The following is a 62,619-nucleotide window of genomic DNA, read 5'->3' on the forward strand; positions in this document are numbered from 1 at the left end:
GGCCAAAGATTACCAGGGATAACTACGCCTAGTTCAATCAGGCAAAACTTGTGGTCAAAATGGAAATCCGTAATCAGGAAAGGAGAAATCACTTTAACCTGTAAATTCTGAGTTTGAGGTCTGGAGAGGCAAGAACAGTGTAAAGTAAACGATATCTTGGCAGTCAGGATATGGCAACTAAATAACACTTCCAAGAGCTCAGGTAGCAATATTGTATCTCTCAGCTAAACACAATAACTGAGCGATACTATGTTGCCCAGAGCATCTTTTAACAGAAGGACAGGAAGTCACGTAATGCGGAGGCATGGCCACTACAAATGCGTAAGTCATCCTGTACAACGGACTGGTCGAGGAAATGAGGAAGCTGTGAGACTTGACAGATATTGGCAAAAAAAAAATTCAAATAACTTTTTTATATCACTTCATAGTAATGCAGGTTTTTTTATGTTTATTTGTTCCATAATTTCACAAATATGTGTTTGTGAGGTCTGAAAAATAAAATAAAATTGAATTTCATATCTATCCTTGCGCCTCCATCTTGGCTCTCTGTTCTCCGATCAGTCTTATAACCTCTGCTCTCGCACCTGCCAGTCATTATTGAAAGAATATAGAGAGGAGGGCAAACAGAAACAATTACTGTTAGTCACTAAACGTTCAATTTGAAAAATGCACAAGCCCATTTTGCCCTAAGTTTGCAATTCAGATTTTATTAAAACTGAATTGTAAAATCTAGGCAAAATTAGTATAAAAAATGTTCAAACAGAGCTCTAGTCATAGCTTGGATGGTTTAACCTGAGTTTTACAATTCTGATTTCAATGGTTACTCCAACCTAAAAAACAAGTTGTAACTCATTCCTCCTCAGCTGATGTCAATCCATTTTGCCTCAGGGGGACCAATCTCAGGTAGGGCTAGCTGAGGGAATAATATGGTTGCCATGGGGGGTAATGCCATTAGCTGTCTGTTGCCAAATTTGCACAGAATTGATATTAGCCTTGTTTTGGTATGGCTAATGACACAACAATGATGAGAGAAGGCTTAAGATCAGTCAGGGCCCAAGGCAGGTTAGCAGTTTAAGGCTTAAGATCAGTCAGGGCCCAAGGCAGGTTAGCAGTTTGGGGCCCCCTCCAGTCTTCACATAGGGATGGTTAATGGGGTCAAGCATATTAATGGTTCCAGAACCCCTGCCTAACCCCTGTGCCATAGGCAGTCACCTAGGATTACCTTATAGTTAATTCTGCTCTTCCAGTAATTCTGCCAGAGGTGGGGTTACACCTCCAACAGCAAAGGGATTATGTCCACCATTTTATAATGAAATGCTGGACAACGACCACTTTGTCCACCGTTGTGTTATAAAACTAGTAACTTTGAAGTAAAAACACTATGTAGCCACTTTGACACCCCATTGCCTTCCTAAATACAGGAAAATCTTACGTTTATTCTGGTCTGCTAGTGCTGGGTCTGCCCCTGATCTGTCTTCTTGGCTGAGATCATCAGAAGTGATGATTATTTTTTTTTGTCAATCTTTATTTTATTATGGCATATGCGTCACAAAATATAGAATAAAGAGAGGTATTACAGGATCAAACAAAATAAAGGAATCAGCAAAAGAGTGCCACAATTTTATAATATATAAACAGATTAATAATACAGGCTGGGCTTAGCTAGGGCTTGAAATTAATTAACGAATACGTATACTGTGCTTTTCACCCGAAAAATGTAATAAAGAAAACATGCTATATACGATGTAGGCTAAGTTCAAGCTAAACTAGTATGTCTAATGTGGTGAAACATGTTGGGTTCAATAAGCTTGTGTTGTGAAACATATATGCCTGCTCAAATGTGTTCAAGTAGGCTTTCTGAAATATTGAGAGCAAGGATGAATAGACATATTTCCACTGCGTTAGCTTGAATGGACAGGCTAGTTGCCACCTTAGGACACACATGCTTCCCTATGTTTGGGGTGTCTGCAGTTATGGGGACCCCCAAGGAGAGCAAAGCTAACTAATTTGCTTCGCTGATGTGGATAAGTGTTGCTCAGTAGTGGCGGTGTGATTTCCTCCGGGTGTCAGTCCGGGTGTTGTGCTCGGTCACTTGCTTGGGCGCAGGTCACGGACCGCATCATCAGTCGATTCCCTCAAGTGGCATTGTAGAGGCTGGTGTTTGGAGGGTTTGTAGCTTGCATGTAAGTTGTGAGGATGGCGAGTTCTCCCCCAGGCCCCAGGCCCCAGGCCTTGTGTGGGGTCTGCATCCATGTGCCACAAACTCGGGTGCTTGTGGAGGCCGAGTTTCTCCCTGCATGGGCGTCACGGTAAGCCATGGTGTTCTGTCATCACCAGCGGTGGTCGGGCTTCCGGTGGTGTGGTCGATGCTGCGGAGGTAACCTCCTTGTGACCCTCGGCCCGGGTGGGCAATCAGTGCTCATTGTTGGGGTAGGAAGGCATGCATTACTCGGGTCAGGCCTGCGCCTTCTCTGCCCCTCTGTCCCCTGTGATGTACTTCTGTGTGTCGAGGAGGGCCTTGCGAGTAGTCATTCCAACTTGTCCCAGAACTGCTGGAATATCAGGTCCAGGTTTGTGGGTCGAAGTTGTGTGAGTGCAGGCCTTATGAGGTGTGTTGCATCTGCCATGTTTCTGGATCCGGGGCCAGCTTGAGTGGGCAGCTGCGGTCCGTGCGGTCGTGTGTGTCGGATTGGTGGGGACCGGGATAACCCCCGCCGGTCCATAGGGGGGGAAACGGTGGCTCATGCTTCGACTTGCAGTAGTTTGTGGCGGCGGGAGAGCGGCCATCTCTCCCACGACCGCCATGTTTGTAGGCCGCAACATCAGAGAGGTCGATACCGGTGCAAAAGTCCACTTGATGGGGTGTCATTTCGCAGGTCTCGGTATCCCCTATCGCTTGGTAGCCACAATAAGTCGGGTCACAGCTTCTGCTCAACAGGATTCGGCAGTATGTAGAGTTAGATGCGGGAGCAGCAGTGACATGCATCTGCTCCGCTCTGCAGTCAGGCTCACCCCCTCCCCCCCCCCCAGAAGTGATGATTTTAGGCGATCACAATGCTTTCCCATAGGACAGCATTGGATTGCCCGAGATTGTCAATTCTGATTGAATCAATGCATCTCTACGAGGAAAGCTCAGCGTTTCCACCACTGCCCCAGGAAGCACCTGTAGTAGCCATCTAAGGAGTGGCCAGTGGAGTTATCCCTAGGCTGTAATGTAAGCAATGCATTTTCTCTGAAAAGACAGTGTTTACTGCAAAAAGCCTGCAGGGACTGACTATACTCACCAGAACAAATACAATCAGCTGTGGTTGTTATGGTTACTATAGTGTCCCTTTAAGTGAAGAAAAGTCAGAGTTTAGTGAATTGGTTAATTACTCGAATGTTTCGCTTTCTGATGTAATGTGATATAACCTAATTAATCTTTAGTAGACAGTTAAATGAAAATGGAGCATCACAAGGATAGGGTTTACACAGATTATAGGTGATTTTCAGTTTTATTCAACTGTGATGATTGCCCTTTAACAACCTGCGCTCTGTATATAACATATCTGTGTGTATTTTACTTTCAGATCCCAGTGATAAAAACCAGTGAAATGGGCGCACCATCCACCTCCCACGTCACATTGATATAAAATCAGCCGAGCAGTCATCAAACCTACAGCGATATATTTACACATCGGAACATTAGTGTGTAGCAGGATTAGCCAACAGATAGGCATTATTAATTACCATCGTCACAACATATGCATATCTGTTTAACTAATGGCTTATCCTAGCATAATTTACTTTTTTTTGGAAGGGTGGGGAGGGTGGAAATGTAGAACATGTGCAATGTACATAACTGATTTGTGAACTTCTGTAACATTAATGTTTAAACCTTCCAAACCCCTTTATTACTAGTGGGAATTTTTCCTTACAAAAAATGACTCACTTAGTTAAAATCCAGGTGGAACAGTTGGGACCCTATCTGAGGACAAGATAAAATGTTGAGGTATAGATTACTCATATTATATAAATGTACACAACTAGGCAATCATCATCACCTTTTAGAGAAATATTAAATAGATTATACAGCATTATGTCGGCTTTTATTTGATTTACTAAAATGTGAATGGTTGGAAATTCAATTTGAATTTAAAGTGAATTAAGAATTCTAGATCAAAATTGTAGAATCTGGAAAAACCAAACTCCAAGGCAGTTATGTTGTCTGTATATATGTCTATTGGTAGGCATAATAAATATATTAATATACCTAAAGTATAGTCGCTTGCCTAAATGATGGGTCTGTATTTTACAGAGTAGTGCAGACTGCTATAAGAATGTTCAGAAACTGCAATATTTTCACTGTAGGGTTAAAATGTTGTACCTAAACTGACTCTCCTAGAGACTCTTATTGGCACTTCCTCCCATTGTAACCCTGTAGGGGAAACACTAGTTTGGCTGAGATCATTAGTTGTGATAATCTCAGCCAGGAAGGCGGAGAAGGCACACGGAGACTAGTGAACTTCGGGTTGTAAGGTAAGTAAATATGACGTTTCGAACCTCTGGAATGGACACATACATAGGTAGATAAACACATACACATATTCCTTACACTACAGTTTTCCTTTAAAGGACCACTATAGGCAGGGACGTTTTTGCCGCAAGGTTTCCTGGGCGGGCGTGACCCGCAATGATTCCGGGAGCCGGAATTTGATGTCACATTCCGGCTTCTGGCATCACTCTGCAGCGTGCGAGGTACTCCCTCGCTGAAAACCTAGAGCGCCCGCCAGCCTGCCTGCCTACCTGCACATCCGTCCACCTCCCTGCCCAGCAGACCCACTGGCCCCCAGGCAGGGCCGTCTTTAGCGCGGGGCAAACGGGGCAGCTGCCCCGGGCCCAGTTGCTCCTGGGGGGCCCAGAGCAGCTGCTCCGTGGGCCCCGCGATTTGGGCAGCCCCCCTTGGACCCGGTGGTGCGGCTGCACAGAGCCGCACCATCCCGCATGCTAAAGAGGGCCCCCGGGTGGCCCATGCACTAAGGGCCACCCGGTGGACATGTGCCAGCAGGGGCCCAGTCGGGCGCTGTTACGCTTAAACAGCGCGACCGGGCCCCTTCCTGTTCGTCAGCCGGCTGGGAGGAAGTGAGTGCCGCGCGTCACTTCCTCCCACCGGAGATCAGAGCCGCACAGGAGGAGAAAGGCAGGGAGGAGGGGAGTTTAAGAGGAGAACTCCCAACTGCCTCAGCCTGCCACTGTTCCCCAGGGAAACCACCCTCCAGAAAAGGTAAGGGTGGTTGGAGGGTGGCTAAATGTATGTCAGTATGTTTGTGTGTGTATGTCTGTCTGTGTTTCAGTGTATCTGTGTGTGTATGTCAGTATGTCTGTGTGTGTGTCAATACTTCTGTCAGTGTGTGTGTGTGTGTCAGTATGTCTGTGTGTCTGTGTGTGTGTGTGAATACTTCTGTCAGTGTGTGTGTCAGTATGTGTGTGTGTGTGTGTCAGTATTTCTGTCTGTGTGTGTGTCAGTATGTCTGTCTGTGTGTGTGTGTCAGTATGCCTGTCTGTGTGTGTCAGTATGCCTGTGTGTCAGCATGTGTGTGTGTCAATACTTCTGTCAGTGTGTGTCAGCATGTCTGTGTGTGTGTGTCAGCATTTCTGTCTGTGTGTGTGTCAGTATGTCTGTGTGTGTGTCAGTATGACTGTGTGTGTGTCAGTATGACTGTGTGTGTGTGTCAGTATTTCTGTCTGTGTGTGTGTGTCAGTATGTCTATGTGTGTGTGTGTCAGTATTTCTGTCAGTGTATGTGTGTGTGTTAGTATGTCTGTCTGTGTGTGTCAGTATGTCTGTGTGTATGTCAGTATGCCTGTGTGTGTCACTGTGTCTGTGTGTATGTCAGTATGCGTGTATGTATCAGCATGTCTGTGTGTGTGTCAATACGTCTGTCAGTGTATGTGTCTGTATGTGTGTCAGTGTATGTGTCTGTGTGTGTATGTATGTGCCAGTATGTCTGAATGTGTGTCAGTATGTATCTGTGAATGTTTTAATATGTCTGTCTGTGTGTGTATGTATGTGCCAGTATGTCTGAATGTGTGTCAGTATGTATCTGTGAATGTTTTAATATGTCTGTCTGTGTGTGTGTATGTGTCAATATGTCAGTGTGATTGGGGGTTGGGCGTAATTGGGGGGTTGGTGGATTGAGAGGGTCGCAGGGCCGTGGGGGCCCAACAAAATTCTTTGCCCAGGGTCCTATTCATATTAAAGACGGCCCTGCCCCCAGGTGAGAAACCCACTCAGCTATCCCAAAAGTAGGGAGGCTCGGTGGATTTCAATTTTAAAAAAATATATTAATAATAGTGAGTGGGGGAAATGTGTGTGAGTGTGTATCTGTCAGTGAATGTGAGTGTGTATCTGTCAGTGAATGTGAGTGTGTATCTGTCAGTGAATGTGAGTGTGTATCTGTCAGTGAGTGTGTGTGTCAGTGAATGTGAGTGAGTGAGTGTATGTGTCGGTCAGTCTGTGTGTGTGTGTGTGCGTGCGTCTGTCAGTGAGTGCGTGCGTCTGTCAGTGAGTGCGTGCGTCTGTCAGTGAGTGCGTGCGTCTGTCAGTGAGTGCGTGCGTCTGTCAGTGAGTGCGTGCGTCTGTCAGTGAGTGCGTGCGTCTGTCAGTGAGTGCGTGCGTCTGTCAGTGAGTGCGTGCGTCTGTCAGTGAGTGCGTGCGTCTGTCAGTGAGTGCGTGCGTCTGTCAGTGAGTGCGTGCGTCTGTCAGTGAGTGCGTGCGTCTGTCAGTGAGTGCGTGCGTCTGTCAGTGAGTGCGTGCGTCTGTCAGTGAGTGCGTGCGTCTGTCAGTGAGTGCGTGCGTCTGTCAGTGAGTGCGTGCGTCTGTCAGTGAGTGCGTGCGTCTGTCAGTGAGTGCGTGCGTCTGTCAGTGAGTGCGTGCGTCTGTCAGTGAGTGCGTGCGTCTGTCAGTGAGTGCGTGCGTCTGTCAGTGAGTGCGTGCGTCTGTCAGTGAGTGCGTGCGTCTGTCAGTGAGTGCGTGCGTCTGTCAGTGAGTGCGTGCGTCTGTCAGTGAGTGCGTGCGTCTGTCAGTGAGTGCGTGCGTCTGTCAGTGAGTGCGTGCGTCTGTCAGTGAGTGCGTGCGTCTGTCAGTGAGTGCGTGCGTCTGTCAGTGAGTGTGTGTCCGAGTATGTGTATGTCATTGTTTGTCAGTGTATATGATAGTGTGTGTCTGTCAATTACTGTATGCATCTATCAGTGAGTGTGTGCGTCTGTCAGTGAGTGTGTGTCCGAGTAAGTATACGTTTGTCTATCAGTGTGTCAAATCAGTGAGTGTATGTATGTCATTGTTTGTCAGTGTATATGAGAGTGTGTGTCTGTCAATAAGTGTATGCATCTATCAGTGAGTATGCGTCTGTCAGTGAGTGAGTGAGTGCGTCTGTCATTCAAAGTGCGGCCTTGACAGGAAGGGGTGGGGAAAATTTAAATGGGGGGGTGCCCGAGCACCGTCCTGCCTAGGGCAGCACAAATACTAAAAACACCACTGACTATAGGCACCCAGACCACTTCAGTTCAATGAAGTGGTCTGGGTGCCAGGTCCATCTAGGGTTAACCCTGCCTGCTGTAAACATAGCAGTTTCAGGGAAACTGCTATGTTTAAATTAGGATTAATCCAGCCTCTAGTGGCTGTCTCATTGACAGCCGCTAGAGGCACTTCCGCGCTTCTCACTGTGATTTTCACAGTGAGAAGACACTGACATCCATAGGAAAGCATTGCGCATTTGGCGGATGACGGGGGAAGAGGAAGGAGTGTCCCCAGCGCCGAGGGAGCCCGGCGCTGGAGAAAGGTAAGTGTTTAACCCCTTAACCCCTCTTGAGCCCAGCGGGAGGGGGACCCTGAGGGTGGGGGGGACCTATTAACACTATAGTGCCAGAAAAACTAGTTTGTTTTCCTGGCACTATAGTGGTCCTTTAAAGAAAGAAGCAAAAAAAAACTCCCTAATTGGAGACATGATGCAAAGTATTTGAAGGAATACTAAAAGGACAATAACCACTACAGCATGCTGTAGTGCTTATGGTGTCACGCAAGCCCTGGAACGACTATTAGCCAAACTATTTTAGAACTTTCACCATAGTGCTGGAAGCTCCTAGTTAGTTGTTTCAGTTAGCTTTCATGACCTAAGCTCTGTGCAGGGCTAGCTCATTGTCTGAGCATGTCAGCTGATCTTTGTCAGCCAATAAGATAAACCCTACACTGCCAGGCTTAGATCAGACAGAGAACTTCTGGTTCTCTAGTGGAGGAGGGACGAAGCGCTTGACAGAACCCCAGGTGAGAAATCAAACTGTTCTTAAATGGTTTGACTTCTTACAATGGGGGCTTGTTAGGATACTCCTGGTACCATAACCACTACAGTCCATGCTTGGAGTGTCCCTTTAAGATATTGTCTCTGTTCAAAAATTTCTCCACTTGTTAAAGTTTAAAAACTTAAAGGGACACTATAGTCACCAGAACCACTGAAGCTTAATGTAGATTGATTATCTCAGACACGGAGGCGGTGCCAGCCATGGTGAGACCAGGGCGACGATGGAGAAAAAGTAAGTTTAACATTTTTAACTCCACTCTGAGTGGAGGGGGGAGGGTCAAGGACCTCAATAGCTAGTCCAACACTATAGTGTTAGGAGAACATGTTTGTATTTCTAACATTATAGTGTTCTTTTAACCTTTATTAAAGCCATTAACAGTAATAACTCTCCCTTTTCCCTAAGCACTCCAAAATATGTATCACCCATACAAACCATACAAGTGAAAACAAGAAGACAAAAGCGTAAACCAAAAACAAATTATCATCAATTCTTTATAATGCTAATAATGCAATTCCAGTGAAGGTGACCAGTGGTACTTTGAAATGTTCTCACCTATTTAGTAACTACCAAACCAAATAACTCCAAAGATTTTTTTGCAGATTTTCTTACTAAACTTCCCAAACAGGCTCTCTATCAGCTTGGATTGTGTATATAAAATATTTTTTATGGATTAAAAAAATCCACAAATCTTCCTGCCATGTACCTAAACCTGGACATGATTGCTCTCCTTGTGTTTCTTTAGTAAGTAATGGTACGGCCAACTAGGGAGTATTAAAAAATAAAAAAGACTCAGATTGCACTGGATTTCAAACTGCTTTGCACTCTATATTTCAAACTGTTGATCACAGCGGATAATTTGTTGTCTATGATGTCTTGAAGGTATTGCAATACATTATACCCCAAAGTTAATGCTGCATTATTGTACTTAAACTTTGAGAGGTTTATGGAAAAGGAGGGCCAGGTACAATCTAATCTTGTTTCTGCAGCTTGCTATCAGATATAGATCTTTCTCCCTCCCTGCATTCAACAATCATTTCACTAGAATTAAAATTGTAACCAATTCAAACTGAATTTCAAATTTAGGGCTCAAATAGCATAAGTTGCGCTGGGAGACCGGCTGAGCCCTCAGGAGCGTATCGAGGTACAGCAACTGCTAAGAGAGAAGCAAGATACCTTCTCTAACGTACCTGGATACACTCCTCTGGCCACTCACCGAGTGGAAACCCCAGGACAACTACCCATGCGCCAGACCTCCTACCGCATCCCTGAAGCGGTGCGGGAGAATATGCGCAAGGAGATCGACGAGATGATCTAATTAGGGGTGATTGAGCCATCGGAGTCCCAGTAGTCCTCGTACCTAAGCAGGACGATACAACCCGCTTCTGCGTGGACTACCGGAGGTTGAACGAGAAAACAGTGTCCGACGCCTATCCTATTCCCAGGATAGACGAACTGCCAGAGGCCAATACCTCACTACTATTGACTTGTGTAAGGGGTATTGGCAGATTCCCTTGGCCCCGGACACCATCCCTAAGTCGGCCTTTGTCACCCCATTCGGCTTGTACCAATTTAAGGTCATGCTGTTTGGGGTGAAAAAACGCCCCGGCTACCTTCCAGCAGATGGTGGACCGACTCCTAGATGGGTTCCAGGACTACACCTGTGCATACCTAGATGATATTGCCATTTTTAGCAATACCTGACAGGGGCACTTGGCCCATATAGGAGCGGTTCTAGACAGGATTAGGGAGGCCGGTCTGACGTTGAAACTGGCCAAATGTAGTATAGGGATGGCCGAGGTACAATACCTGGGCCATCGAGTGGGCTGGGAGAAACAGAAACCAGAACCAGCCAAAGTAGAGGCCGTAGCCCAATGGCCCACCCCTAGGACTAAGACTATGGTATTAGCGTTTCTTGGGATGGCAGGGTATTATAGGAAGTTTGTCCCCAATTATAGTGCCCTGGCCAAACCCCTTACCGACCTTACCCGTAAGAACCTTCCCCGCCAAGTGACCTGGACCCCGGAGTGTGAGCAGGCATTCCAACATCTGAAAAATGCACTTATCAATGCTCCTGTCTTGGCAGCTCCCAATCCAACTAAATGTTTTCTTGTCCACACAGACGCTTCTATGTTTGGATTGGGGGCAGTACTGAGCCAAGTCGGGGCCGATGGCGGAGAACATCCCGTGGCTTACATCAGTCGCAAGTTGTTACCCAGAGAAGTAAGCTACGCCGCCATCGAGAAGGAATGCCTGGCTGTGGTGTGGGCCCTAAAGAAGTTGCAGCCGTATTTATATGGACAGCCCTTTTCCTTGCTCATGGAATACAACCCGCTGGTATGGCTGAACCGGGTGGCTGGGGACAATGCCAGGCTGCTGCGCTGGAGTTTGGCGCTGCAGCCCTTTGACTTTAACATTCAGTACCGCCCGGGTAAACAAAATGGAAACACTGACGGGTTGTCGAGACAGACAGACTTGGAGAAATGATCCGTGAGCATCCCCGGACATCCCCAAGCCGATCCATGTTGGATCAGACTGTGTATGCCGGCTTGTGGGCAAGGGGGAGCAGTGTAGCGGATTGTATTGAGACTGTCCTTAGGAATTCGTATAGAAATGTATTCGTGTAATTGTTTCCCTGTATATCTGTAAAGTGTATGTAGTTTTCGTATGATTGTTCGGTAGTTTCATACGAATGAAGCTACCGAACCATCAGACCACACCAGTGAGAAGTGTGCGCCTCGTTAAGCGTTCACACTCTGCAAACCGCAGCTTAATTGATCCATTGTATGTGCCTGGGTGGTCGCTGTTTGGCATACGAACCATGTGCGGCGGCCATCTTACGCATGAAAATCTCAGCGGTGTTTGGTCGTCGAGTGTCTGGAACTCAAATCTGACACTCAAACAACCGAGCACCGCTGATTCCTCCTGAGCTCCATAACTCACGAACGGAAGGACTAGTCAGCCCCTCGTTCGGTAAAATCAATGTCCCAAACAAGGGAATTAATATGAATGGAAGATTAGCTGTGGATGGCAGGTATTTCTATGTGTTTTAACTCCCGAACGGAGACCGACCGCAAGGCCAAAACACATGGAGCCTGTGGCGGAACCAACCTCCCCACTGTGCACTGGAGAAGCCTGGTTGCTCGCCTGCTCCTTTTAGACTATGGCCCCTGTTCTTTTTCCCTGCAGAAAGGCTGGTTCGTGCCTTTCTACGGACTGTTAAAGCCATGCTACCCCAGATAGCTATGCCATGGAGCCCAGCCGTATACTGAAAGACTGTATGAAAGACTTTGGCTCCATGGCGATTGAACTGTATGTATGTGATCTGAGTGCCATCCGGTAATAACATGCGCTCAGATCTAAGCTATCTGGGGATAGTTAGAATGTCTGTATTTTATGTAATAAATGTAACTTTGTGTATTTTACTGTCTTTTTACTGCCATGTGCTTAATGGAGTTTTGCCTCTGTCCTTGGAGATAATTGGATTACTTCTCAATTATCTCCAGGATAGAAGACAATGTGGAACTGGTTTTGGGCAGAAAGCCATGCTTCATTTGGTCACAAAGGACTTCGGTCTTTTGAACCAATGGACCAATTTGAAAGATTTTGACATATGTTTGTATTTGGAGTATGCTGGAGTATCCCCCCATAGCCAGTAACCTGTGCTTATTATACATTATCTCCCCCGTAGCCAGTAACCTGTGTTTATTATACATTATCCCCCCACAACCAGTAACCTGTGTTTATTATACATTATCCCCCCACAACCAGTAACCTGTGTTTATTATACATTATCCCCCCATAGCCAGTAACCTGTGTTTATTATACATTATCCTCCCATAGCCAGTAACCTGTGCTTATTATACATTATCGCTCCCATAGTCAGTAACTTGTGTTTATTATACATTATCCCCCCCATAGTCAGTAACCTGTGTTTATTATCCATTATCCTCCCATAACCAGTAACCTGTGTTTATTATACATTATCCCCCTCATAGCCAGTAACCTGTGTTCATTATACATTATCCTCCCATAGCCAGTAACCTGTGTTAATTATACATTATCCCTCCCATAGCCAGTAACCTGTGTTTATTATACATTATCCTCCCATAGCCAGTAGCCTGTGTTTATTATACATTATCCTCCCATAGCCAGTAGCCTGTGTTTATTATACATTATCCTCCCATAGCCAGTAGCCTGTGTTTATTATACATTATCCTCCCATAGCCAGTAACCTGTGTTTATTATACATTATCCCTCCCATAGCCAGTAACCTGTGTTTATTATAAATTATCCTCCCATAGCCAGTAACCTGTGTTTATTATACATTATCCCTCCCATAGCCAGTAACCTGTGTTTATTATACATTATCCCCCCATAGCCAGTAACCTGTGTTTATTATGCATTATCCTCCTCAAAGCCAGTAGCCTGTGTTTATTATACATTATCCTACCATAGCCAGTAACCTGTGTTTATTATACATTATCCTCCCATAGCCAGTAACCTGTGTTTATTATACATTATCCTCCCATAGCCAATAACCTGTGTTTATTATACATTATCCCTCCCATAGCCAGTAACCTGTGTTTATTATACATTATACCCCCATAGCCAGTAACCTGTGTTTATTATACATTATCCTCCCATAGCCAGTAACCTGTGTTTATTATACATTATCCCCCATAGCCAGTAACCTGTGCTTATTATACATTATCCTCCCATAGCCAGTAACCTGTGTTTATTATACATTATCCTTCCCATAGCCAGTAGCCTGTGTTTATTATACATTATCCCCCCATAGCCAGTAACCTGTGTTTATTATACATTATCCCCCCATAGTCAGTAACCTGTGTTTATTATACATTATCCCCATAGCCAGTAACCTGTGTTTATTATACATTATCCTCCCATAGCCAGTAACCTGTGTTTATTATACATTATCCTCCCATAGCCAGTAACCTGTGTTTATTATACATTATCCCCCCCATAGCAGTAACCTGTGCTTATTATACATTATCTCCCCCACATAGCCAGTAACCTGTTTATTATACATTATCCCCCCACAACCAGTAACCTGTGTTTATTATACATTATCCCTCCCATAGCCAGTAACCTGTGTTTATTATATACAAATGCAGAAAGAAAAGTCCTGCGCTCAACTCCCATCACTACTGGGCGGCTGCAATGACTACAGTACACATCAGCCCCAATACATAGTAAAAACCAAAGAAAAACATGTTACTTGCGCTCTATCCTTTATCCCTATGTATTTTTAAAACAAATGGAGGTCTTTTAGTTACCTCCAATGGCCATGAGAGGATTGAGCCCACCTGCCACATCAAGGCAGACCCCCCTAGGTGGGTCCTAACTCTAACCATTCACCTTGCTTCCTTGAGCCTCTGGCAAAAATCTCTAATGAGACAGAAAGGGGTATTTTTTATATACACCCCTATACATTATTAACCCTTAATAGGGAACACATGGGATGGGCGGCTGCATTGTAACAAGGCTGATTATCCCCCATAGCCAGTAACCTGTGTTTATTATACATTATCTCCCCCACATAGCCAGTAACCTGTGTTTATTATACATTATCCCCCCATAGCCAGTAACCTGTGTTTATTATACATTATCCCTCCCATAGCCAGTAACCTGTGTTTATTATACATTATCCCCCATAGCCAGTAACCTGTCTTTATTATACATTATCTCCCCCACATAGCCAGTAACCTGTGTTTATTATACATTATCCCCCCATAGCCAGTAACCTGTGTTTATTATACATTATCCCCCCATAGCCAGTAACCTGTGTTTATTATACATTATCCCCCATAGCCAGTAACCTGTGTTTATTATACATTATCCTCCCATAGCTAGTAACCTGTGTTTATTATATATTATCCTCCCATAGCCAGTAACCTGTGTTTATTATACATTATCCCCCCATAGCAGTAACCTGTGCTTATTATACATTATCTCCCCCACATAGCCAGTAACCTGTGTTTATTATACATTATCCCCCCACAACCAGTAACCTGTGTTTATTATACATTATCCCCCCACAACCAGTAACCTGTGTTTATTATACATTATCCCCCCATAGCCAGTAACCTGTGTTTATTATACATTATCCTCCCATAGCCAGTAACCTGTGTTTATTATACATTATCCTCCCATAGCCAGTAACCTGTGTTTATTATACATTATCCCCCCATAGCAGTAACCTGTGCTTATTATACATTATCTCCCCCACATAGCCAGTAACCTGTGTTTATTATACATTATCCCCCCACAACCAGTAACCTGTGTTTATTATACATTATCCCCCCACAACCAGTAACCTGTGCTTATTATACATTATCCCCCCAAAGCCAGTAACCTGTGTTTATTATACATTACCCTCCCATAGCCAGTAACCTGTGTTTATTATACATTACCCTCCCATAGCCAGTAACCTGTGTTTATTATACATTATCCCCCCATAGCCAGTAACCTGTGTTTATTATACATTATCCTCCCATAGCCAGTAACCTGTGTTTATTATACATTATCCCCCCATAGCCAGTAACCTGTGCTTATTATACATTACCCTCCCATAGCCAGTAACCTATGCTTATTATACATTAGCCCCCCCCCCATAGCCAGCAACCTGTGTTTATTATACATTATCCCCCATAGTCATTTATCGTTGGACCTAGGCAGCATGATGTGTTAGGCCGGCCCAGAGAGTGAGTGAGTGAGTGAATAATATAATATATATGTTCAGAAACATATTAGTAATATATGTAAATCGGGTTCATGCAAAGAGGGTGAAAAGGTATTAAAGAAAAACACACTTATTGCATCAAATTTACAAAGCCAAACTTTTAAAAGCTTTCCTCATTTCTTTCTCGGGATGAGGAATATATCGGTTGTAGACTGAGGATTTCCATCTGCCCAATCTTTTAATAATATGCACTGGAGTATCAGTGTTGAAGGAGACCGAAGCTGCCCCTATTCTAAATGAAAGACCCGAGACATGGATACAACCCAATCTTAGGAGTAGTGTTCTGATGTAGAAGATGAATTTAGCCGTAGTCAGAGGGATTCAGTGAGAGTAGTGGTGAAATGTGTGTGGCATGACTGAGTGTGGGTAAGTAAGAGTCAAGTATTTTAACTGGGCACTAGTTCTAGGTGGGATAAAGTTGTATATCGGATGGATGAGTAGTTTGGTTCGTTTTAGAGGTTGAAGTAGGGGGTCTATCTGTTTTATTAAATACGCGGTAATATGCTTTTTAATGGGATAGGACGTTAGGAAAGGTGTGTGATTGGGATAAGTGGTTGTGGCTGTATTTATACATTAAAAAATGGGGAGTTTGCGGTTGTGCAAATGGACTGTTTGCAGTTGTTTGCGGTGCGTTAAACGGGGAGTTTGGTCTGTCACTGTGAAGCGGGCGTAACCCTTACACTACCTGACCAATACAACATCATACCTGATGTTTTAAAGCACGTTATTCCAAACAATTTAGGAATGTTAGGTGATCTCTTGCCCTTTATGGATTAAAACCAGACTCTGCATCAACTATGTAATTTTCCATGGGAGTTTTGCCATGGATCCCCCTCCGGCATGCCACAGTCCAGGTGTTAGTCCCCTTGAAACAACTTTTCCATCACTATTGTGGCCAGAAAGAGTCCCTGTGGGTTTTAAAATTCGCCTGCCTATTGAAGTCTATGGCGGTTCGCCCGGTTTGCCCGTTCGCGAACATTTGCGGAAGTTCGCGTTCGCCGTTCGCGAACGGAAAATTTTATGTTGGCGACATCACTATTCCTCTATGGTATTTTTATTACTTGTTCCTGAGCCTCACTGGGATCTTTAGTGGAGTTAACCTGTGAAAGACCAGCTCTCCGCTACAACACAGATATTCACTAAAGGGGAATTGTTGGAAATGATTTATTTATAAAATATTTTATTTATTTATTTATAAAATATTTTACCAGGAAAGATACATTGAGATTTCTCTCGTTTTCAAATATGTCCTTGGTCCACAAAACATTGCATTGATACATTATGGTACAATAAAATACAAAAACAATATTAATATACAATATATACAACATTTAACATGGATCAGGTAGGAAATATATAATCAACCATGACAGTTGCATTCTGTTTTGAGATATGTAGAGAGGCATCTCTTAAAGGACTTTAGGCCTGGGGAAGATTTTAAAGTGTGCGGGAGGTTGTTCCACAATTGCGGCGCTCTGTAGGAGAAGGAGGATCGGGCCGCTTTCTTTTTGTATTGAGGTAGACTAAATAAAGTTCTGGTACTGGATCGGAGGTTGTAGGAGGTGGGAACAGCCGAGGAAAGCATTCGGCTCAGGTAGGGCGGGAGTTTCCCAGAAAAGCTCTTAAACACAAGGCTGGAAAGATGAAGGGTGCGTCTGGATTCCAGCGACAGCCAGTTTAGTTCTTTTAGCATGTCACAATGGTGGGTCCTGTAATTACATTGTAGCACAAAGTGGCAGAACGAGTTATACAATGTATTGAGTTTATTAAGGTGGGTTTGCGATGCAGATGCATATACTACATCCCCATAATCAATGATTGGCATCAGAATTTGCTGTACAATCTTTTCCTTTACTGTAGGGCTTAGGCAGGATTTGTTTCTGTACAGGGCACCTGGTTTTGGATAAAGTTTAGATGCAAGTTTTTCTATGTGGAGGACAAAAAATAGATTGGGGTCTAACAACATACCCAAGTATTTGAAAGAGTGGACTGCGGTCAGTGTGCTATTTGAACTAGTTTTGATGGATAGGTGGGAATTGCGTAATTTGTGTAATTTAGGTACTGTTCCAAAGATCATTGAGACAGTTTTGTCAGTGTTTAGAAAGAGTTTGTTTTTTGCGATCCACTTTTCTACCTCAGTGAACTGGTCTTGGAGCACAGCCTCCAGCTGCGGTAAATCGGGTTTGCTCACATAGATTACTGTGTCGTCTGCGTACATGTGTACATTTGAGGATTTGCAGACATTAGGCAGAGTGAATCAAAGTAAATTTAAAAAATAATTTCCTATTTAAGGCTGAGGAAGATGCCCATTTGAAATTCAGGTTAAATTCCTGACAGTTCTCACTATAGTGAATAATCTTGTTATTGAATAAGGCTGGCAGTGTTTTATAGGCCCATCACACAGAGCCCAGTTTGACAAAGTAAAGCTTTGATGCATTTGTCCACTAGAGGTCGCCGTACCTCGGCTTCTCGTTCAGATTCAAACAGCCTGTTACAGTGCAGTACTCCTCCCGCCGTTAGGGGTCGCCGTACCCCAGCTTCTCGATCAGAGTCAGACAGCCTGTTACAGTGCAGTACTCCTCCCGCCGTTAGGGGTCGTCATACCTCGGCTTCTCGTTGAGAGTCAGACAGCCTGTTACAGTGCAGTACTCCTCCAGCCAGAAGGGGTCGCTGTACCTCGGCTTCTCGTTCTGATTCAGACAGCCTGTTACAGTGCAGTACTCCTCCCGCCGCCAGGGGTCGCCTTCCCCCGGCTTCTCGTTGAGATTCAGCCTGTTACAGTGCAGTACTCTTCCTGCCGGTAGGGATGGCCGTACCTCGGCTTCTCGCTGAGATTCAGACAGCCTGTTACAGCGCAGTACTCCTCCCGCCGGCAGGGGTCGCCGTACCTAAGTTTCTCATTTAGAGTCAGACAGCCTGTTACAGTGCAGTACTCCTCCTGCCGGTAGGGGTCGCTGTACCTCGCCTTCTCGTTGAGAGTCAGACAGCCTGTTACAGTGCAGTACTCCTCCCGCCGGCAGGGGTCGCTGTGAGACACGCTCTCTGTTAGCTGCTGTCGCAGTAAGAGCCTCCGCCTGCCAGGTGTCGCTGTGAGCCACGCTCTCTGTTAGCTGCTGTCGCAGTAAGAGCCTCCGCCTGCCAGGTGTCGCTGTGAGCCACGCTCTCTGTTAGCTGCTGTCGCAGTAAGAGCCTCCGCCCGCCAGGTGTCGCTGTGAGCCACGCTCTCTGTTAGCTGCTGTCACAGTAAGAGCCTCCACCCGGCAGGTGTCGCTGTGAGCCACGCTCTCTGTTAGCTGCTGTCGCAATAAGAGCCTCCGCCCGGCAGGTGTCGCTGTGAGCCACGCTCTCTGTTAGCTGCTGTCGCAATAAGAGCCTCCGCCCGCCAGGTGTCGCTGTGAGCCACGCTCTCTGTTAGTGGCTGTCGCAGTAAGAGCCTCCGCCCGCCAGGTGTCGCTGTGAGCCACGCTCTCTGTTAGCTGCTGTCGCAGTTAGAGCCTCCGCCCGCCAGGTGTCGCTGTGAGCCACGCTCTCTGTTAGCTGCTGTCGCAATAAGAGCCTCCGCCCGCCAGGTGTCGCTGTGAGCCACGCTCTCTGTTAGCGGCTGTCGCAGTAAGAGCCTCCGCCCGCCAGGTGTCGCTGTGAGCCACGCTCTCTGTTAGCTGCTGTCGCAGTTAGAGCCTCCGCCCGCCAGGTGTCGCTGTGAGCCACGCTCTTTGTTAGCTGCTGTCGCAGTAAGAGCCTCCGCCCACCAGGTGTCGCTGCTGCCGCTTTGCTCCTCTCGCTGGTGCCGCGGCCGTGTCGGTGCTGCTCCCGGGCTCGCTGTGTGTCCGCACTCGACATGTTCCGTAAGATCCGGCGGGTGAACCTGAGGAAGCGCAATGACTCTGAGGAGGAGGACAAGGAGCTGGAGCGGCCCGTGTCCGGCCCGGTGGGACCACCCGAGCCCGCCCTCCAGCCCCCCGAGCCGCACTTCATCCTCCCCCAGCCCGTCCTCCCCGAGCCCCCTCAGCAGCATGACAACGGGCTCCTGGGGGCCCCAGCCCGGCCTCGCAGGGACTGCCGGGACACGTGGGGAGCCAAGGCCAGCCTGCTCAGCTTCCAGGACGAGGAGGAAGGTAAACACCGGCTGGCTGAGCGTCATGGGATTGCTGAGCCTCGTGGGCATGCTGAGCTGTGCCAATATCCCACGTTGGCTTCTCAGCTCTGACTGCAATAGCGTGGTGGGAGTTGGAGTTCTGCTACAGCTGGTGGTTTTGCGATTTGCCATCCTGTTCTAGGGCCCCAATATTGGGCGATGGCTTAGCTGGTATGGCACAGCATGCTGTCATTATCTGTTGTGGAGATACAGCGCCGTGCGTTGCAGGCTCACCCGATGGCGGGTACAGCGCCGTGCGTTGCAGGCTCACCCGATGGTGGGTACAGCGCCGTGCGTTGCAGGCTCACCCGATGGCGGGTACAGCGCCGTGCGTTGCAGGCTCACCCGATGGCGGGTACAGCGCCGTGCGTTGCAGGCTCGCCGGATGCCGGGTACAGGGCCATGCGTTGCAGGCTCGCCGGATGCCGGGTACAGGGGCGTGCGTTGCAGGCTCGCCTGATGCCGTTTACAGCGCCATGCGTTGCAGGCTCGCCTGATGCCGGGTACAGCGCCGTGCGTTGCAGGCTTGCCTGATGCCGGGTACAGCGCCGTGCGTTGCAGGCTTGCCTGATGCCGGGTACAGCGCCGTGCGTTGCAGGCTTGCCTGATGCCGGGTACAGCGCCGTGCGTTGCAGGCTCGCCTGATGCCGGGTACAGCGACGTGCGTTGCAGGCTCGCCTGATGCCGGGTACAGCGACGTGCGTTGGAGGCTCGCCGGGTACAGCGCCGTGCGTTGCAGGCTCGACCGGTGCCGGGTACAGCGCCGTGCGTTGCAGGCTCGCCCGGTGCCGGGTACAGCGGCATAGTGGAGTGGATTGGAAATGTAACCTTGTGGTCACTTTCTATTCAAGTGACACCTTTGGTTCTCTACTATTTATCACCTACTTTTCCAGTCTAGGTGACCTTTTTTTGTTTGTGGGTTAGGTACAGGACGAGGGTGTTACATTAACCCCTTAAGGACCAAACTTCTGGAATAAAAGGGAATCATGACATGTCACACATGTCATGTGTCCTTAAGGGGTTAAACCCCTATCCTTGACTGCTCCCCTTATTTTCTCTGGGATGCACAAAGAACTGTGTGTTTTGTTAAACAATTTCTAATCAAGCATACGTAAAACCTGTGGACATGATTAGTATATGCTTTATTTTAGTTTCGATTAAAGGACCACTCTAGGCACCCAGACCACTTCAGCTTAATGAAGTGGTCTGGGTGCCAGGTCCAGCTAGGGTTAACTATTTTTTTTATAAACATAGCAGTTTCAGAGAAACTGCTATGTTTATCAATTAGTTAAGCCTTCCCCTATTTCCTCTAGTGGCTGTCTCACTGACAGCCGCTAGAGGCGCTTGCGTGATTCTCACTGTGAAAATCAGTGAGAGCACGCAAGCGTCCATAGGAAAGCATTGTAAATGCTTTCCTATGTGACCGGCTGAATGCGCGCGCAGCTCTTGCCGCGCGTACGCATTCAGCCGACGGGGAGGAACGGAGGCGGAGAGGAGGAGGAGAGCTCCCCGCCCAGCACTGGAAAAAGGTCAGTTTTAACCCTTTTCCCCTTTCCAGAGCCGGGCGGGAGGGGGTCCCTGAGGGTGGGGGCACCCTCAGGGCACTCTAGTGCCAGGAAAACGAGTATGCTTTCCTGGCACTAGAGTGGTCCTTTAACATTATGTTGAAGTGAGCCACGCTCTCTGTTAGCAGCTGTCGCAGTAAGAGCCTCCACTCGATTGTTTTCCTGGCACTGGAGTTTTCCTTTAACGTGTTAAAACCACCATTTAGGTGGCTTGCCGCCCCATCTTATCCCCCTTAGGAAGGTTTAGAATATACCTTATTTCCATCGCCTTTTTGGTGACATCATCAGATTGGCTGAAATCGGCAAGGGGGCAGGGCCAAATGCAATTTTGGCCAATCGGCACCTTCTGTTAGAGATGCATTGAATCAATGCACCTCTATGAGGAAAATTCGACAGTGCTGGACCTCTAGTAGCCATCCGAGGAGTGACCAGTGGAGGCATCCCTAGGCAGTAATGTAAACTGCAAAAAGCCTGAAGGGAATGATTATACTCATGGGAACAAATACACTAAACTGTATAAACTGTATATAACTGTATAAAACTGTTGTTCTGGTGACTATAGTGTCCCTTTAAAGCATTGTGTTTTGCAGATATTGGTAAACTAAATGCAAACTTTGTTGTGTATCCTGATGAGTCTAAATAACACACTTTTGTTCCCAACAGAGGAAGAAGTTTTTAAAGTGAAGAAATCGAACTATAGCAAGAAAATAGTCAAGATTCTTAAAAAGGAATATAAGGATGACAAAGAGAAAACAAAGCCTACATCTGAAACCTTTAACTTGGCAGATGGTAAGCATTTCATCAGTAGGATCAGTTTTGCTCATAAGGTGGAGAAATTACATTGTGGGCCACAATTAAATTGTTCCTGAAACATCTGCAAATATTTGCCTCTCTATTAACCTAAATATTAAAACTGTGACTTAATTAAAAAGGCACTCTAAACACAACTACAGCATGCTGTTATGGGCCAGGAGTTCACTGATGCAATACCACTGTTCAGAGTCAAATTGTTACTTTTCAAATGGTTTGACACTTACCTGGGCACCCACAGACCGACATTTCTTCACATATATTGCTAAAGCAGATGTTCCTACTTCCGCATTAGTGATATCAATTTTGATGGAATTCATTGACTCTGCGTTTCAGTTCACACGCTTCAGTCAATGAATTCCATACAAAGTTTGATAAAATTGGTATTTCTGAAGCTGAAGATAATTGTCTGCTTTAGAGATCTATGTGAACAGGGAAAGGACTGCAGGTGACCCAGTGACAGTACCAGGACTCCTGTGGAGCTATAACCCAACAGCAGCTGCAGTGGTTATGGTTCTTAAAGAGCAGCTTCAACTTTGGTTTTATAAATCAACAGATGCACAAGCAAATTAATATGCAGTCACGAGTGCTTCATGCTTCTATACATTTATATATATTTATTTCATGCACGCATGCATTCATTTGTCTTATCTACCCCATAATGTATTTTTTTGCATTATTCAATCCATCTTTCTTTTAAGTTAATAAGAGCGGTCTGAATGGTTAAATTTGGTGGGGGATTAAACAGTTAGGCTGTTACAGAAATACTTTGATGCCCTTGTTACATGTTGTGTGTCTGCGTTGCAGTTTGCTTTATTTTTGTCTTATTTGATAAAGATTTGTATTACAAAGTGGTTGGGTTAAAGTGAGCATTAGGAAACTGTGCAGCTTTTGCTGTGTACATTTTCCATTTCAATTTATATATCAGATATCATTCTTTAGGCTATTTTGAGGAATCTGTACTTTATATAATACTAACTTGTTGTTTCTTTCCTTCCTAAGTCATGATACTTGGAGACCATATAATGCTATGTATGCATAGTGTTTTTTAGTTAGAATTCAATGCCATGTCTTCTTGTGTCAGGATCTTCAATAAGCAGGGGCCAGTGCAACTTTTTAGAAATGTCGAAATGTTAGTCTTGCAGGAACAGTGCTGGTAAGTTCATCTTTATTTAATTTATGTTTGTATAATGTCTTTGTAGGCAACAACGCCATCCATAAAGCATTGGCCATGAAGGATATCAGTCAGGAGGATGTGGCACATGGCAGTGACCTTGGGGAAGAGGAAATGGAAGTCGAAAGTGAAAAAGAGGAAGAGAAGCCTAAGGTGGCTGGCTCTTTTACAAACCCAGTATCCACTTTAAATGTTCTCCGTCCAGGTATTGACAGCATGCTAATAAGAAAATACTTCATGGATTTTAAGTCAGTTTGTTATGTATAGAGGTGGCTTACAGGCTAATTTTATCTGATGTGACTGTGTATATTAATGTATGCATTGTACTTTAAAATAAGACATAGTAATGGTCTTTGTTTTACATTTGTGTTATGACCCCACTGAGCCACAGTGCTGCTACCTTGTAGATATGTGTAAATTCTTACTTTAGATACATTTTGAAATTGGGTTGCCATCTCTGATATGTAACTTATTCCCTTGCTTGGATTGTTCTGTTTTTAGAACTCTACTATTTATTGTTGGTATTTTTTTACTAGTTGTGGGTCAAGCCCAGGATAGTTCTAGTGTCTGGCATTAAGCACAGAACTATATTTAGACCATAGTGAGTTGGATATGCTTTAGTTTCGATATATTCTCTAAAAATATATATATTTTTAAATGCCTTGTCAATATAGAGATGTAAATTGATAGGTTGGTGGGAACTTTGCTTAGGTGCCTCTCTGCACCCAAAACATTGTTGAAGAGAGTACTTTTATATGCAATAACCACTAAACAAGCATATTGTTCCTGGTAAGAATCTCTCCTAATCTACATGCGTAGATCATTTTACGTAGACAGTGTTCTTATCTGCCATCCCATCGTGTCTCACTGCCTAGATCTTATAGATTACCAATCTTTCTTATTGTAGGAGAAATCCCAGACGCTGCATTTATCCATGCAGCCCGTAAAAAGAGGCAGATGGCTCGTGAGCTTGGAGATTTGCCATCGGCTGAGAATGAGGGTGGTAAAGGTCGCTTGGTACGTGAAGATGAAAATGATGCCAGTGATGACGACGATGATGATGAAAAAAGACGAATCATATTCTCCGTTCGAGAGAAATCTCAGAGGCAGAAGATAGCAGAGGAAATTGGTATGTTTCACTGTTTTATTGTCTGAATAAAAAACTTTCAGGTTCAATTGAACCTAAATTTAACATACACCATTTTACATGGATAAATGATATTGTCAGTGCATTGTTTCTAGTACTACTGAGGGACGTGAAAAATATCTACTTGTCCTTACACAAAATAATTTCAATTAGAAAGATTAGGCACCCTGCCTAGAGCCCTAGACGTGGATAGGAGTATTTTCTAAACTATTTTTACAAATAGTATCCTTATGGAAAAAATGAAGCATTAAAGCACATCAAATGTAACAGTTATGTGCTTTTTTTAATATTACCAGATGGCTAAAAAAGGTGCCCAACTGAATTGTACATGTAAACACATACTGGCAGCCTGGCTTTGTTTCATTCTGGGCTGCCATACGGTCTAAAAGGCAACATAGACCTAGCAAATGTGTAAAAACTGAAGTTGGCGAGCCCTGTATTTGACCATGTTACTTTTCACAAAACCTTAAAACGTGGTGGGGGCATCATTCTACTTGTGGGAAAACACAGCTTACAAATATGAGTGTTTTATTGCAGTAACAGCTAACAGTATTATGACAATCACAGTTGAAATGTCCAGAGCTTAGAAAATAAGAAGTGCTTACACTTTTTTTTTTTTTTTTTTTTTGGATTTTCTTATTAAATTGTTTCATTGATAAATATTTTAGGTGAAATGATAGCCCTATTTCTCCTGAACAAAATGATATATAATACGTGTGGGTGCACTTAATATGACAAAGGTAAATTATGAACAGACATATAACTAAACTTCAAGGTTTGGTTTTGGTCAGACCTGGTATAACTGCCTCTGTCCTTAAGGAGTTAAATCTGTATTATTACCACCTTACTTTTGAAGTACAGTAACTGATCTGATGTTGTATTTATCACTCTGTGATTGTAAAATCACTCCTCCTTAGTTTAGCATACTTCTATATACACTACATACTGTATACACAGGATGTTTACATAAATGTGATTTAAAACATATCTGTCATGCCAAAAGCATGAGTTCTTGTTTGATGTGTGTTTATATATGTTAAGAGTTGTTTTTTTTTTTTGTAAACCTTGGGATGGCATTTATTGTGGTCTTTGATCTTGCACCAGGCCTAGACCATAAAACATCTAGATAGCCATCACCAGAGCTGGACACAAGGAATTTCATAGAGTGGGCAATAGACTGCCAGACCAACCCCCTCTGATTCCCCCAGGGGTCTGCCCACTGAGAAATAACTAGTTTTAGATATATAATGAGGGTGCTGGACTATCCAGAGGTCAGTATTCATTTTTCTTTTTGTCAGTAACTTCTAGGAGATCAATACCATCTAAGACTCCCACAAGAATTCTATATAGGGTAAATATATGTAAGGAATTTCTTGTGTTTTCTCCTATTTTATTTTATGTACTGTTTTGCAATTTGTTATCTGTATGTCATTTATTTCTGTATTTTGTACTCAGCACTGTGAATCTTTTTTGTCAGATTAAATGTTTAATTAATCAGCTTGGGTCTCTGTTTTCTACGAGCTTTACTCTCCAGAGAGCTCAGGTAAAAACGTTACCAAAAAGGGTTAATTATAAGTGTTTGATTAGTAAAAGTAGAACTGTGATTCTAGAATTCTCCTGTGTGTGGGGTAACCTAAGACGCCCGGGTTTAAAAGTCTTGGTGGTGGCAGTAAAGTGTGTACTAAGGGGGTTAGTGTAGAAGGGATTGCAGGGGTTAATTGAGTGGTTGCTGGGACTGGCAACAGGTAACCAGGGGTCTGGTGTCATTAACCCTGTCACTTCCACACTCTCCCCATTGTCTCGGCTGGGCCTATAGCCCACGTTCGTGACAAACTGGCGGCAGCTGGTGGGATATATTTAGAGATTTTTAGTGCTTGCTAGATTTTACCTGTAAAGGGGGTCTTAGCACTAAAAGAAATTGCATACTTGTTTTTGTGTAATTTCCAAAGACCAAGCTCAGTGCTGATTTAAAATACATACAAAGTGCAAAACAGTTCCCCCCTCCCATCTTTTGTTTTTCTTTCTCTATCCTATTTGTGAATATGGAGGCCTATCGCAAACACTCGAAAGAGGCCTTGGAATTTTTGTGCCAAGAAAAGGATTTACCAACTTTTGGCAAAAATAAGGCACAACTTATTGCTGACCTTGTGGAGGCGGACAGCCATGTTTTGCAGCCAGAGACGGACACTGAAAGGGTTACTGAGCTCCCTACTACTGCAGGAGTGTTGCTTACTGAAATGCCTGGTGGTTGTACTCCTCAAAACATTAAGGACATTTGCTCAACTGATTTATTTCGGCAACTGATGGCTGCAAATCCTCAGGAGGCCCTGCATGTGATGATCCAACAGCAGGCTGCAGAAAGGGAGGCGCAACGGCAGGCTGCAGAAAGGGAATCTGCAGAGAGGCTAGCCGAAAGGCAGGCTGCAGAAAGGGAATCTGCAGAGAGGCTAGCCGAAAGGGAGGCGCAAAGGAGACATGAGCTGGAACTTGCTAAACTGCAATTTACCCTTCAGTCCTCACTGAACAGCAATGCATCAGAGTCCAGCACACGTAGGCTCCGTAAGGATGATTTTCCTTCCCTCGAAGAAGGGACAGATTTGGATGTATTTTTAAAAAGTTTTGAGAAAGTATGCAGGCAGCATCAACTACCCTCAGACCAGTGGGGCAGATATTTAACTCCACAATTGAAAGGGAAAGCCTTGGATGTGTTTGTGTCCCTTCCCCCAGAGACTGATAACAACTATGAGGCAATCAAATCTGCATTGCAAAAAACTTTTAACCTTACTCCTGAGTCTTACAGGAAAAAGTTTAGGAGTATGCAGCAATGCCCATCATCCAGCTGCATTCTATATGTGGCACAATTAGAAACCACGTTCCGGCAATGGGTAACAGGAGTACAAGCTACTACCTATGAAGCCCTTAATGACTTAATGGTCCTGGAGCAGTTCTTGCAGACCCGGAGCCATAATAAACGAGAGTGGATTTTGGAAAGAAAGCCAAAAAATGCTAGGGCTGCTGCAGAACTGGCAGATGACTATGCCGACATCCATGCACCCACATCCAGGCGTGGGCTGGAGTCAGCTGCTACTTCGACCTGGAGAAAAGCTACAGTTCAATCTCCACCTGTAAGATCTGCAGTGAGAACTTCACCGCCGACTGGCAGCGTAGCCGGGGCTATGTCAAGTGAGTCAGATGCCCGCCGTTGTTTTCGATGCAACCAGATTGGTCATCTGAGCAAGACTTGCCCCACTAGGAATTTACCCATACCAGCCCGTGGAGGGGCACCATCAGTTTTGCTTGTGGGTGGGTCCGTGGGGAAACAAGACGATAACCTGCAGAGTGTAATTGTGGGTGACCGAGTGACCATGGGACTGAGAGATTCTGGAGCTTCATTCACCCTGGTGCGCCCTGAAGTGGTGAATACGGAGGACATAATCCCTGGAAGAACCATGTCCATCAAAGGAATTGGGGGTGTGCGCCCCGCTGTGCCCCTGGCATGTGTGTACCTTGATTGGGGTGCAGGCAAAGGTTTGCGTGAAGTGGGGATTTCAGAGGATATCCCTGTTAATGTTCTTTTGGGGAATGATTTGGGCAGGATGCTCTGTCACTATGCTCCACAGGACACTGTTTGTGAGCCAGAAGGGCTGACTGCTCCACCTAAGGTATTGTGTGAGACTTTGGGAGACATTGTGAACTGTGATGGCTGGGAGGGAGAGCAGGGTGTGGATAAATATCTACCTGTTACTGAACCAGTGATGTCTACCAAATGTGAGATAGGGGTGAGTAGTGATGTGCCTGTATCAAAATACTGTGTGACTGGGATGTCAGAGAGTAAGGGAGAGGAGGAAGGTAAGAGCAAGGGATGTGTACCACTAGTCACAGTGGTACCAAGTCAGCAGTGGGTCAGGGCTAAAGCAGGAGAGTCTGAGGGGCTATGTGAGATTGTGAGAGGATGGCCTGCCTTGGAGAAAAAAATATGTGAGTGTGTGCAAAATTCTGTATCTGATCAAGGGGGGTCAAATGTGTCCTGTGAAAATGTATGGGAAAAGCCTTCCAGCGAGAGGGGGCTGAATGAATATATGTGCCAATATGTGCCTGAAGCAGATGTATGTGATGCGCTGGGTGAAACTGTGAAGGGACAGCAAGGCTATAAGGGAGGGCAGAGGGTGTGTGAGCTTTACTCTGCGCCTGGCTTAGCCAGTTTCCAAAGTTCTGTATGTGTGATGACCTGGAGTGAAAGTGAGGGGCACGGACAGACTCAGCCTGTGGGTCCAGGAAGGATGGCTGCAGGGAAACATACTGTTAGAGGAACCAGGGACTTTGTCAGTTTATCACAACTCACGCATACACCTAAGCAACTTTCTGATTGTGAACCAAAGATTCAGAGTCTGATAGTGCAACAAGCCCAGCAGAAAGACCCCAAAATTAAAGAGATGATGGATGTTGATACAGCACATCTATCCTGGGAGTGTTCTCTTTCTGCTTTTTTGTGTGCTTACCGGGGAGTGCTGCATAAATCCATTGGTTTCTTCCCCTTACAACTACTACATGAGCGCAATGGGTGTGGTTTAAGGGATGTTACCAGAGATCGATGGGAAATTGAAACAGGCAAATCAGGCATGTTTGTTGAGGATGTAGCAGTGGTATGGACTGATCACAGCCTGCTGCAGGTGTCAGGTAACAGTGATAAACTGCTCCGTTGGAGCCTTATCCTCCAGTATAATTTCACTGCCCAGCACAAAAAGGGCAGCTTGCATGGTAATGCAGAATGCCTGTCTCGGCAACTAGGGGGTTAATGGTTGACAGATAAATCAGCCTGTGGCTGAATTTTTCTGTCCACCATCTTAAGGGGGAGGTGTCATGCCAAAAGCATGAGTTCTTGTTTGATGTGTGTTTATATATGTTAAGAGTTGTTTTTTTTTTGTAAACCTTGGGATGGCATTTATTGTGGTCTTTGATCTTGCACCAGGCCTAGACCATAAAACATCTAGATAGCCATCACCAGAGCTGGACACAAGGAATTTCATAGAGTGGGCAATAGACTGCCAGACCAACCCCCTCTGATTCCCCCAGGGGTCTGCCCACTGAGAAATAACTAGTTTTAGATATATAATGAGGGTGCTGGACTATCCAGAGGTCAGTATTCATTTTTCTTTTTGTCAGTAACTTCTAGGAGATCAATACCATCTAAGACTCCCACAAGAATTCTATATAGGGTAAATATATGTAAGGAATTTCTTGTGTTTTCTCCTATTTTATTTTATGTACTGTTTTGCAATTTGTTATCTCTATGTCATTTATTTCTGTATTTTGTACTCAGCACTGTGAATCTTTTTTGTCAGATTAAATGTTTAATTAATCAGCTTGGGTCTCTGTTTTCTACGAGCTTTACTCTCCAGAGAGCTCAGGTAAAAACGTTACCAAAAAGGGTTAATTATAAGTGTTTGATTAGTAAAAGTAGAACTGTGATTCTAGAATTCTCCTGTGTGTGGGGTAACCTAAGACGCCCGGGTTTAAAAGTCTTGGTGGTGGCAGTAAAGTGTGTACTAAGGGGGTTAGTGTAGAAGGGATTGCAGGGGTTAATTGAGTGGTTGCTGGGACTAGCAACAGGTAACCAGGGGTCTGGTGTCATTAACCCTGTCACTTCCACACTCTCCCCATTGTCTCGGCTGGGCCTATAGCCCACGTTCGTGACAATATCAAAAGGCGATAAAATCCAGTGGACCTCTCTAGTAGTGTTTTGTGGAGCTTTTTTCATAATTTTTTTTAAATCTATTAATTATAATTATTAGTCAGTCATATTGACGTGTTATCACCCGTCTCACACTCCTTTCCAGGTATTGAAGGAAGTGATGATGACGCTTTAGCGACTGGGGAACAAGATGAAGAGGTGTGCCGCTGGGAGCAGGAACAGCTAAGAAAAGGAATCAGTATACCTCAGGCAAGTATTTTTTTTTTTTTTTTTTAGCAATTATTGCTATATTTGTTATTTCATATTTCATGTTTTTTTTGTTTTTTTTTTGGCTTTTCAGATTTTGATAATGACTCATTGTGTGCTACATATTTTTTTGTATTGGGGGGGGGGGGGGGGGATTTTTAAAAAGGAGCATGTTCAAGACAAATATGCCTGTTACAATTTGTAGTGCGTCTATTTTTATCTGAACCTTGTGGCCACTAAATGACCAACAAATTTGTACATCGAGCACAGTTTAACTATTCTCCTTGGTACTCGGTATTCTCTTGAGTTTTGAGTTTCCGAACTCTATTTAGGTAAAAGTAAAAATATTAGTGACTGCATGTGGATACCCATTCCTCCCACATAACATGCTTGCTTTGCATTTGGAGAATTTGCACACATTCTTTGGAGGAGTTTGACTTCGTAAACAGCTGGTCTGCTTGCATCTGTTTCAGGCAGCCAAGTTAGAGAAGACAGGTGTTTTGTGGGAAAGGGGGCGGGGGGGGGGGGGTCAAACCATTGTCTACAGCACACATTACTTTCAGAAATATTTGTCAGTAATTTGGATTATCCATGCTAGGATGTTGTTATTGGTAGTTCTAACGTGAATACATATTTGTGAGTTTGTTGTGAAGAAAAAAACACATTAGTTGGCCATAATGGTGATAATCCTAGTCCATGAAAGCTAGAAATTATTTGCAATGGTTTTGACATTTGCAACCACAAATAATCAACCTCCATGTATACAAGTACTATGCATTGCTTGCTTTAAGAATTGGAGGGGGGGGGGGGGGGGGGGTTGTTTTGTTTGTTTGTATATGTGTACCTGGTTCAAGCACAATCTGACTTCTCCAAATTTCGATTTTCAGGTTCAAGTGCCCCAGCCTACAGAAGTAAATAATTTGTTCTACCCAAGCACGTATCAGGGAATACCCTATGGCTCTTCGTATGGCGTTCCATATACTTACTCTGCTTATGGATCTACAGAGACAAAATCTCATAAACCAGATAATTCAGTCTCTTTCAAAACTCCCAGTAATGAGATGACTCCTGTTTCTATTGATTTGGTAAAGAAACAGCTTAAAGACAGGTAGGACAGATTAACTTTCTTTTTTGGGGGACTACCAAAGCAGACCATCCAGCTTTCTGTTCCCCTGGCTCTTGTTATATGGGGTCGGGAACGTAAAGCTACTGTGTAACACCAATGAACTCAATGAAGAACACGGATGGAATCAAGAAAATTGAGCAGTTGCCTTGGAAACTATAGAAGCCTAGTGAAGTGAGAGTGCGTTCTTTGCCAGAAGCACAGGGCTGTGTTAGTTCGACTTTCTGGACAGTTACAAAGGCCAATATATGTGAAGGAAAGATGACTTTTGAGTGTCACTGTGAGTCACAGGTACCCAGGTGCAAACAAAAAACAAAATGCGATTACTGACTCTTCAACAGAGTTCACAAAAAGGTTATCGGTGTATGAAAATCACCAAGCTATTAGTTACTTGCCCCCAATTTTCTGTTACTAGAAATGGTGAGATCTGGTTAAAAATTCTAAATGGCTTTCAGGTTTCATGGAGTTTTTTTCCAAATAAATTCCTGTGTTTAGCTTAATAGTAATATTCAGTTTGACTGCAGCAGGCGGTTTTGTAAATTGATGATAAAATTGATTGCTTGATCTTCCAATCTTTCTAATATGTTGGGTCCCACATACAGTATATCTGAGCTCCTTCCTTCCTTCCTTGGCTGGAGCTATTATGTAGGGTTGATAAAGCTAGGATTCTATAACCTGGTACTCTTAATTTGTAGTGTATTGCGGAAGTGTGAAGGTTGGAAATGTTAATATTGAGTGACTTAATAGTTTGTTTTTATGAAAACAATGTGTGGGGTGTTTAGTCCTGTTTATTGGTTAGGTATTTCTTAAAATAACACAGAAATGTTACACAAGTGTAAATTCTTCTAAATTTCTTTTGTTTTATGTAAAAGATCCGCACCATGACAGCTTACTCGGATAATGACTGTATTAAGATTTTTAGATTGCTCATATAGAAGAAAAAAACCTGAATGAAAAAAATATATTTATATTTGTGTGACACTGTGCCCTGGTGGGGACACCTTTTTCAGGATTGCAGGTGTATTGATGGTTTTTCCTTTATAGAAAACATACCGAGGTGAGCTGTTCTTAAACCACTGCTTTTTGTTTTCTGCAATACATAGGCTGGAAGCAATGAAAGAAACCCATAAAGCAAACTGTGAACTCTATGAAAAACACGAACAGAGCAAAGAAGATTCTACCAATTCTATAATTAGATTGGAAGGCTGTTCGGGGGGTAATGCTGAACGCTACAAGTTTTTGCAAGAAATGCGAGGGTATGTCCAAGACTTGCTTGAGTGTTTCCGTGAAAAGGTAAGAATGCCATGATCTTAGTCTATCGTGTTTCCAAAAAGATGTACGTTTTCTTTCGTTCTTTGTTACACCGTTATCCCCTGTTCTTTCCTCAACACTTCTACCACTGTACTTCGAATTTCATGATTCGGGTGCTTGTGTTGCTTAGATGTGTATATATATGTTTTCTGATAGTCATTTTATTAGCTTTAAAAAAAAATATATCCCTCTCTAATTGTTTGTGCAATGGGAGTGGGAAAGCGATGTAAACGGGATGATCCTGTCCGTTTATACTTGGTCATATACTTCAGTTAAACATTCCTGAAATGCCAGTCTAAACCTCTCTTCCATTTGCTATGAGCCCACTTTTATTTTGTATTTAAAATCTTTAATGTCTTACGTAATAAAATATACTAACTAACTAACCCTAATGGGAACAAGAAAATAGAAAAGTTTAATAGCCTAATATATTGAGTAACTTGAGAATAAATCTGCAGGGAAAAGAGGGGCACAGGGTAGGCATCATGGAGTTTATCAGTTTCTTAAATAATTATTTAACTGCAACTACGTTACCTGAATCTCTCTGTTAAGAATGGTATAAACTTAAATTCCTAAGTTGAAGGAAATTGGTAGGTAGGTACATTTTTAACACGTGAATGTTAAATACATATATCTTTTGTTTTCACTATTGTAAGAACATACCTAAACTTTTCTTTTTGTTTTGTTCTTCTTTGTAGCAAACCCTGTAGGTTATAATATATTCGGTATTTTATTTTTTTTGTGTTGTGATCCTTATTGTTTCAAGCAGCAGCAAGGAAGTTTGGATAGTTGTTTACTCCTGGCCGCCTAGGTGTATTCTGATGTTTGCCATTAGTCTTGTGTACAACGTTGTGTTATTCCTGATCACGTTATGGAGAACTGCACAAAGGAACACTACATAAAACTCTGGCAGGAGAATTAAAGGCACAATCTAAGCACCAAAACAACTTTAGCTTAAAAGGTCCACTATAGGCACCCAGATCACCTTCTCTTATTGAATGGGCATGCATGCATGTCTTTTAGTGCTGAAATGTAGAACGTGGCTGTTTTGTAGATATAGCAGTAGTTTTTTTGCAGGGATAAACACACCTCTAGTGTGTCTTTCTGACAGCTTCTAGAGGTTGCTTCTTCTGATACGATCAAGTTTGACCTGATTATGTGATGCTTGATGTCAAACGCTTCTCATATGGAAGTATTAGATTCAAGCTTAAATTCCTAAGTTGAAGGAATTTGGTTGAATAAGCGTCGCGCTCTCTTCTTGTCCATCCCCAATGCATCTCTATGAGAAGCATTGGATTGGATGAGAAGAGGAAGATGAGACAGCCTGCAGGACAGTGTCGGCAGCGGAGCCGGCAGCTGCACGGAGTGAGTCTCGAATAGAAAAAAGGTGAGTAAAGCCCCTTAAAAAAAAAAAAAAAGTATTAGGTGTGTTTCCTGAATTTTAATAGAGAGCAGAACTCCTTATAAAAGTATTTGTTTATATGTCTGCAATCATTCTCTATGAAACACATTTGACTGGACAGAAGTCTTCAACCTTGATGACATCACAGTCGGAGGATTTAATTGATTTAAAAGGTGTTAAAATAAAAATAGTCCTATAAATTTTAAATGTGTTAAGGATCACAGGGATTAAATAAAAAAAGAAATCATCTTCTATAAAAAAAAATTATTAGACTGTTCTTTTAAGCTGAAAATTCTATCTAGAATATTTTCCACATAAACTCTGCATTTGCTTTATTATTAAATAGGACCCAAATAATGGGTTCAGTTAAACATTTAAAAATGCGTTGATGTACTTCAATGCACTAATGCTCGTGAAAGATATCCATACAAGGTTTACAGATGGACCAGTTTCAAGCAAGAATTACTGCCCCTGTTTGTGTTTTTGCAGCTTGGTTTATTCCAAGTAAATGTATAACAGTGCTCATGTAGCTTTTATTCTCAGGATTTCTTCATGTTGCATTGGAATGACCTGTCCCATGCTCACACGCACACGTCTGAGGTATTATGAGTTTTGTTGTATTTTTTCAGGTGCCTCTGATTAATGAACTGGAGTCTGCAATGCAACAGCTGTACAAACAGCGAGCAGCCCGCCTTGTCCAAAGACGACAAGATGATATTAAAGATGAATCTTCGGAGTTTTCGATGCATTCAAGTCAGTCCATCTTGAAGGTTTTTATTATTCATTAAACACCCTTGTTTGCTAAAAGGCACCTGGCATACATTATCCTATTATAATCCCGTTATTCTATTATTACATTATCATATTTCTGTGCAAATACTGAAACCATGTAGATTTATATTTTTCTGCAAACTCCTACAATGCTCCTTATGAGGACTCATTACTCATTAAGTAAACTGTACAAAATATGAACAGTGAAAAAATATACTGTGACCTTATTTACCTAATTTTCTTTTTGTACAGTAACTATTTACAAATGCACAGTATTTATAACTATGCCAGTTTGCATACAATTCTGTTGTAACAATTTGTCATTATTTTTCTATTCAAATAATTTGCACATTGCTGCAATGTAAAACAGTTATGAAATATTTGTTTGTTTTTTTTGTTTTATTTTTTTTATCTAAAGCTTGAATTGTAACAAAACAAGTATTTTTATTTTTTATTTTTTTTAAGGTATCACATTTGTTTCCCTTATCTGTTTATGGTTAAAGGGACACTATAGTCACCGAAACAAGTTTAGCTTAACCCCTTAAGGACTCATGACATGTGTGACATGTCCTGATTCCCTTTTATTCCAGAAGTTTGGTCCTTAAGGGGTTAATGAAGGAGTTTTAGTGTATAGATCATGCCCCTGCAGTCTCACTGCTCGATTCTCTGACAATAAGGCATTAAATCACTTTTTCTGTTTATGCAGCCATAGTCACACACCCCCTGGGCTGATAATTTTCAATCAACTTTAAAAGTTTGTATCTTCTGCTCTGTAAATTAAACTCTAATTACATACAGGAGGCTCCTGTAGAGTCTAGCAAGCTATTAACAGAGCAGGGGATAAGAAATTATACATTAGACAGAATTTGCAATAAAGGAAGTATAAACATTAGATGACTCTTTTTACAGGAAGTGTTTAGGAAGGCTGTGTAGCAGGGAGGACTTTGTAAACAGCGATTTCACTCCTAATTGGCAGATAATTTAGCAATGAGACTGCAGAGGCATAATCTATACACAACAACTTCTTCATTAAGCTAAAGTTATTTTGTGACTATACTGTCCCTTCAATCAAATCATGCATGCAGGTGGCAGTACCATAATTTGTCATATTGATGGCATGTATAGGTTCATAACTTTTTTTGCAAGGCACCCACAGTTTCCATATCAAAAGACATTAGATAAACCAACTCACAGCCCAGCTCAGGGCACAAATTGGGTGTGTAATGTGTCAGCATAGTTTACAGATGTGCACCTATTTTTGCATGGAATAAGTGGGACTTGTTTTTGTGCATCTCTTTATAAATAATATGTTGTAAACATGGAAAGATGAGCTTCACACAATTAATTGCCACTTAAAGACTAATGATGGTCTCTATCTTTTAAGAACCAGCTTTGTAAGCATCCCTTTGTAATGCCCACTTCTTTAGACGTAGAACCACCAAAGTGAACTAGACTGGTCATACCATGCTGATATAAGGGCCTTGGGAACTAGTTTGTGGTGATTGTGAAGTGTGACGTTTGTTCTTTGACATGTTGAGGTTCTAACTTGTTGATTTGATAGTAAATGGTTGTATTTAGATGTTTGATCTTTCATCTGCGGTTACAGGTATTCGCTTTGTTGGCCTATTCTCTTAATGTTTATATTTCTTCCCTTTGTGCTGTATTTGCAAACAGTTGTTAAGCTCTAAAATAGCTGCTTAATCCCCTGGAAGGTGTGCGCTCTTTTGCTTTGTATATGTTTCAGTTCTCTTGGTACATGCCTTGAATCCACACAACAGCTTTTTGAATTTTTTGTCTGGCATACTTGGTTTTAACTTACTCCATTACATAATTGCAAAACAATTACAAAACTACATGTGATTATTTATATATATATGTGATTATTTATATATATATATATATATATATATATATATATATATATATTAGTATAGTTAGTATATTTAACACACACGTTTACACTACTTATCAATAAATTGAAGCTGGTTATTGTAGATAATCTAGTGTGGTTATTCACCATCATTTTCATTTTTGCAAATGAAATCCAAATGGCAAACTTTTAGTGAATAAACCCAGTAAGTGTTCTTTTACAGTTTTGGGGCAAGTCCACCATTAAATACACAACTCTAGAGGTTTTCTGAAACATAAAATGTACGCGTGGAGTCCATCTCTCAACTTGGCTAGTGATTATCAAAAACTTGCCTGACTTTTACTGACCAACATTTTTAAGTCTCTTTTTCGAGTGAAACCTACAAAAGGGGATGTTTGTTAACAACTCAGAATTATGGGTAATGTAACCAGAGGCAGCAGCAGTCCAGCTCACTTGATTCCCTTGTCATGCACATTTTAAATACAAAATATCCTGTTAATAGTTTATAAATATGTAATCTGCAATGATTACTTCTGTGTCTACATTTCAATGTTTAGGGTTCAGCAGGAAAAGTTACCCTTTGCCCACTTGAATCTGCAGTATCGTTTAACCTAGAGCTGTGTTAACAAACTTTGGTGGTTTGTGTTGACGGTGACCATTTCATTGAGATTACTGTGACTTCCGTTGTGTAGTGTTTGTGAATAGATATTGCATGGAAATTGCTATCTCAAGAGAAGGCCCAGTCAACAGTCCGGCAGTCTGTAAATGTATCTTTTGTAAAGTTGCTAGACCAGTGGTTCCCAAACATTTTAGGTTCAAGGCGCCCTTAATTTTTCAATATTTTTCCAAGGCGCCCCAAGTCAAAAAAAATTTCTAGGTTGTATAAATGTACAGCGCTGCGGCATATACTGGGCCCCTAATCTTGGGAGTGGCACTGGTAGATTATTTAAAGAAACAATCCAGGAGGGGAGACATTTCCTTTAATCCCTGGTGGTCTGGTGGGGAAGCCCTGGTGGTCCATGTGGTGACAGTGAATTCTAGTAGCCTCAGGAGCTGCTAGAGTTCACTCTCGCGAGATTTGGAGTGTTGCCGTGGTAACCGCGGCAACGCTCCGAACTCGCGATAGGAGAACCTGGCGGAGATGCAGGTTAGGGCTTCCCCGGGTCCTTTCTCCCTCCCTCCCCTGCCGGCTTTCAGCAAAGTGCTAGTGGGCCGGAGAGGGAGATCCCTGATCTCCCCTCCGGTCCTGCAGAGCCGGCAGGGGAGAGCACAGTTCCCGGTGCTATCATCATAGCACTGGGAAAATAATTTGCGGCAGTTTGGGAACCGCTGTGCTAGACCTTGAGTTTTTTACAGTAGTGGCATACTGATAAATGTACTGAGAAGGCAGTATAACAGTAAAATGTTTGTACAAACGTGGATTCGTATGTAACGCTACATTTGGAAGTGAAATGTTTTTAAATGGAAACTCTTTTTACTGCTCCCTTTGCGATCAGGTTATTTGGTAACTAATGTCACTGCGTTAGAGCAATAGGTAGCTCTAAGATGATTGGTGAAATCCATTTAAATATATCCATGTATCTCAACCCTCAGGGAGTGATAACAAAGATACAGTTTGAAGTGTTACTTTGTTTTCAGTGTTTATATAATATACAGATACATTTACCCTACAAGTGATGTGATGCAAAGAAGTAATTCATTTGTGTTAGAATAGCCCCTTAGCTTGAGGGAAATCTGTCTGAGAACCGGGTTTCCCATCTTTCTGTATCATTTGAGCTGATTCTTATTTTTCTTTGTATAGCTTGTAAACGTTGCATATTCATAATTATGTGTCCATTGAAAGAAGTTCTACTCTGTCAAGAATATATAAAGTATTTTGCATGAACTATGTGTACGAATATCTGAACTGCTGTTAAAGTAAAGGAACTTCCTAAGTATCTACCAGGTTACTGGACCCAGATTTGGATGATTGCTTAGATTGCCGCTGATCCATACCTACTAACTATTAACTATATAATGCTCTATATTTTTACAATTTGGGAAATCCAGTATTCATGTTGCAATTTATTTTACCCTTTCAGTGCTGTAGGGGTGTTTGGCACTGAAAGGTTATGACCTCTTACTCTGATCATGAAGTATCAGGAAAGGTTATACTGTGTGCTTACTGTACTGCTTTGACATTTGCATTTGTTTTTATGTTGCTTCAGATAAAGCTGTGATGGCACCAAATCTGGACAGCTTTGGCCGAGATAGAGCATCCTATCAAGAACATGCCAAGCAGCGTAGGATAGCGGAGAGAGAAGCCAGACGGTAAGTGATTGTTATATACATTAAGTGTGGTATTTTTCTTTTGATAAACTGCTTCCATGACAGTATAGCACAATTTAGTTTTAGACTTGGCCTTTTCAGTCTTGGTGAGGTAGCTGAAACAGAGCCGCAGGATTTTCCCTCAACACTTCCTCCACTAACCTTAGAGCTTCTGAATTTTGTCAGCCTAGTATTGATATGCTTCTCCGGTAGGTTAATAGTGAGAATATTTATTAAGTGAGAAGATTTTGTGGGCTGATTTACACAGAGCTGTGACTGATGTGGCGAACATCAACCAATCACAGAACAGCAGGATATGGAATTGGCTACAGCAAATCAAATGAATGGTCTTTAGATGGCACATGCAAGCACACAGCTCATTGCTGACCGCTGCTTTTATCATTAGATCAGAAAGGTGCAGCCAATAACAGGCTGGCGTGATGCAGACACTCTATTAAAACAAGTGCTGGGAGAGGAGCATCTTGCTCTACTTCAGTCACTTCATAAATACTGAGCACAATGGAAAACTGATGGAGGCATAATTTATACTGTTTGTTTTAATCAGTAGAAAAAAATGACCATATGTTATTTTAACCCCTTCACGACGTTGATACAATTCATGCTATCGTATACAGAGTAAGCTTTAATGCCGTTAGGACGATATGGATTACCCTGCAGTTCACACCTGGATCACAGGTTTCCATCAATTGCTGGTGCTCTCTTCTGTCAGCTGGTGCCATTTTTAGTGGCCCAGGACTGACAGATGATCTGCATGCAGCACTTATAATCCTCTCCTTAAATTAGTCATTTAAATGCCTATCAATAGATCGCTGTTTGAACAGGGTTACACACCAAGAAACACAGGTGTCAATAGATACGTGGAGTTCCTCTTTGTCAGCTGGGGCCATTTGAATATCAATCTATTTTGAGTTATTTTTATTTAGTTGCATTTTATGTATAAAAATTATTGTAACAAATATGTTTTTCATATTGTTAGCATTTTATTTACAGTTAATGTTGTGTTAGGTATACATATGGGATATCAAATGAAAGGCTTTTCTGTCCTTTAAAAACAATTTTTGGTGGCATTTAAAGAGATGATAGAAAAAACATAGAACAAATTCTAGTTGTTTTTGGACAATTACATCCATCCTTAAGATGTTAAATTACAAAATAGTTTGGTTCCTATATTCAAAAAGGGTTCAAAACCCTTGCCTGGAAAATATAGACCTGTGAGCTTAACTTCGGTGGCTGGGAAAGTTTTTGACAGGTTATTAAGGGATAACATTCAAGAATTCCTTGAGAAGAACCTGGTTATCAGCAAAAATCTGCACGGTTTTATGAAGCACAGGTCATGTCAAACTAACTTGATTGTATTCTATGAAGAAGTACCGGATATACTCGAGTATAAGCCGACCCGAATATAAGCCGAGGCCCCTAATTTTACCCCAAAAAACTGGGAAAACTTATTGACTCGAGTATAAGACTAGGGTGGGAAATGCAGCAGCTACTGGTAAATTTCTAAATAAAATTAGATCCTAAAAAAATATATTAATTGAATATTTATTTACAGTGTGTGTATAATGAATGCAGTGTGTGTATAATGAATGCAGTGTGTGTATAATGAGTGCAGCGTGTGTATAATGAGTGCAGCGTGTGTATAATGAGTGCAGCGTGTGTATAATGAGTGCAGCGTGTGTATAATGAGTGCAGCGTGTGTATAATGAGTGCAGCGTGTGTATAATGAGTGCAGCGTGTGTATAATGAGTGCAGCGTGTGTATAATGAGTGCAGCGTGTGTATAATGAGTGCAGCGTGTGTATAATGAGTGCAGCGTGTGTGTATTATGAGTGCAGCGTGTGTGTATTATGAGTGCAGCGTGTGTATGTGTGTGTAGCGTGTGTATGTGTGTGTGAGTGCAGCGTGTGTATGTGTGTGTGAGTGCAGCGTGTGTGTGTGTGTGTGAGTGCAGCGTGTGTGTGTGTGTGTGAGTGCAGTGTGTGTGTTTGTGTGTGAGTGCAGTGTGTGTGTTTGTGTATATGAGTGCAGTGTGTGTGTGTGTGTGTGTGTGTTGCAGTGGTGGGGGGGTGGGCAATTTTATTATTTTATTTATTATTATTCTGTATTATTTTAATATATTTTTTTCCTTATTATTTCTTCTTCTTATTTTTTATTATTTTTATTTTCGTCCCCCCTCCCTGCTTGATACATGGCAGGGAGGGGGGCTCCTTCCCTGGTGGTCCAGCATTGGTAGTTCAGTGGGGGGGGAGGGGGCTGGCAGAGATCTTACTTACCCATCCTGCATTTAGGAATTGTTATAAACAACAATGTGCAGTGGTTAAGCCCAGTAAGGTATTGTCATGCATGAAAAAGGGCATTCATTCTCGAGATAAGAATATCATTTTGCCTCTTTATAAATAACTAGTAAGACCACATATTGAATATGCTGTGCAATTTTGGGCACCTGTTCTAAAGAAAGATAGTATGGCACTGGAAAGAGTGCAGAGGCGGGCAACAAAATTAATAAAAGGAATGGAACATCTTAGCTGTGAAGAAAGGTTAACAAATTTAAACCTCTTTAGTTTAGAAAAACATCGCCTGAGAGGGGATATGATAACATTTTACAAATATATTTGTGGCCAATACAAACCATTGCACAAACAGGACTTTACATAGGACACGAGGTCATGAAGAAAGGAGATTTAGTGTAAAGGAAAGGTTTGTTTTTTTACTGTAAGAACAATAAGGATGGGGAATTCTCTGTTTTATCAGAATCTGTACAGATGTTTAAAAAACATTAGATGCATACTTGCAAAAACAATATTCAATGATATAATTTTTCAACTGTAGGGTAATAGCTGCTTGTTCCAAGGATAAATTTGACTGCCATTCTGGGTCAGGAGGAAATTTATTTCCTTGTTTGTTGGAAGTGCTTAAAACAGGTTCCTTTGGATCAACGGCAAAAAACTAATGTGAGAAAGGGTGAACTTGATGGACACGTCTCTTTTTTAACTATGTAACTTGTGCATATGAATAAGTAACTGGATAATCACTTGTGTTACAGAGCACGTCGACGGCAAGCCAGGGAGGTAACTGGTAAGATGGCAGAGCATCTCGAAGGCCTTTCTAGTGATGATGAAGAAACATCAACTGATATCACCAACTTTAACATGGAGAAAGGTTGGGCTTTGTACTACAACTCTTTTGTTTGATGTTTTTTGCCATCTACTGCATAGATAGTGAAATTCAGGACCTGCAACTGTAAGCTGATTACAACTCCTATAACCTTTGGCAGCAACAATCAGTGATTGTGTCTGTAAGGTGTAAACTGCTAACAGATTTGGGTTTAGTATTTGACTACTTCTAAACTACAGCTCATGTAGGGTGTTGATGCTTACTCTTTTTAAGTAACCAGTAGCCAACATAGTTTGTGTCTTGTAATGCCGATATGAGACCTACACATCGGAATGTTAAATGTCTGTGAATATGGATACAATTTTAGTACATGGTGTTTCATGTCAAGAGAAAGGCAGGAGAGGGTGGAGTGGAGCTAAATCTGCCTCATCTGTACTGTAAACTGCGCCCATTACCTTTCTGATGGTTATTTAAGCAATTTGTGTCTGTTTCTATGGTTTAACCCCTTAAGGACCGCGGACGTACTAGGTAGTCCAACAAAAAACGGTCCTTAAGGCATCTCCTTAATACGTACCCGATCACCGCCGTTCCCCAGATAGTCATTAGGCCCCTGCGAGCCATGTGATCGCTCTGAAAGAGCAATCACATAGCCGCGATAGGCGTCCGTAGTGCTTCCTGGAGGGGGACTGCCTAAACTGACAGTCTCCCTGCTGCTGGAAAAAAAATGTTTTTCATAAATTAAAAGGTACAAAAATATAAATATATAAATGTCATACTAAGTGTATTTTTCTATTAATATATACATATATTAATCTAAAAATAAACTTACAATTAAATTACACACGTGTGTGTGTGTATATATTATAAAATAAATTATAGGTTAATACAATTTTTTTTAAATAATTTTAGAAAATTGTTTTTATTTTAATATCAATAATTATATTTATATCAAAATACACTTAGAATGAAAATATATATATCTATGTATATATAAATAAATACAAATAATGATATATATCCATATACATAATTACATAAATGTCATAAATATACACGTAATTTCCAATATATAAATATGGGTATATATATTTAACTTCTACGTGCATATTTATGTAATTTTTTTTACATAAATAAGTAATTTTATTGATTGCAATTTGAGGGACCTGCCTGACAACCCATGTTCTGTATGTTTTATAAACTAAACAGATTAGTGCAATTGTAATTATTTAGAAATGTGTAAAATACAGTTGCAAGAAAAAGTATGTGAACCCTTTGGAGTGATATAGATTTCTGCACAAATTGGTCATAAAATGTGATCTGGTCATCATCTAAGTCACAACAATAGACAATCACAGTCTGCTTAACCACTTAAGGACCAAACTTCTGGAATAAAAGGGAATCACGACATGTCACACATGTCATGTGTCCTTAAGGGGTTAAACTAATAACACACAAAGAATGAAATGTTGCCATGTTTTTATTGAACACACCATGTAAACATTCACAGTGCAGGTGGAAAAAGTATGTGAACCCCTAGACTAATGACATCTCCAAGAGCTAATTGGAGTGAGATGTCAGCCAACTGGAGTCCAATCAATGAGATGAGATTGGAGGTGTTTGTTACAGCTGCCCTGCCCTATAAACACACACACACCAGTTCTGGGTTTGCTTTTCACAAGAAGCATTGCCTGATGTGAATGATGTCTCGCACAAAAGAGCTGTCAGAAGACCTACGATTAAGACTTGTTGACTTGCATAAAGCTGGAAAGGGTTATAAAAGTATCTCCAAAAGCCTTGCTGTTCATCAATCCACGGTAAGACAAATTGTCAATAAATGGAGAAAGTTCAGCACTGCTGCTACTCTCCCTAGGAGTGGCCGTCCTGTAAAGATGACTGCAAGAGCACAGCGCAGACTGCTCAGTGAGGTGAAGAAGAATCCTAGTGTCAGCTAAAGACTTACTAAAGTCACTGGCAAATGCTAACATCCCTGTTAGCGAATCTACAATACGTAAAACACTAAACAAGAATGGATTTCATGGGAGGATACCACAGAGGAAGCCACTGCTGTCCAAACAAAACATTGCTGCACGTTTACAGTTTGCACAAGAGCACCTGGATGTTCCACAGCAGTACTGGCAAAATATTCTGTGGACAGATTAAACCAAAGTTGAGTTGTTTGGAAGAAACACACAACACTATGTGTGGCGAAACAGAGGCACAGCACACCACACCAACATCAAAACCTCATCCCAACTGTGAAGTATGGTGGTGGGGGCATCATTGTTTGTGGCTGCTTTGCTGCGTCAGGGCCTGGACGGATTGCTATCATCGAAGGAAAAATGAATTCCCAAGTTTATCAAGACATTTTGCAGGAGAACTTAAGGCCATCTGTCAACCAGCTGAAGCTCAACAGAAGATGGGTGTTGCAACAGGACAATGACCCAAAGCATAGAAGTAAATCAACAGAATGGCTTAAACAGAAGAAAATACGCCTTCTGAAGTGGCCCAGTCAGAGTCCTGACCTCAACCCGATTGAGATGCTGTGGCATGACCTCAAGAAAGCGATTTCACACCAGACATCCCAAGAATATTGCTGAACTGAAACAGTTCTGTAAAGAGGAATGGTCAAGAATTACTCCTGACCGTTGTGCACGTCTGACCTGCAACTACAGGAATCGTTTGGTTGAAGTTATTGCTGCCAAAGGAGGTTCAACCAGTTATTAAATCCAAGGGTTCACATACTTTTTCCACCTGCACTGTGAATGTTTACATGGTGTGTTCAATAAAAACATGGCAACATTTCATTCTTTGTGTGTTATTAGTTTTTAAGCAGACTGTGATTGTCTATTGTTGTGACTTAGATGATGATCAGATCACATTTTATGACCAGAAATCTATATCATTCCAAAGGGTTCACATACTTTTTCTTGCAACTGTACAATGAATGCTTAAGTTTCAAATGGTGTAAGCATGTTATCTTTTTTTCCCAGTTTCTCATTTCTAAAATTGTATTTTAAAATTCTGATCTTATGTTTTTTAATTATTTATTCTTATTTAGATCGTATTTTGAAAGAGTCGAGCAAAGTGTTTGAAGATACTTTAGAAAATTTTCATTCTATCGACTGCATCAAATCTCAGTTTGAAACCTGGCGATCAGATTATTATGGCACTTATAAAGATGCTTATATTGGTCTATGTTTGCCAAAACTTTTAAATCCTCTAATACGACTTGAAATGATAACGTGGAATCCACTAGAGGTAAGTTGCTGTTAATATGCTTCTCTATGTGTGCAGATAGTGTACCTTCCTGATGCCACAAGCATATACCTCTTGTTCGTTATGTCTCCTTTTAGGGTAGAGGCTTTGGGGTTTGCCATCATTTATTTCGCAACGTGTTTTAAATTTCACGCATTGTCTTAGGTCACAGACTGGTAAATGTTTTCAGATATCTGAGAAGTTAAAGAAAATGTAGTGTACTATATATACCCATGCTAGAATGCTGGAGGTTTATGTACATGTTGCATATTGGATGCACCATTTGTTCTTTAATGCTCACCCAGTGCTACTAAAACTGCACCATACATTTATTTTACTTCTTACAGCTTGTGCTGAGACCTGACATTCAGGTAGTGAGTGATCTGCTCTGTAATTTTATGCTGGGATATTCATTACAAAATCACTTGCTATTCAGAGCCGTTGGGCTGGCTGAGCATCATGGGAGATCCAGTTTGACACGTTTGCTTTGCTCTGTTTGTCTATTGCAGCTCTTTATTTTGATGTATTGTCACATTTACTTGCTGGTATTTCTATTTAATTTTTTTTTTTTAACGATTGCATTAACACTACATTAAATTTTTTTTTAGAAAGCTTTATTACTAAACAGAACAATTCTACTTTTAGGCAAAATGTTGTGAATTTGAAAGCATGGACTGGTTTGAGTCGTTACTTTTTTATGGCTGTGAAGAAAAGGAATATGACAAAGAAGATGCTGATATTGCATTAATACCTTCCATAGTTGAAAAAGTTATTCTTCCAAAACTTGCAGGTAGATCAGATTTGTTTTGACACTACTGCAATCACTTTGTTATTCTGAATGTGTTTACAGTGGTCAGATTCACTGGTTCTCACACTTTAATGTATTAGTCTATGGAATTGCTTAAATATTTTAAAAACCTTTTTTATTTTATTTTTTTAAAGTGTTTTCTTTAAAATACAAATACAGTAGTTTGTTCTAATTTTCCAATACATGGTGGTATGTGTTAACAATCCTAATTAGGATCCAATTTTTCTGCTGACATGAAGCACCATACTGTGTGTTAAATTTATAGCGTTTGTTATACATACTTTAGTTATTTATATTCGTGCATGTTTATTGGAGACAATCTTCCATATCAGTATTCAAATGGGCTGTCACTTCTGAGATTTTCATAAATATTGTCGAACATATTGACTGTATCAAACAAGAACTATGGATCATTGATAAATATTCAGAATTATAACATTGCATCCATGCCAGAAGCCACTTATCACCGACATTCACTGTACAGGAATTTCAGTGGCAGTCCATCAGAAACAAAGTATGGATGTGCATGCCAGTTTTCTGAAAGACTAAGCAAAAAGGATAATTTTAAATATATTCAAACAGCTGCCTATGGCGTCTCCTTGTGGATGCAGTAGATAATTTGTGTAGGATCCTGTGCAATTGTCCATAGATCCCCAGGAATAAACAAATCACAGAGCTCCTGGGGGAGCTACATTTCCAGTAACTTAACTGTCAAGTGACAACGCACAAAGGGTGAGGGAGGGAAATAGAAATATATCTCTTATTCTCTCCACCACCATGCAAATAGACATGGATATCTATGTACAACATGATTGCGTTGTGTTGGGTACCCATATTTAACCTTTTTTTTTTTTTTTTTTTTTTTAAAAGCTATTGCTGAAAACGTGTGGGACCCTTTTTCATCAACACAAACAAACAGATTTACTGCTTTGTTTCAGAAGCTAGTGAATGGATATCCTACAGTTGTAAATTCAGAAAACAAAAACACGGAGGTAAGAATTCCTTGCTTTTATGTTGCGGTCAGGGTATTGGTTATCTGGTGCTAGTACTTGCTTACTGTATCTGAAGGGACAGTTGTGAACTAAACATATTAAAGCATGGTTATTCCCATTCTACTTGACTACCGCTCTGCCATCATAAGTCATTTCTGACCGATTTAAACACAAATGTATTTGCTGAGGGATCGTTTTCGATGTCAAAATATAACCTTCATCTCCCATCTGGTTTGTAATGGTTATGGTCCCAGAGTTCTGTACCTGTGTGCCTGTATGCATTCCTACTGCTCTAGGGCTACAGTGTTTAAAGGTATTCTTTGCAGATGTGCTGACTACACAAGTGTTTACAGTAAAAAGTGGGGAGTATTGAGTGGTGGAAGAAAATAAAAGTAAAGTTGGATATATATATATTCTGCAAATTTATCACTTAACTGTAGTTTGTATGTATAATATTAATTGAGCAGTGGACTTGTGCAATTAGTTTTGTCCAAATCCTTTCGATCCACACTAAACAAATCTATTTATCAAGATAAATACGTTTGTTTTTTCTAGACTAATGGATTCGTACAGGTGTGAACTAAAGGGCATTTTTGTTTAGACAGATCAATTTGTTTTAACAAGACTAGGTTTTGCAAAAGCTTTCTGGGCAGTATTTGTATTAATTTTTTGGTCAATCCTCCCACTTTGCTGATTGTTTTTAATAGCTTTATTTTTGCTGAATTTTAGGCACTCCTTAAGGCACTGCTCTTCAGAATGCGAAGGACATTGGATGATGATGTCTTCATGCCGTTATATCCCAAAAAGTAAGTTTGTAACGTAAATCTATTTCAGCTTCTGTAGCTGATATTGAAGTAATTTTTATTATACTGTGTTGAGTGCACCTCTTATGTTTTTGTATAGTTCTATTATTTGTGTTGCAGTTGAGGTGTATTATGTTATGTGTTTGATTCATTTTACCCACGTTGCCTCTGCCTTTCTTGCTTACTACTGAGAAATTTGCTCTTACTATAGAGCAGGGTTTCCCAATATATTTTTCCCGTGGAACCCTTTGACATAGTGTATCAACATCGTGGAACCTCCCTCCCTGAAAAAAAAAATTAAATTGCGCCGTTTTTTCTTATTTTTTTTTTTTTTTTATAAATGTGCCGGTGTCTGTATATCTGTGCTTGTATTTGCCAGTTGTATATCTGACACACAGACACACACACACACACACTGTGTGTGTGTGTATCTCTGTGTCAAGGTGTGCGTGTGTGTTTGTATGTGCCAGTGTGTATGAATCTGACACACAGATACAGATGTGTGTATGTATGCATGTATCTGTGTGTCAAGGGGTGTGCGTCTGTTTCAAAGTGTGTATCTGTGTTTGTATGTGCCAGTGTGTGTGAATCTGACACACAGATACACGCACTAGCACAGATACAGATGTGTGTATGTATGCATGTATCTGTGTGTCAAGGGGTGTGCGTCTGTTTCAAAGTCTGTGTATCTGTGTTTGTATGTGTCTGTGTATCAAGGTGTGTGTATCTGTGTTTGTATGTGCCAGTGTATCAAGGTGTTTGTATGTGCCAGTGTGTGTGAATCTGACACACAGATACACGCACTGGCAGATAGTGCCACACAGATACACCTTAACACACTGTGTGTATCTGTGTTTGCATGTGCCTGTGTGTCAAGGTGTGTATATCTGTGTTTGTATGCGCCAGTGTGTGTCTGTGTCAGTGTGTATATGTATTTGACACACAGATATAAACACACACGGACACACAGATACACACACCTTGACTCACAAATACACACTCAGATACACACAGTGACATACACACACTTGCACCCTCAGAAACACACACACAGGCACATACAAACAAACTGATATACTGGCACATACACACACAGCGGAAGCTTATAGGATAAAATTGGAATCCACAGACCTGCAATTATTATTATCCATTAATTGTATAATGCACTACAAAATAGGGGTTATTATAATGCACTACAAAATAGGGGTTATTTTTTTGTTTTCCTTGAAAATCGTGCAATCAAAACATCCACAATTTACTTGAACAGATTGAAGCTAATTGTATTTGCTAATTGTTAATAAATTCCTTGTCCTTTTATTTTTAGTGTTATCGAAAACAAGAATTCTGGACCCTGTGTATTTTTTCAGCGCCAGTTTTGGTCTTCTGTGAAGGTAATAAAAATACGGACTCCTGATAATACTATGTAAGCTATGCTTTACCTATAAGTACAGGAGAACCAGGGCTAACACTAGTGTATCCAGCTTACGGCTGTGCCCAGACATGTCTCAAATACTTCATAGACTATTAATTGGCTAACTGGTACTGCAGATTTCTGAACTACATTGGTGCAGTACCAGCCTTTAGGGAAATTAAAGGGATACTCTAGTGCAATGAATACAAAGCTGTATTCCTGGCACTATTGCTCCCCACTCCATCACGCGCCCCTCCCCGCTAAATAAAAGGTTGAAACCCCTTTATTTACTTGCCTTATCCCTCGGTGCTGGGTTAAAGCCCCTCCCATTTGATTAGCGCGCGCATTAGACCTCCCCATAGGAAAGCACTGAACCAATGCTTTCCTATGGGAAAAATCTGATGCAGGATGTCCTAATGCATGATTAAGGTTTACAAACATAAATATGTTGATTTTACTTGATAATCTTTGTAATTTAATTGGCTGTGTTACTGCACTACACAAATGTTCAGTAAAAACAAATTAACTTTTGGAATTTGTGTTGCTTCAGTTACTGGGGAACTTCCTGAAGTGGCATGGCACATTGTCTAACAAGACTCTACAGGATCTGGCATTAGATGGGCTGCTCAACAGATACATCCTCATGGCTTTTCAGAACAACGAGAGCGGGGAAGATTGCATCAAAAAAGCTCAAAGTGTAAGTAGCAGTGTAGTACGACTAGTTTAAATCCTTTTAAATTACACATCCCTTAACACTGTGTGATCTTAATTTATAGGGAAACTCCCTTATTGTCATTCCAATTTAAACACAGTTTGTATACAAATTGTTTGTCTTTACAGGATAATACAATGGGGTGATTTGGCATTATTTGGGTTTTATTTTAACTACTTTGTTTGCTGGTTTATTAGTTCGCTCACATACCATTTAACCTTGCAGATAAATCTTATCCGAGAAATTCTATTGTGTTCTGCTACTTCCTGCATCGCAGTTATCTTGGAATTATAGTGTTGGTGGCTTTACTTTGGTACAAAGCTTCATATAGAAGGCTGAATGTGTTTCTATCTGCTATTTTGTGCTCTTTACATAGAGACAGTATGATCCTGTTCTCTGTGATGCTGGATGTAGCAGCAAGACATATTATCATTGTGAATTCTTTTGTTTGTTTATTGAATGAATGTGGTGATAGAAGACTGCACTACATAGTGTCCTAAGCAATCCATTTTTTTAATCAAAAGTTATACATTATTGCATTAGAAGTGGTCAGTAGTTTAAATTATCGTTAATACTATGTTTTCATTCGGAACCTAAATCTTGGTGTGGATATACTAGAGCCGTGTTTGTGCTTCATTAAATTTATATCAATTTCTGTCCGAACAAACTATTTCTGGATCCCAAAGAAAAACATGTTACTTGCGCTCTATCCTTTATCCCTATGTATTTTTAAAACAAATGGAGGTCTTTTAGTTACCTCCAATGGCCATGAGAGGATTGAGCCCACCTGCCACATCAAGGCAGAGACCCCCCTAGGTGGGTCCTAACTCTAACCATTCACCTTGCTTCCTTGAGCCTCTGGCAAAAATCTCTAATGAGACAGAAAGGGGTATTTTTTTAAATACACCCCTATACATTATTAACCCTTAATAGGGAACACATGGGATGGGCGGCTGCATTGTAACAAGGCTGAGTAATACAAAAATTGGATACAAATGCAGAAAGAAAAGTCCTGCGCTCAACTCCCATCACTACAGGGCGGCTGCAATGACTACAGTACACATCAGCCCCAATACATAGTAAAAACCAAAGAAAAACATGTTACTTGCGCTCTATCCTTTATCCCTATGTATTTTTAAAACAAATGGAGGTCTTTTAGTTACCTCCAATGGCCATGAGAGGATTGAGCCCACCTGCCACATCAAGGCAGACCCCCCTTGATGTGGCAGGTGGGCTCAATCCTCTCATGGCCATTGGAGGTAACTAAAAGACCTCCATTTGTTTTAAAAATACATAGGGATAAAGGATAGAGCGCAAGTAACATGTTTTTCTTTGGTTTTTACTATGTATTGGGGCTGATGTGTACTGTAGTCATTGCAGCCGCCCAGTAGTGATGGGAGTTGAGCGCAGGACTTTTCTTTCTGCATTTGTATCCAATTTTTGTATTACTCAGCCTTGTTACAATGCAGCCGCCCATCCCATGTGTTCCCTATTAAGGGTTAATAATGTATAGGGGTGTATATAAAAAAATACCCCTTTCTGTCTCATTAGAGATTTTTGCCAGAGGCTCAAGGAAGCAAGGTGAATGGTTAGAGTTAGGACCCACCTAGGGGGGTCTGCCTTGATGTGGCAGGTGGGCTCAATCCTCTCATGGCCATTGGAGGTAACTAAAAGACCTCCATTTGTTTTAAAAATACATAGGGATAAAGGATAGAGCGCAAGTAACATGTTTTTCTTTGGTTTTTACTATGTATTGGGGCTGATGTGTACTGTAGTCATTGCAGCCGCCCAGTAGTGATGGGAGTTGAGCGCAGGACTTTTCTTTCTGCATTTGTATCCAATTTTTGTATTACTCAGCCTTGTTACAATGCAGCCGCCCATCCCATGTGTTCCCTATTAAGGGTTAATAATGTATAGGGGTGTATATAAAAAAATACCCCTTTCTGTCTCATTAGAGATTTTTGCCAGAGGCTCAAGGAAGCAAGGTGAATGGTTAGAGTTAGGACCCACCTAGGGGGGTCTGCCTTGATGTGGCAGGTGGGCTCAATCCTCTCATGGCCATTGGAGGTAACTAAAAGACCTCCATTTGTTTTAAAAATACATAGGGATAAAGGATAGAGCGCAAGTAACATGTTTTTCTTTGGTTTTTACTATGTATTGGGGCTGATGTGTACTGTAGTCATTGCAGCCGCCCAGTAGTGATGGGAGTTGAGCGCAGGACTTTTCTTTCTGCATTTATTTCTGGATCCCATTTGAAAAAAAAAAAAAAACTACATGAAAAACTGTAAAATACAGTAAAAATGTCTGATGATTTACCTTGTCACTCAGCCTAATGCTGGATTTCCTTTACATTTTAGCATTTGTCTTTATAAAAAAAAGAAATCCTATACCTATTAATGTAATCCCAGGCAGTATCCACAAATCCAATTATTTCTGGCCCCAGAAAGGCTAAAATCTGATTATAAGCCTGCAATTCATATGACTGCGTAGGATTACTTCCATGTGTTTGTGTGTGCAAATCAATTATATTATGGGTTATTTAGCCTACCGTTGGCGTCATTGTACGTAGACAAACAGGTTTATATGAAAAAGTAAGAATTGTAATCTTGAAATATAAAATAACATAACATTGTTATTATTTAGATTATTTATAATCCTTATATATGTGTGTTGCCGCTGTAATGGAGATATTGCTAGTTATGATTTTTAAAACATATTAGTTCATTGTAACTGATATAAAATCAGTGTACTATTGTTGCTCTGTGCAAATGTTGGTAAATTAAATGGGCACACTAGACACCTAATGGACAAGAAAGCATCACGCAGAAACACACTTTTTATTTTTTGCCTGATGTCTAAAGAGCATTTTGTTTACATTTAAGTTTTCCCCAACGTACTGTTTTTGTTATACATTTAAAAAAGGGGATAGGGGACAGAGTTAGTTCTCCTGTCTATGGTGGCTTCCTGGTAACATTATAGGCTCCGCACAGACTGCATCAGCTCAATCTTTCTACCACGTGTAGAGCTGATGGTTAAACAGAATGAAATATTTACATATAAACGGGTCTATAATAAAAACTATGGCCGCTCACGAGCTTGAAGAAAATATTGCAAGCTTTACTACCTGGAACAACCGCAGCCTGTCCTTATTCATATTATGGCTTATTGTTCTTTTTCTAGCAGCCATGATTAATGCAGTTCATATGGGGGTTGTCCTATGTCACCTCATGACCTCAATCATTATTTAGTTGTATCTTCTTCTTGAATGTAACTATCACTCTGGAAACCGTGGAAGTTTTCATTCATTAATTTGTGGCTTTTTTTTTTTTTTATGCACTGGATATATATTTGATTCTGTTCTATTTTAGGTGACTGCATGTTTCCCAAGGCAGTGGTTTTCAAACCTCAAGGGGGGCATTACCATTCCACAGCTGGAAAACATGGTCCGGTATCTTACTCACCTGGCTGGCGTGATTTATAGAAAGAACATTGGATGCTCAGATGTGGAGAAAAGAAATGCAAGGTACTTATGGGGCTTTTCTTGTATTAAGGACATTACCTGGTCATCGTGTCACTTTAAAGTGGCATTGTCACCCCACCACCTCCTCCCCCTGAAAAATTTGTATTTTATAAATATCTTATCTTAATTGAAATACTCAATTTGACTCTGTTGGAATTTCCCTGAAATTCCAACCGAGTCAAGATGTATACAGAGACAAAGTAGGGACTACATTGTCTCTATTTCTTCTCCACCTGACTTTCTTAGACTCCGGGTGGATGATCTTGCGGGATCCTCCATAGACCTCAATGCTGTATGTTCGTGCGCAGTCCCCAAACGATGACAGTGCTGCTTTAGGAAGCAGGTCATGAAGACATAAGCCAATGTAGCAGTTCTCTTACAAAATGTTTGGTGCTCTATTCACCAATTCTTAATCAGAGTATCTAGAAGGCCTCTTGGCAGCTCTGCTAGCACTTAATGAATAGAATTTGGCCTAAAAATCCTTCATTCTACCAAGTAGATACGGTTCACTGAAAGAATTTCAGAAGTCTTTCCAGCTGATCCCCTAAAATGTGAACTTTGAATTACTGACAGATCCCACTTTACTGAATAACCCTTCGAGATGTTGAATTTACAAAAGCAGTAAAGGAGTGGCCTATTGCTGACCTCACCCTAAATGATATTTGTAATTTAAGGTTTGGGCTTTATGATCCAAATATTTATCATTTATCTGGTAAATGGTTCTTATAGCTTGGAAAATAAACTTTGAGACACATGATGTTACCCTAAATGTTTTTGAACCATGTCCTGTAATATTTTGTCTGCTTTTACAAAAATCTCTGGGAAGATTTTTATTTTTTACTGATCTAAGGAGAGTGTGTCAAGTGTGTAGTGGTTATTACACTGATGATTAAAAGTAGAAGGCGACATTTGCAGACTGCCCACAATCATTCTTTGTACACAAGACATTATGAGCCATATGGGATAGTACCAGGGCCGGCCTTAGGGGTGTGCGAGCTGTGCGGCCGCACAGGGCGCCATGGTGCAGGGGGCGCCCTGCGGCCGCATAGCTCACACGGCATGTCTGTTAGCCGCAATGCTAACAAGACATTTGCCTTGGGCGGCATTTTCCAGGGGGCGGCAAAAAAATCCGCCCCCAAATGCCCAAGGCAAATGTCTTGTTAGCCTTGCGGCTAACAGACATGCTGGGCGGTCGGGCGGCGCTGGCGGGCGGCTGGCGAGGGAGCACTTCCTCTGAGCTGTATGCTCAGCTCCCTCGCGCGCCGCAGAGTGAGGCTGGGAGCCGGAATATGACGTCATATTCCGGCTCCGCCTCCCAGCCTCACTGTGCGGCGCGCGAGGGAGCCGAGCAGACAGCTCAGGGGGAGCTCTCCCTCGCCAGCCGCCCACCCAGCCCAGCAGCCACTGGACCACCAGGGAGGAAGAGACCCCCCCAGCATTCCCAAAGGTAAGGAGGCTGGGGGGGGGGTGTCTAAATAAATTTTAAAAAATGTGTTAATGTGGGTGATTGTGTGTGTCTGTTAGTGTGTGTCTGTTAGTGTGTGTCTGTTAGTGTGTGTCTGTTAGTGTGTGTCTGTTAGTGTGTGTCTGTTAGTGTGTGTCTGTTAGTGTGTGTCTGTTAGTGTGTGTGCCTGTTAGTGTGTGCCTGTTAGTGTGTGTGCCTGTTAGTGTGTGTGCCTGTTAGTGTGTGTGCCTGTTAGTGTGTGTGCCTGTTAGTGTGTGTGCCTGTTAGTGTGTGTGCCTGTTAGTGTGTGCCTGTTAGTGTGTGTCTGTTAGTGTGTGTGCCTGTTAGTGTGTGCCTGTTAGTGTGTGCCTGTTAGTGTGTGCCTGTTAGTGTGTGCCTGTTAGTGTGTGCCTGTTAGTGTGTGCCTGTTAGTGTGTGTCTGTTAGTGTGTGCCTGTGTATGTTAGTGTGTGCCTGTGTATGTTAGTGTGTGTCTGTGTATGTTAGTGTGTGTCTGTGTATGTTAGTGTGTGTCTGTGTATGTTAGTGTGTGTCTGTGTATGTTAGTGTGTGTCTGTGTATGTTAGTGTGTGTCTGTGTATGTTAGTGTGTGTCTGTGTATGTTAGTGTGTGTCTGTGTATGTTAGTGTGTGTCTGTGTATGTTAGTGTGTGTCTGTGTATGTTAGTGTGTGTCTGTGTATGTTAGTGTGTGTCTGTGTATGTGTGTGTGTGTCTGTGTATGTGTGTGGCTGTTAGTGTGTGAGTGTGTGTGGCTGTTAGTGTGTGAGTGTGTGTGGCTGTTAGTGTGTGAGTGTGTGTGGCTGTTAGTGTGTGAGTGTGTGTGGCTGTTAGTGTGTGAGTGTGTGTGGCTGTTAGTGTGTGAGTGTGTGTGGCTGTTAGTGTGTGAGTGTGTGTGAGACTGTCTGCGCGTGTGTGTGTGTGGGACTGTCTGCGCGTGTGTGTGTGGGACTGTCTGCGCGTGTGTGTGTGTGGGACTGTCTGCGCGTGTGTGTGTGGGACAGGGTGTGTGGGAAGGTGTAAGGAGGGGGGGAGGGGGGACGGGAAGGGGGGGCGCTGTGAAGATTTTTTGCACAGGGCGCCCAAATGCCTAAGGCCGGCCCTGGATAGTACTAACTGGATGAGTTAGTTCAGGGGCCTAATGCAACACAACTCCCTTTCGGCATATTCTGCAAACTGTAATTGTTCAAAATTTAGTGGAGTTACTGTTTATTAAAAGCTCCAAAGTTGCATGTTTACCTACCAGTTGCAATTATAATTGTCCAAGTCAAAATTGCTTGTAACAAGAGTCTATGCTTTTTTTTAATTTTTGAAATAATTAACTAAAGAGCACAGTCCGTGGGGAAGGAGGAGCTTTCTATAGGAAGGGAACACCTGGGTCAGGTTTCACTTTTTAATACTTCAGTATGAAAATGATTACTCCGAGCAGCATGACATGGAAGTGACCATGGCGCATATGTGCAGCATTTTCCTGTGAAACGCTGCAAATACAGAGTTTAACAACTTTGCTGCCGAAGTGTAATTTTGTAATTCTGTAAAATGTGATTTTTTTTTTTTTAATTTTTTTTTTTAAAATCCTTTACAAAATCCCACTTTGTTGCTATCTCTTGGGATTGCAAGGATCAGAAAGTGACTTAGTAACCTCTATACATTTCATCTATGAAAAACACAACTAATTGACTTCCCATCTATTTGCTGAGTAGCCACGGACCTCCTGCCACCATAACACGATCATTCCAATGATATTGTTATGGAGTCCGGAGTGTTCCTGTAACCATATTGGGTGTTTTCACGAAACGGTGAATTGCCCTAAATCTTACAAATCCCTTAAGTCACTAGAATCTAATATTTAGCTAATAGTAGCCTTCTGAATGTCATTTGACACTGGAAACACACATTTGTCCCAATGTAATTACCAGTACTTTTTCCTTATGTAAATTGCATTTGAGATATTAATCATGCTTTTATAATTTAATTTTTCAGAGACCAAATCAGGCAGATTGTGAAATTATTAGCAAATGTCAGAGCACTGGAAAATGCAATATCTGTTGCAAATGATTACAACGTGAAAGACGTCAAAGCCCAGCCAGAAGCTAAATAAACACCACAATTGCATTCCGGTTGTTCCTTGTGTTTTTGTAAATTTTAGGTGTGTAAATAAAGCTGTATAGTGATGACAGATTTTGTTTTAATGCAGAAGTTTGAAAAATGCCAAAAACTACTGGTGTGTGTGTTTTATAAACAAAAAATACAGATATTCGAAATAAAACATTTAGTCACATTCTGATAGACGTTTTTACAAAATTACGTTGATGTTAGAAAAATGATGAAAGGACAACTGTAAAGCTACATAAATCAAGTGACTGATCCCATATATTATCTGCATTACCTTATGTTAGAGAAAAAAAACTTCAAAGATTTTTAGTAGCCTCATCCTGAAGGTAGGTCAATATGTGCATTGGCTGCTTGTAATACGTTATCATCCATATTTAAACTGCAGTATGTACACCTCTAGGAAAGACTCCACTGAAAGCAGATTTAAAGAGCAGTTTTCATGATATGAATTTATTGCTGAAAACTAACTTTTTTTTTTTCTTTTTTTTTACCTCTTTTTACATCTTGATAAAGAACTTGCTAAGTGAATGTATGATTTTAGGAAGTGTCATGTAAATACGTCCTTTTTCATAAAATATTATTTTTATTTATTATTTTTCTGGTTCATTTACCGGCTTCATTTTGCTATTTGGTCATTTCCTGAAATTGCTGCATTTTTAAGTTTGCTGAAACGATGTGCTGTACAGGTTTAGTTCTTTTCATTTTATCGAGTGCCTGTATATTTCTGACTCTGATTCCTCTCTTCTGATTTGTGTACAGTCGATAATTTAATGAAATGTGTACAGTGATGGAGCATTAAACCATTCATGGAAATGCCTGTATATTTTCTGAAAATGTAACAAAGATATTGAATAAATTCTTTTTGTAGATATGTGGTTTTGAATTATTTTGTTTTTACTTAATTTACTACAGTTGTATCAGTTTAAATTAAAGATCCCTGCATCTTATTAGAACTGCAGTCACAAATTACTCTCCAGGAACAGTGCGCCATTCATACCATAATTTATGTTTAGAATGGCTGGATCTGAAGCATATAGATATTGTGGATTGGGGCAGTACATGTTTTCCCCCTTCAAATTAAAAACAGATTCTTGTCAAGTTAGGTGGAGATGCTTCATTGTTTTGAAAAGTTCTATACAAGCATCAGAATATTGAACCACACCAATCTTGGAAAACTCTTGGATCCATAAGATTTGATCCACAGGAGGGTCCTCCACACAGTGATGGTAAGTCCCTTATATATGCAATCCCTGGAGCACAAGTGACAAAGCCTGACCAGCAAAAGGTTACATTGAGCCAGTGTCTTTTGCCGGTTTTCTTTAATCATGATAGAATGTGTTAAAGGGTTACTACAAGCACCATGACCACTTCAGTTATGTAAAGTGGTCATGGCGCCTAGAGATTGTATGTGCAGCGCGTTTGCTTTGAAATGTAGCACATATGCAGCTTAACCCCATTGACTGAGAGCAGTCAGCTGACTCACTCTGTTAAATGTTGGCAACGGCTTCTGGCATGTCTGCAGAAGCTAGAAGTGTCACTGTACTACTAGGGGGCAGACCGTTGCTTAACAGTTTGCCCCATTACTGGAGAGCCATGCCAGGGTACTCCTGGCATCATAACCAGTGCAGCGGGCTGTTGTAATAATGGTGCTTGAAATAACTCTAAGTAAATGTTTAACTATATATCATGATTCACTGGTTCCCACTTCGTTAAGTGGCTGAATGTGTGAGTGGGAAAATGCAACACTATTGCAAAATTTGGGTAAAAAGTGCTGATTTGGTAAAAATCCCCAATGTACGTATAGTCAAACGTTTGCTATTTTAGCATAAATAAGCAATTTAGTTTTCAATATATTTATTTAGCACAAACATGTTCTGTAGCTCTTCGCAGTATTAAAAATCACTTTAATTCTGTGTTTAATGGGTAATCCCTTCCATTTTTTCTTCTAATTAAATCACATAGATTTTACAATTTATTCATACTCCTTACCTATGAGCATTTTGAGCACACATTGGAATCATCTGCAATTTTCTGGATTCTGCAACGTATAACAGAAATGTAAAATTAATAAAAGAAAATAAATACAAGCATCCAATATGCGAGAACAGCTTCACACTGGGAGATATTTTCCAATTGCTATTGTTATTTCTCTTAAATACTGCTTTGAATGTTAACCCCTTAAGGACACATGACAGAAATCTTCTGTTATGATTGCCTTTTATTCCAGAAGTTGTGTCCTTAAGGGGTTAAACCTGCAGGGTGTTTTTATCCTCCTGTAATCTTTTTCTTTCAAATAACTGGGTAAACTCTGTGACCCTTTTTCACAAAAAAGGAGCCTGATGATTACATTGGGTTTAAAAATATATTCCTGATAGCGATAATTAGACAACTAGAATCCTAACACAAACAGACCCCCCCCCCCCCACACAAGACCTCACTACTCTGCTCCAAACCCGGCAACAAGCTCTTAAACAGGCTATGGCTACAGATGCAACGAAAGCCTTACAATGGATAAAACAAATGTTCTATGAAAAATCCAATAAAGCTGACAAACTTCTAGCCTGCAAACATACCCAAGCCAAACAAATCCCCAACATTCACACTCCCTCGGGACAACCCACTGATATCCCAACAAAAATTGCAGAGGTATTTCAAAAGTACTTTTCTGACCTTTATGATCACTCCCACCAGCACTGACAACAAGGCACTACCCTGCAAAACGGAATACACTCCTTTCTAGACTAGATACACCTGCCCTCACTCTCCGCCGAGGAAACAGCGCAACTTTACTTGGAAATCACTGAAGATTAAGTGCCAGGGGCAATAGGCGCCACAAAACCCAATAAAAGCTCAGGCATCTATTATAAAACATTTTAGGACATTCTCACACCCCACCTACAACACCCTTCTAAAGGGTGACCCGCTACATGAAGAAATATTAGTGGCAAACTTATGTCTCCTACCCAAACCCAATAAGCCCCAGACAGATCCAGGCCACTACAGACCATTACTAAATGTAGACATGAAAATATTTACAGAAATCCTCATTAATTGCCTCCTCTCTTACATCACCGCTCTAATCCACCCAGACCAGGTGGGATTCATCCCCTCCCGCCAAGCAAGCAACAACACCAGAAAAATATTAGACCTGATATGGGTGGTCAATCACCTCACCGCACCACCCCAACTCTCCTATTATCCCTCGACACTGAAAAGGCATTTGACCGATTACTATGGCAATTTTTTATTTATTTTTTTTAAATTCCCTGCGTCCTTCATAGCAGCCCTACGAACTATATACTCCACCCCACGGCTAACCTACTGGGAAAAAAACAACAACACACACACCCCACCACCCACCATCACCAATGGTACGCGGCAAGGTTGCCCATCCTCTTTTCCCTCTCTTTGGATCCGCTCCCAATCATACCGACAACCTTCTACTAACAATCACCAACCCAATAGACTCCCTGCCACCACTACTACACCTCCTAGACGAATATTCTGAAGTTTCAGGGTATAAGCTAAACTTAGACAAGACCGAAGCATTAACATTGAACATCACTCCAGAAGACACTACCAAAGTGAGCAAAACATACACATTCTGCTATAAAACCTCCCACATACCATACTTTGGTATCAACCTGCCAGCAGAATTACATCAAACCTACACTCTCAACTATACCCCAATGCTACAACTAGCCACAGATGGCAGGAGCTGTCACTGTCGTGGCTGGGATGCCTACCTTTGGTAAAGATGAACCTCCTGCCCCGTTTCCTCTACCTATTCCAAACCTTCCCAACCCCAACCCCAGACTTCAAATACCTCCAAAAACAAACCGACAAATTCATATGGGCAAGCACACAGCCTAGAGTTAAACGATAGACTATGTACATCACCAACAGAACAGGGGTACTAGGATTGTCCCACTTCCAATACTATTATTACGCCGCGCAACTCATCCAAATCCAAAATCTGCACTCCCCAATAGGAATCAAAAGATGGGTAGAACTAGAACATGACCTCTTCAGCTTTTATTTCCCATCCCTCTACATCTGGGTACCAAGGAAATCCCGCCTTATGCCACCTCACATACATCCTCAGCTCAACAACTCAATAGACAAATGGAACAAAATCACCAAGACATTTGCTATCATAAACAACCCGACACCAATCATATTGCCTATTCTGCGCAACAGGGCATTCCCCCTGGGCATGAGGCCTAAAGATTTTGCACACTACGAACAAAACTATCTCTATAGGTTATTTTTTCGCGGGTGGAAGTATAATCCCATACAATGACTTACCACAACATAACTCAGCATACAATACCCATGACCTTTTCAGATACCTACAAATAAACAGCTTCCTAGAACACTCAGAAAACAGGACAGTTGCCACCACCAAACTCTCATTTTTTTTTATCAAGCCAGAACCATGGCCCAGTCTGCAAGGGTCAGATCACTGACAACTACACACTCCTAATCACTAACTAGCTCTCAGGGGCACTGGCCTATGTGTCGGCCTGGGAGAGGGATCTGGGACCCCCAGAAGAAACATCCGATTTGCAGGACATATGGGAGGCCACAGACTCTATATCTATTTGTGTTAACCATAAGGAGCAGGCCTATAAGACCATGCTCAGATAGTACTTGACACCCATACGTCTATACCGAATGGTTATGTCAGACTCGGACCTATGCTGGAAAAAATGCGGACATAGGGGAACATATATACACCTCTGGTGGCAATGTCCCAAACTGATCCCATTATGGGCAGAAGTCGTCAAATTGGTCTCGGACCTCCTGCAGGTAGCCATCCCACTAGACCCGTGGATTCGGCTCCTCTCCAAACCCTGGGACCCATTAACCTGAGCCCAAAACAAACTGACAAACAGGACAGCCCTGGCAGCAAGACGAGCTATAGCAAAGTTCTAGGGTTCACCAAACATACCCACAATACAGACAGTCATCCGCAAAACAAAGGAAGCAATAGAAATGGATAAAATCTCAGCAAAAATCCATGAATCTTCAAAACATTTGTAGCTCTACTCCAATTAGAACTACTCATGTCTGACTACCCCAACACGCCAACAGACACTACCTACGTTTCAGCCCACAATAGGGCCTTTATCAAGCTTGACAAAGGCCCTCTTGTGGGACGAAATGTTGTTTCGATTTTGCTCCAATAAATCTTCTCACTGGATTGAACTTGAGTGCCTGGACCATTATTACTTTTTTGTAAAGGGACACTTTAGTCACCAGAACAGCTACAGCTTAATGTAGTTGTTCTGGTGTGTGTAGCATGTCCACCTAAAATGGGTTTTTAGCACGATACACATTTCTATTCCTGACATTATAGTGTTCCTTTAAATGAATTGTATAATACCAATCTGTAGAACTATTAAAATTCAGGTGAGCAACAAATGTCAAAGGGAATGTATACTTTAAAACCGATCCCTTATTTTGTTTTGTATGTGGGGGTATAAAATCACAAATACCTATACGCTTCCTAATTTTTCTAGCCAAGAAAAAGCCCATAACTCCCAATCAAGAGCCTTTCTGATCTATGGGATCTGCTCCCAGAAACTTGTGTCCTGCAAAGGATCGTGGGATATGTAATTTATCCCCCAGTAGCAGTTCCACACATGATATAGATAGGGTGAAACTGATCTGTAAACTGATAACAGCTATACCCTGGCTGATGTCACCTTACGCATGGCCTGGTTCACAGTTTAGCTAATTAATTCGCAGA

The 62,619-nt window shown here is 41.7% G+C and overlaps 1 protein-coding gene across 1 annotated transcript; it reads left to right on the forward strand.

Moving 5' to 3' along the window:
- The first annotated feature begins 18,872 nt into the window (after positions 1-18,872).
- PAXBP1 (PAX3 and PAX7 binding protein 1) lies at positions 18,873-57,733 on the forward strand. Its single transcript, XM_063447740.1, has 18 exons — positions 18,873-19,214; positions 21,463-21,588; positions 22,812-22,988; positions 23,691-23,912; positions 29,768-29,871; positions 30,756-30,976; positions 32,095-32,284; positions 34,334-34,457; positions 38,553-38,655; positions 41,716-41,831; positions 44,845-45,044; positions 45,687-45,831; positions 46,720-46,841; positions 47,571-47,647; positions 48,969-49,035; positions 49,606-49,752; positions 53,136-53,290; positions 56,733-57,733. The coding sequence occupies exons 1-18, from the start codon at positions 18,938-18,940 to the stop codon at positions 56,848-56,850; spliced, it is 2,691 nt and encodes an 896-aa protein (XP_063303810.1). The 5' UTR covers positions 18,873-18,937; the 3' UTR covers positions 56,851-57,733.
- The last annotated feature ends 4,886 nt before the right edge of the window (positions 57,734-62,619 follow it).

This window comes from Pelobates fuscus, chromosome 1 (assembly GCF_036172605.1).
Source record: "Pelobates fuscus isolate aPelFus1 chromosome 1, aPelFus1.pri, whole genome shotgun sequence".
Lineage (NCBI taxonomy): Eukaryota > Metazoa > Chordata > Amphibia > Anura > Pelobatidae > Pelobates > Pelobates fuscus.

Bases quoted from the DNA above. Each gene is read 5' to 3' on its own strand.
- PAXBP1 (XM_063447740.1), top strand. From the start codon at position 18,938: ATGTTCCGTAAGATCCGGCGGGTGAACCTGAGGAAGCGCAATGACTCT. The intron at 32,285-34,333 runs GTAAGAATGCCA...GTATTTTTTCAG, and splicing joins TTGAGTGTTTCCGTGAAAAG to GTGCCTCTGATTAATGAACT. The intron at 45,832-46,719 runs GTAGATCAGATT...TTTTTTTAAAAG, and splicing joins TATTCTTCCAAAACTTGCAG to CTATTGCTGAAAACGTGTGG.